The sequence below is a fragment of the Diospyros lotus genome, chromosome 1, assembly GCF_014633365.1.
Source record: "Diospyros lotus cultivar Yz01 chromosome 1, ASM1463336v1, whole genome shotgun sequence".
In the NCBI taxonomy this organism is placed as follows: Eukaryota; Viridiplantae; Streptophyta; class Magnoliopsida; order Ericales; family Ebenaceae; genus Diospyros; species Diospyros lotus.
This window is the reverse complement of record NC_068338.1, coordinates 41,637,629-41,699,363: the sequence shown is the minus strand read 5'-3', so window position 1 is coordinate 41,699,363 and position 61,735 is coordinate 41,637,629. Positions and strand designations below refer to the sequence as shown.

The following is a 61,735-nucleotide window of genomic DNA, read 5'->3' as shown; positions in this document are numbered from 1 at the left end:
ATTTAAGTTTTGAGAATTTAGAGTGGTGTTGTCCTTGTATTTTAGTTTTTAATTTTAAATTTAAAATTTATTTTTAATTTTATGTTTTAAATATTTATTTTGAGATCATTAAAAATACGTCGTTTTTGTCATTCTAAAAATTTGTTTCTCAAAATTAAAAATTGAAAAGCGCGTTCATTTTAAAATTTTGAAAAAAATTATTTATGATATTTTATTCAACGAACTTAATTATTCATTAAATTAAAACAGTTTAATGCTAGTATATTATTAATAATATATATATATATATTTGAAGTTAGTGAATTTATAATATTTTTTCTTGTTACAAAGGAAAATACAAACAAGAAATAAATTAACTTTGACAAAAATAAGAGCTATATAAATCAAAATTAAAGATAGATCGTGAATGATTGATGAGAGACTACTTTTATCATTATAAACGAGAAATTTGGACCCCTCCCTACCCAACATTATCAAACCAATTATGGTCATATTTTATATCTATCATTACAGATGAGGTGAAGGGGGAGAAAGTAGATTTAGATGTTTTTATTATTAATCAGCAATTCTCTTTACAACTTACTTTTTGATGAATCCAAATATACACTTAATTATTAAATTACGTTGATTATATAAATTTTACAATTTCTAAACATAATATTTAATTATATAATATTTATACATACAATATTATAGCTTATGGTATAAGAGCCTATATTTAGAAAACTTTTGTATTTTCTGTTTGAAGTTATGTTTTTTGTATTTTGTGTAAATTAATTATGCATGAAAATAAAGGAAAAATGAGAATAGTAAGCATAGTATCAATGGTGTGTCAAGGGGATTATTGAACTGGTATAGTGGGTGTCCAAAAAAAAGGATCTATCCTATCGCGTACGTTGCCAACGATGGTGCAATGTCAATGGCGATGGGTATATGTGTTCCTCCACGACCATCATTTCTTTTTTTTTTTGCACGGTGATGACTGTCGTGCATCGATTGCAATCACAATTTTTCCTATTGCTTTATGTGGGTGTCGGTCATGGGTTGGTTTTTTTCCAATGGCTGAGGATAGGTATGGATCTTTTCTTTATCATGTGCGTCACCAATAAAGGGATCTAGGTTTGCCATGGCCTATTTCTAGTCACAGATCTTATCCATTCCACACAAATCGATAACGTATTCGCCATAGTCAAGAAGACCGATCGATCGACAACCAAGAAGGAAGATCTGGAAATGAGAAGAAAGAGAAACTGAAGCCTGGAAGAGAGAATGAATAGAGAGTGTAAAGGAGTCCGATTTGTTCGAGAGAAGGAATGAAAATGGAGTCTATAAGAGAGAAGGAAGATAGGAGGCACTGTTTGAGTGTTTTATGCAGTTTCAAATTTTCAGCCTATTTTGATTGAAAACAACTAAAATGGTTTTTTTACTATTTTGAATTTATTTTATACTTTTTTTTATTTCTTAAAATATGTTTTTGAAAATAATAAAAAAATTATGTTCTTATTATTTTAAAAAATTAAAAACGAATTGAAAACGATAAAGAGAAGAAGTCTTAAAATTTTTAATATTCTCTCCTTATATGCTACTGACCAAGTGGATTTAAATCATCTCTCTATTTTTGTCACAAAAAGCACTTGAGTTCGATAGAAAGTTTCAACCAAAATGTGGGCAATGGATTTTAATTGCTTTTCTTCATTTCACTCGCCAGCAAAAGCATTTGGTTTATTATTAAAATATAGATACGAGGGTTCCAATTAAAATCCAAATATGATCAGTAGATTTGAACTAACTCTCTCTCTCTCTCTCTCTGAATTAGGTCCTAACAAAAAAACTAGAGGGAATGTTGGGTTTCAATCAAAACCCATTAACAACTTTTTGGTAATTTTTTTTTACTTTTTACCAATTTTATAGTTTCATTGGTGGCGATCCTCGGAATAGTTCCTAAGGTGGCAGCAGGACGTGACCACCACTTGTCTTTTTTATTTATTTTTCTTAATTATAGAGATATTCTAGGTTATTAATAAAGTTAACTGTTGCTATTTAACAATAGGACATTATGTGATGCACTCTAATTAACCTTTTAAGTAAGGTTAGAGTCATTTAAAAAAATATAAAGGTGATCCATAGAATTTAAACAAATATTAAGAATTGTTTATGAAAGGTTTTAAAAATACTGGACTGACTAAGATTAGCTACATGAGACTCACTCCAACATACTACGTTATCTTTCAATTCAAAATATAAATTGAGAACAAATAACAATTTAAAATTAAAATATTAAAAATTTTATTTTTAATTAAAAATTTAATTAAATTCTAATTCAATTTTTATTAAAAATTTTGGAATAATAGCAAAAGTAAGACAGGTGAGTCTTTGAAGATTTAGAAACAACGTCACCGTTAAGCCGACACGATAAACAAGTTACTTTTGTGTTTTATTTTCTTTTTATAATGAATTTTAATAATATTAACGATAATAACCTTTTTTTCTTCCACAAAAATAAAGGTCAAGTTGATTATTGTCGATTAAATGTCAAAATAATAATATTATTTAAATATTTAAATTTAACACTTTGACTGATATTTTATATTAATGTGATATACATTTTCTTTAATGTAACATAAAATATAAGATATTAATGCAGAGTGCGTCACCACAATTGTTAAATTTTAAGTATTTAAATAATATTTTCTGAAGATATTACAAAAGACAATACATTTATCTTTAATTAATCAAGTTATTTTGGAACTTAAAACAATACGCTTCATTTAAAAACAAGATAAAAGATTAATTATTGTCTTAAAACAATGATTGACACTATTCATATAAAATTTATTATTTTCGTTAAAATTTAAATATACCTTTCAAATAATTACAATATATTTTTTCATTAAAAGAGTACACTGATTGCTTGTTGCTTAATATCCCCTTTCCATTTCATTTCCTTATTATAGTAAAACAAAAAAAATAATAATTCTTTTCTATCATTTATTCTTCTAAATGAGAAGAAACGATTATTAAATTTTATTTATAATTATTTTTTTATTTTATAAGTAATGTTAATTATTACGTCTAGGCCAATCGCGAAGGTACATTTATTATATATCTTATTTTTAGCTTCAAAATAATTTTATTATTTAATAAAATGTTACAAAATGTGATGTATTTTTCATTAACTAATTAATAAAAGTATTTTTGTGTTAAAAAAATAAGGTAAAATAATGCATGTATTATCTAAAAATAAAGTAAATTTATTTTACCTTAATTATTGTTCAACATTATGGGTATTTTATAAATAATATTAATCATTGTTTTAAAAATCATGGTTAAGATGTAATAAATATATATTATTTTATTTATTATATTTAATTCTTAATTATAATAAATATGTCATATTTTATAATATTTTATCAATTATTTATAATTTTTTGTAAATTTTTTTTATCTAAAATAAAATATATTTGTATATCTTAATTAAAAATAATGTTAAAAGTCATCACCAATGACGATTTTATTAGTTATATGGCATCTTCTCATTTGAGAAGGTTAAGAAGACTTTGTATCATTGTCTCTTTTGTCTAACATTTTATTCAATTAAAATGTGATACGTGATTGAAAATATTGTTATTAATCGTGATTAATTAATATTATTATTATTTAATTTTAATATTAAAAACAGACTCCGAGTAGAACAAAGCCTTTGAACGAATCCTATGATGGGGGTGGGATGAGCTTAATGAGTGGGCGCCGTGAAAGAGTTTTATTTACCCTGCAGTACTGCAGTGCTTCCCCAATCATAACTAACTAGTAACTCCAAACAACCATTTAACTCCCTCAATAATTAGGTTGAAATAGTAAGTCAACAACTACAAGCGCCTTCGGTTTCAACTTAAGTTGTGTTTGATTGGGAGTAAAATGTGGAGAGAAATTCTAATTTTATAGAATTTTAATTCTCATTTCATTATTTAAGAATTTTAATTTTTTGATTTTAAAGAAAAATCTTTATTTTTTAAATTAAAATAGAATTCGAATTATATAAAAAAAATTATTTGATGAAATTTCTTAAAATTTAAATAAAAAATAAATTTCATCTTATTTTTTTACTCCGCCGAACGCACTTTTATATTATTTCTTTCACACTAATTTTATTTTATTTTTAATTTTAGTTTCCACGTGTAGTTGCATTCCATTTATAAAAACTCTCTTTTCTTTGCCACGTTAAAAAATCTCACATCACTTATGTTGCACAGAAACAAAAACGAGAAACGTTTTCGATAGGGTCCAAAAACGTTTTCGACATTTTTTAAAAAAAATAAGTATAAATAGAGTTTAAAATGAGAATAGAAAACGTTTCAAAAATGTTTTCGAAACGAAAAAAGACTCTTATGAGGTGTTTTCGTTCAATATAGCACATCACATCATTCATGTATAATTATTTGTCTTTGTTAAGTGTATGAAATTTGGACGGTCATGAGTTCTCTTTCGTTGATTTTAAACTTCATATAATTATTTTACAAAATCAGACAATAATTTATAATTAAAATTAAAAAAAATTAAGACTGTTGAGTTGTAGAAAATATTTGTTATTTATTAAATTTATTTTTTTATGAAATAATTGAATCTCACACTACAAAATAAAAAAAAAATTTAATTTTCTATCTTCTTAACTTTATACTATGAATTATAAAGTATCATTTTTTATATTTTCTAAAATTTTAAAAAGAATACTATGATTTATTTGAAACATAAAATGTCAAGACATATCTAGTTGTAAAATTAGAAATAAAAACTAAAAAAATATTTCTTAAAACTAAATAAATCCTATATAATTTTTAAAAGAAATAGAATTTAAATTTAAAAGTAGAATGAACTTTTAATTATAATATATCCTAAAAATAATTTTCCAGGATTAACTATTATACATGACACTAAGGGCGTGTTTGATAGCCCGAATTTTTCAAGAAAAATGTAATTTTTCCACTCATTTTCCAACTTTTGTATTGTTTGATAGTATTTTTTTTTTAGAAACTCATTTTGCTACTAATGGTCACGTGATGTCATTTTCTTTCAAATCAAGAAAATCAAATTTCTTGAGGGAAGGAGATGAAATTTTCCTAGTAATTAGAAAATGGAGATGGACGGCCATTGGGACGAGCACGACAGGCTGGGGGTTTGGTTTGGGGGAGGGGATATTTATATTTGGTTTGGGAGAGGGGTTATTTAATAAATATAAATATATGTATAAAAAGTGAATATGTCAAAAATTATATATAAATTATTTTTTTAGAAAATAAAAAAATTAATTATTTAATAAATATAAATATATAAATATATGTATAAAAAGTGAATATGTCAAAAATTTAATAATTAATAAATATAAATATATAAAAAGTGAATATGTCAAAAATTATATATAAATTATTTTTTTAGGAAACAAAAAAAAATTAATTTTGTAGTTTCATTTTTTGAGAAAATAATTTAATTAATTTAAAATATGTTATTATTTTAATTTTTATATACAAGATTTAATATTTTTTAATACATTTTCACCATTGAATTCCATGAAAAATGTGTCATTTTTCATGAAAAATAATGCCTATCAAACAAGAGATGTCAGGAAAATTATTCAATTCTATGAAAAATATTACCAATTAAATACCAAAAGATGGAAAATAATATCATTTTCTAAGTAAAAAATTATACTAATCAAACAGTTTAAATTTCCAATTTTCAGGAATTTATTTTCCCTATAATTCAATTCCTTGGAATTTATTTTTTTTCCACTCAAATTTCATCCTTGCAATCAAACGCACCCTAAGAACGAATTTAAAAATGAATCTGAAAAAGAATTACTTTTCAGATTTATAGATCATTTCAGTCCCCTCTCTTCAAGTGACCAATTATGCAAAATTGGTATGGGGGAGGGCCACGGCACCCATAGTTACAAGCTCGTTATATTAATTAATTATACCCAAGCTAGCTGGGGGACAATGGAAACTTAAATTGATGTACAAGCAACTTACACATGATGGGAACCGAAGCCACCACCCAGCCCCAGCCTGTTATGTTACCACCCAACCCAATCTCTTGTTAATTTTGGACCACACCCAGCACGAGCAGAGCAGAGCAGGCTCCAGCAGGAGGCCTACAAATTAAAATGTGTTATTTTTATAAAATCCTATATTTGTAATAACTAATAAACCTGTCAGATAACTTCAGTCACAACAGTGACGCTCCTAACAATTTAAAAGATCACGATCGATACGAGTTATGAAAATATTTGATATTTTAATTAGAATAAAATTACATAAACAAATAATAATCTGGTACTTTTACAGAATTCGGAAATTTAAAAAATAAAATAATTTAATAAACTATGCCACGCATGCATGCTGCCCTGCCCTCCTCTATTGTTTTTCTTTTAAGTGTGTTGTAAGTGCCTGCCTCTTAGTTAATTACACTTATAATAATTAATCATTATTATCTCACCGAACTTAGAAAAACAAAAAAATCATTATTGCTTTAGACAAACAAAAAGAGAGAATAATCATTCATCTCGCTTGTCCTCTAACCTCACCCCCACAATTTGTTTTCTTTCTCTTATCTACAATCCCTTCACTATCCCGGGAAAGTTAAGGGTGTCAAATCAAACTTTATATTTAGTTTTCTTAGTTATTTATTTATTTATTAAAAGGACAATGTTAATTATGTTCGATAATTGTTAAGAGATTATTATAAGTATAGTTTGTTTTTGGATAGAATATATTTATTGTATTTTATTTTTAGTATTATAGAATAATAATCTGATTAGTTAATTAACTATTTTAACTTATAAGTATTTATCATTAATTAATTAAATTATTTGAATGTTAAAAATAAATATAATAAATATGTATTATATAGTAATAATGTATATTTATTATTCCTTAATTATTATCTTAAAAACTATAAAATTAGCATTGTCTTTATTATAACAGTCACGTACACTTAAATAAGTCTAATAATAATTGCAATTGCATGCACCTGTTTGAATTGATAAAATATTATTAAATTATTTAATTGTGGCGTTTGGCTTTAATATATTATATTAAAAAAAATATTAGAAGAAATGTTGGTAGCATTCATTATTCAGCCTACGTTAAATAAAAACACATCACAGGAGAATTGTTGCAACGTGGAAATTAGCTATTGGGTTAAGTAATCACACGTACGATGAAACAGGAAGAAGATTTTAAGAGGGAGGGAGGGAGGGCAGCCGCCAGCCAGCCAGCCAGCCAGCGTGTGAAAGACTGAAAGTAATCGAAATTCCTTGCAATAGAAGCTACAACAGCAGGAGCTAACAGCTGTAAGGGTGTGATTGGGAGTGTTAATGAAAGGTAGGGCCACTTGATTATCATTCCCCCCAACCGCCGGATCGCCGAACAGCAATGCCTCAACAACAAAAGCGTTTGGTGCGATGTTCATCACTCGGCTGACAACCCAACCACCACAGCTCCGATCATTACTTGTTTCCACAATTAACATTCATCAGATCAGCAAAATTATATGGGATTGAAGAAGAAGAAGAAGGGTGCAGCTATTATTTTATATTATTATTATTATTTTATTATTATTATATAATAATCTGAATATATATATTATATATATATACTTTTTATAATATATTAATTAATTTTTAAATAATAATTTACTTACCCATAAGATTGAGACTTCATTAATCAATTATTAATGTAACTCTCATTAAATTATTTAAATAAAAAATATATTAATAATTAATTAATAAAATATTAAGCTGAATGTAATATTATATTTTTTTTATGTTATATAAGATTTTTGTTTTTTGAATTATACAAAATGTTAAGAGTCCTTAGATATTATAAAAATTCCCTTCAAATTATTTTTATGTTTTCTTTCAATAAGGGGGTGCTTGTATGTTACGTTTAGTTGACAAATTTACGCAAAGCATGAAATAATAATAAATAAAAAAGAAGAAAAAAAAGGAGAGAAGGGATTAATTTATCTATGCATAAAGAAATGCACGTAAGAGTAGTAAGACGCCTATTTATACAGTCCTGCGCGCTCTAGTCCTCTCTCATCGCTCGCTCCCTCCCTCCCTCTCCCCGTGTCCGTTTGGCTTGCGGTCCGCAGGTTAAGAACGCGGAGAGTGTGCACGCTCTGGCACAGACATAATGGATCCCAAGGCCGTCTTTGGCGTCTTCTTTATCTTCATCGTCGTCTCCGGCGTCGGCGCTCAATCCCCGCCCACTTCTCCTCCTTCAAATCAGGCCCCACCAGCTACTCCCACTCCTCCGGCTACTTCTCCTCCTCCTTCCACTCCGGCTCCGCCAGTCTCATCTCCGCCGCCGGTTTCAGCCCCTCCACCTGCATCTCCGCCGCCGGTTTCAGCTCCTCCACCTGCATCTCCGCCTCCGGTTTCAGCTCCTCCCCCAGCCACCCCGCCGCCCGCCTCTCCTCCACCGGCAACCCCGCCCCCAGCCTCTCCTCCACCGGCATCTCCACCACCCGCTAGTCCTCCACCAGCCACTCCTCCTCCAACACCGAACACTCCTCCGCCATCTCCTCCACTATCTCCCCCACCACCCGTACCATCACCTCCGCCATCTCCTCCACTATCTCCCCCACCACCCGTACCATCACCTCCGCCGCCTGTCCCTCCACCAGCTCCACTTGCTTCTCCCCCTGGTCCGGTGCCGGCGCCGGCTCCAAGCAAGAAACCCACATCTCCGGCCCCTTCGCCACTCTTACCAACTCCTCCGGCGCCACCCACAGGGGCACCGGCCCCGACTTTGGGACCAGCATCGCCCGCTCCAGCGGCTACCGATCAGGTACGAACTCTTTTAGTTCACTTCAGTACTAGTCCATTGTGATTCTCTATCGTACGCCTGGCATGCATTGAGAGCTTGATCTGTGACAGATCGGAATAGTTATGGTTTAGTTCAGTGGTACCAGTTCATGTCGTTGGGTCTTTACCGTATGGTAGCGTTTCAACATATGATTTGCTAACATGAGCACGTTGCCTACGTGAGCTCAGCTTTTGGTTTTGGACGCGAGGCCGCATATGGTTGGGGGCCTTCAGAAATTCTTTCCCGGGCCTTTATATTAATTAATTTTCTAGAAACGATATCTATAACTTTATATCCTTTAATTTTTGTAAAAGGATAAAAATAATCCTTTTGTTAAGTATTTTTTGTTTATCAAAATTATAGCACTTTAAAACAAAAACTGATTGATTCTTTGTACCGTGGGAGACCCATTTTTTGACCCGGATCTGACAGCCCTGTACGGGACACACTAAAATGGGCATCGTACTTTAAAACGGGGCTCAAATATCTTTTTCCCTGCCCTGGAAATGGAAGGTCACCTCCTGGGGCTAAACCCAAAGATGGCCACTGGGCCTTCCTCCTATCTGGGTTGGTTTAGAAGGGTTTGGGCTGGCTGCTCTGTCTCCCTCCCAAATAGTCTAGGGAAATGGAAAACCTAAAGAAACGACATTTGGAGCCATGATCTCTTAAATCCAAAACTTGCAGCCTTTTGTTGTTCATAAGAAAGGAAAATGGTGCCTGAAACACTCTTTGCCAGTTGGTTTTCAACACCGCTTACAGTATGATGACTAGCAGTGTTTGTTATAATAATGCCAGCCCTTTCTTCCTCTTCCCAAATGTTAATGCTGGGGAAAAAAACAATGCATATGCAGCACCTATTTGCTATTGTGCATGATTTTTTCATCTTCTCCATAGGTCATGAGTTCGAATTGTTAAAACAATCTTTTAATGAAAAAAATTATGTGCAAATATGAATGCTTATAGAATAGACCCTCACAAAACAAAGAGTCTCATACATTGCCAATGACCCGTTTGTTTTTTCTCTTAAGAGCAAAGTTGGAATATTACTTCCTAGTTTTGCCGCATGTTGCTCTAATACTTACTACCTGCTGAAATTGCAGAGTGGGGTGGAGAAGTTGTGGACAATGGAGAAGATGGTTGGGAGCATGATGCTTGGATGGGCTGTTGTCTGCTTGCTATGAGGGAGGAGACCCCACTGCGCCATCTCTTTCATTTCCCTGTTACTGTTACTTTTTTATGTTATTATTATTAATTAGCCCATATGGATGATGTGGGAGCAGACAGCATGTATTTGCATTACACACATTGAGTTGCATTCTTGGTTTGGGAGATTTTTTTTGGAGAGAGCTTTTGTATTTCAGGGGAGTTCTTTTTGAACTATATTACTTACTGTGTAGTCCATTTCTTTCTATTATAATTCCCTTTCCTTTTGGCTTTCTCACTTTTTCATGGCTAATCACATCCATTGTCATCATTCCCATATAAAATTTTGGACATTAACAGATGTTTGGAACCCCAAAAATATGGATTTCAGTTTTATGAAATTAAATATAACTAACTCAAATTTTATTAAAATAGCTAAAATTTACAAATAAATTTCGTAAATTTAAATAAACAGAGTTTGTGGACAAAAATGCTCGTAACTTTTTATTTTAATTATAATTTTTTTTTGGGGGGGGGGTTTATAATTAAATTTTATATTTTAAATTAATAATATTATACATAAAATTTAATTGAATTATATGGTAAAAAAATTTATAAAGGAATTGTAAATTTTAAATTCATTAATTCCAAACATAGTGTGAAGGAAAAAATGCCTCACATGTCAAGTGATTGTACTATGATAAGTTGAGATTTACATGAATAGGTTATAAATTCGATTCTTTACCATGCATAGTGAGACAAAATCTCTACTTGCGATTGATCTCCTCTCTCGAAATTGAAAGTATGAGCGACGGGAAATTGCGCAAGAGCAATAATAATAATAATAAAAAAAAGCTATCAAAGTGGTTCCTTGTTATAAAAGGGTAATGATGTTTAATATTAAAATTAATTTGATTTAAATTTAGACTTGTTTTCTTCACTGACAAGCTAAGCAAAATATGATTTAATACAATTTATGTCAAGTTTTCTCTGATCAAATAACTCCACTTATTTTGCATTTCTAAGTTTTATTTTCATAGCAAAGGAGACAATGATTATTGAGTGTGTTTTGAGGTGAAGAATAAAATTACCCAAACAAGGACCATGAGCTCCAGCCCAACTTCTTTTGTTTTACTACAAACCGTAATGATGAGGTTGATGAACTAGAAGTCGGTCCATTTCCTCAAATATTTGGGCTCCAAACATATTTTTTTATTTCATGTATTGAAATGGATATTAGGTCATGACAAATCTCGGCCCAATATATAACAAGTACCATCGGGAGTAAGAATCGGAGAAGCCCAGATGACTAGGCCGGCCCAATGCTCTTAAAATTTTCTAATTCAAGGGCCGAAACTCCAGTCCAATTTTGATATGGATCGAGTGACCTATGGGCCCATGAGATCCATTCAGATTTGGTTTGTTGGACACAAACACCAATTTGTTTCATGCGGAATCATATTGAATTTATAGTTTTATATTAAAAAATTCATTTACTTTGCTGTAATTATCATGCCATATCATATCATATAAATAAAATATTTTTGTACTAAATATTTGTAAAAGGAGGACGGAGATTAAGAATTTGTACCATTTAAATTAGAGGTACTCTATTTCCATCACGACACAGATGCATCGAATTTTATATCAATCTCTGTTAAATTTCAAAACTTATAAAATTTGATAATTTAAAACTTGTGACGTACTAAAATATTAAGATTTATAAAATTTTGAAAATAATAACACCAATAAGCACAATAAATTGGCACAAAAACATATTAAATAAATAAATAGCATTGATGTAACACGAGGAGGGTGAGTGACCTTTGAAGACCCACCCAATAGTCTAATTAAGATTCTAACTCCAAATAATAGAGCAATAATTGAATCAATTAAGTTGGAAAAACCCATCATCAATCACCATTGAGTTGAGGCAACGCCATCCATTTCAATCAGTGCATTACTTAAGTGTATTTAATAAATTGTATTTTTTAATATTTAAATACTTATATTAATCAATAAAATATCTAATGCTAAATACGCCTTAAAGAATACTCATGAAAAAAAAGAAAAAAACCCAAACATTTGTGACAATCTAGTAGTATATATGGTTCGAATTAATAAGATTCAAATTACAAGGTTGACTAGAATTTGCCACCAAATTGAGAGAATTAAAATAATTGAAACAGGGAAGAATTGCATTTAATGCCACTGTTGATATGAATGCACCGTCAAATTTGAAGAGATAATAATAATTATTATTATTATTCTGTCTAAATGCGAATGCACAATTCCCATCGTGGGGCTAGTGGCTAGTGACTAGTAGCTAGGTCAATTTCAACCACCTCTTTGTAGTAAAATGCTTACGAGTATTGAAAGCAACCCTATGGAAAATGTTATTACTATGACTTGAGCTATCCCTTCAGTTATATAATATATATAAAATAATAAAAATATTTTTTATTTAAAATAGTGAGATGCATGACTAAATTACTCCTCACTCTAAATTACGCCTCACTCGAGATGATGAGGTGAAGTGGTGAGGTGCGAGAGATATTTTTATTATTTTACATGCATTAGGTAGCTTAAGGTAGACTTTTTAGAGAAAAATAAAGTAGATTTTTAAGAATAATGGTTAAGAAGAAGTAAATGTATATATTTTTAGATAAAGTGTATTTATCATATTTTATTTTAATATTTAAATAATTAAATAGTTTAAAGTATGAAACATTTGTCATCAATTAAAAATAAGATGTAATAAATTTATTTTATTTAAAATTAAAATATATATATATATATATATTATTACTTAACCATTAGGCTTAGAGTAATGGTTAACATTACCTAATTTTTAACAACGTAACCATTATTCTAAGGATAAATGTATTGCATTTTTAATTATTATTTATACTTTAAAAATAAGTGTAATAAAGATGCATTTGTTGATGCTTAAGGCTTAAATTTTATATGTTTTTTTTTTTTTAAATATATTTTTTCACTTAAACAAAATAGTTTTAAATATAAATAAGAATTGTGAAATTATTATGTGGTTCATATTAGACGAATAACATAACGTTTGCCCAACCCAATCAAAATTAGAGGGAGGGCGTCTCCCCCCTACACGGCTACACCCCTCTATGCTCGCGTAAGATAAATTTAATGTGAACAGGAAAACATTTTTGTAAAAATAAAATGAAAAGATATAGATCTAAAAAAAAATAAAGTGTTCAAATATTGATACCAAAAGTGAGCCACAAAAATTAATCTCTTTGAAATTGATATGAGGCACGGTATGTGCTTGGATGGAATTGATCCAAATCAGTGAAAATTATCATTGCAAATAGAGGTGGCAATAAGTTGAGTTGAGTCGAGCTAGGCCTAGCTCGAGCTCAGCTCGTTGACTTTAACTTGGTTCATAACTCGGCTCGAGCTTGATATGAGCTATTTTTTTAGTTCGAACTCGGCTTGATGATGACTACGAGTTGGCTCGGTTTGAAATTGATTATTAACTTTTATGTATATATATTTAAATAATATGTTTATAAAATTAATAAGTATATATTTATATTATTGAGTATTAAGTAATAAATATTTTTTATTTAATAAATTTATAAAATTAATATATATATAAGTATATCGAGTTGGCTTATAAGTCAAATGAGTCGAACTAATGGTAGCTCAATCTCGGCTCATTTACTAAATGAGCCAAATATTTGAACTCAAACTTGGCTAATTTGTATTACGAGCTAGCTTATTGAGTTAATTTTCGAGTCGAGTTTTGAGCCAACTCACGAGTAGCTAGGCTCATTGCCAGCCCTAATTGCAAAACATTTTTTCCAATGTAATTATGGCACATAAATACTAAATACAATTTTTACATAAAATGATATTTATAAAATTGTAGTTAGAATGTATGTAAATTATGGAATTTTTGTTATCATGGTCTTATTTTAAACATATTTTATGTCCAAGGAAATTTAATAGAGATATCACTTGACAGCATAAAATGTGCAGAGATGGGTGGGGGGCGTACAATAGTACAATCATTTTAAGCCATTTGGAAATGGACCTTGGTCTCTGTGTCGAGGGGGACGAGGTACAATTTTAGAATTATCGTTATTGTGTGTGTGTGTTTTTTTTTTTTTTTTTATCCGTGTCTTTGATTTTAATAAAAAAAATAAATTATATGTGAAAATTGAGTTAAAATGTACGATGTAATAATATAAATTTTAATTTATTATAATTTAATCATTTGACATCTGTCTTAGACACTCTTAAATGAGCAAATCATTCACATATATATATATATATATGTGTGTGTCTGTGTAGCAGTAGCAGCACACCCACAAGGAAGGGCAACAAGAGTAGTTGCCGACAAACTTTTGTTATTTATTTATTCGTACATACATGTATATGTGTGTAAGAGCATTAATTAGTTAGTAGAGTTGGGTAAGATCTAAGTTTGGGTTGGGAATTGTTCGTCGTGTCTTGTAATTCATCAACAGTACTTCCTAAATCTGTGGCACACTAGTGATAAATTATTAATAGAGTGGAGGGCGCCGGGCCGGGCCGGGCCGGGGGTGAAGAGTCAATATAGAATAATAGATGACATTTTAGTGATAATTATATGATGATTATTATTATTAGTGGGTGGGTCATGTTATTTTCAGTCAAAATCTTGTATAAATTTTTTATTTTGTTCATCATTATCATAAAATAATAAAAAAAAAATTAAGAATCTTGGTGTTTTGTCAAAGGTTGAATCGTGAAAGGTTGCTAGGATTTGTTGTCATCCATTGCTTTGCCTTTGCTAGGCTTAACCTAGCTACTACATAGCCGCCTAGCGAGCACATGACATGACGAGGCATGTGGCTTAAACCAAATCAACTAAATAATTACATCTGACATTGATCGATTATATGAGTGCACTAATTATAAACTTGTGTTGGATTCTACTTCCTTCCATTTCGATCGGCCACTGTATAGCAGTAGGTCGAGTATATATATATATATATATATATATATGAATTTTGTACCCAAAAAAGAGATAAAACATGTGAATTTTACCTCAAAGCATTGTAATAATAAGGAACTAATTAAGATAGAAATAGATCTTAATGACTTTTCTTACCCACCCAAAACTAAGAAAATATATTTGATTGTTTCTTTATTTCTTATGCACTTGATCGTTTGAATCTAGGTTTGGTTTGAGTTAATGAACTAACAGTACTGTTAGTTAAAATGAAGAAGAAAAAAAACACAACAAAATTTAGTTCATGATATTGCTGCGTGATTGGAGTAATTTCTGTTGCTATCAACTATTATCTCTTCATTTTCTTCTTTATTTGGTTGGTAGGTTCATTACATTAGACTAAACTATTAGTTAGGTCTAAATTTTAGTTTGTGTGAATCTAAATTTACCAATTGATCACTTAATTGGATTAGGGTTTCGACATTAATAGAACAAGCTAGTAGTGGGTTTGTCTATTTTGAAAATACAAAAGATGAAAAGAAGTTCGAAAAGGAGAATTATGCATGCGTCGGTCGGTCGGATTATAAAGGCCATAGATTGATTATATATTAACAAAAAGGAAGAAGAATTAATATAGAAGAAATTAAGAGGGATAGATTAAAAGAAAAAGAAAACCAATTGGTAAATGACATTAATTTAGTCATTTATCTGAATTAATTAGAAATAATATTTTCTAATTCTCAAAATTAATATAAATAAAGGCTTATTTATTTCCCTCAACCAAAATTATATATCTTGTATTTCTAGTTATGAACCATGCTGGCTGGATGGAAGCTTAATTTAAACATATGTAGACATTGAATTAGTGCTTAAATAAAACAATTATGACCGACCGTCCAAAGAGGCGCGCGGTACCAACCCTTGGACGTAAAGATCCTTTCTATTTGTAAGGTAAAATAGGAGATCTGAAACTTTTAATATATACGAAAGACAAGATTCCAACAAATCATCAAAAAATGTTTAAAATCAATGAACCACAACTACCAAAAAGTACACCATAATTAGCTTTGTCTCTTTTAAGTTGCAAAAATGACAGTCTTGGATGCAATCTACATTTAGATTTTGTGGTCCTTCCCACTACCGCAAACCATCTCTCATTTCATTTGATGATGAACCAAATGACCCCCCCCCCCCCCCCCCCCCAAGTTTGTTGAGTTTGGAGCCAACCAAATTGCATTGCACCCGGCCCCTTTATTAATCTCACCATTATTCACCCAAAATCCAAACCTTGATATAATCATTTAAAATTTAATATCGCGTCGTTAAGAGTTGTTTTTATCTGTGAACTTTTAAGATAAAATGGGTTAGTTTAATTCTAATTCAGATTTTGACCATAATTAAGAAATTGTGTAGAGTAGGTAGGGTCAGATGTTTAAGGGGTTTTTGAATTGGTGGCAAGTACCAGCCAATGAGGAGGCTGGTGCGGTGCCTGGAGGCATTGATTACACAAGGGCCAACATGAAACAAACTGAAGGAGCAGGGCATCCATTTGGAGTGAGTGAGTGAGTGAGTGAGAGATAGATTTCATATTCAATGTGTGACGTGGCCCTTCTTGATGGCGATGCTCACTCAAATGCTCCTTACAGCATGCATATCTGTTCTACTTTCAAAATTGATATTTCTTCCTGTTATACTTTAGCATGTGAGATTTTTTTTGTTTTATGATAATTGAAGATGAAAAAACGTCATTGTATATGATTTATTTTTTATTTTTTATTTTATAAAAACTAAGCACTCTCCTGTGCTATTTATTTGCATATTTTACAGCAATTGGACCAACAAATTACATGCACACCTATACCCACTCTCCTCTGTTATTGTCTCATAACCTTCCTTATGATACAGTTCTACATTTACTATTCTTTTACCAAAATCATGTATCTTGAAATGGATGCTTATTTTCTAAATACAGGCGTTGGTTCTGGCTGTTTATTTATAATTAATTATGGGATGAGTTTCTTTCTGTACGTGTATTTTTATATCTGCATTAAAGTACTTTAATTTATTTTCCTTCTAAAAGCTAGCTCTAGTAGTTTCATAGGCAGAGTTTAGTATCTTAACCAAACCACGCATTTGGGAGCTCATTTCCAAGTAAAAGCATTTTCAAAGCACCACTTTAGAAATCGTGTGAGAAGACAAATTCCCTAAACCATTGGAATTGGTTTTAAAAACCATCCCACTTGTCGTTGACTTCATGTCCATTCAGTCAAAACTCACCCCATTATGATAATGCCAATCTTGTCCCCAGTTCTGTTTGTCATACGTATATGCCATATTCTTAAAATCCAAAATTTATGGGGTTTTCTGACTTGTAAAAAAAAAAAAAAAAAAAGGTTCTCGCTCCGCAGTTGGGGGCCTATGGAAATAATTGCTTGTAAAAAATGTACCTCAAATCAATGATGAAGTCCTAGGCAAATAAATACACAGCTTGAATGCACCTCCCCCTCAAAAGCTAATAATGCAAGCGCTCATAAAAAAGGGGAATTTGACTATTCAGAGACATCATCATAGTGGGCGGAAGCTTCCCCCCCCCACAACCGCTATTATGAATTTGCAGGTAAAAGAAATTAAAAACACCTAGTTGGGGTTAAAGAAGAGAAGAGGAGCACCATACCTCTAAAAGAAGGTGACATGCAAAGGGAGAAAGAAGAAAGCACCTGAAGAGTGAAGAGATGCCCTAAAGAAAAAGAAACTGGGCAAATCACATGGGGGTTGTTGTGTGAGGGGGAGCTTTTTTTTTAACCGCTCATGCCTTCCATGTAATGATATTTCTCCCACGAGCCATAGGGGAGTGCAATTTTTTTGCCCTCTTTAATGAGGTAAACGTATTCTTTATCGTTTTTTTTATAAAAAATAAAATAAAGAAATGCACACTTATACCTCAATATTTTGAATGACAGCCGCTTATCTCTCTCTTTTTTTGCATCGCCCATGCGACTGTCTTCCGTCTTCGTCGTCTCGTCTCTTGTATATAGACCGTTGATGTATCCTTCCTCGTTGCGGAAAGATAGCGAGGTGACGACAACGAAACCGGGTGGCTTTTTTTTGGAGCGATCCCCCCCCCCCCCCCCCCCCCCCTCCACCAAATAATTTTTTTAACCTTACACTCTTGATTGAAGGTTACGTTTACCCCGTTAAAGGGGTGAACAAAATCGCACTCTAGGGCAACAACTCAAATCCAGCCCCAGTGCTACATCTTTTTATGTTATAATAATAGTTGGGGTTTGGTCAAATGGTCAGAGAAGTGTATTTAAAAATGAAATATGCCGGTCTAAAAAGTTGCAAGAGCTGAGCAAAAGGGCTGCAAAGGCATCCACTGCTACTCAACTTTCCAACAAATGGCCCCCTAGATGCTGTCAAACACAATGGAAAAGACCACGAACAAAAGCCACATGATTTGGGATATATGACAATAAAATTTTAAAGATACCCAGATAAGTTTTAACAGATCATATAAGAATCCTAAATCACATCTTATCATCAAAGGTCTCAGCATTCAAGGAATCAAGCTGTAAAGTTCATAAAGATCAAAATAGAGATGAGGGAAAGATGCTTATCTATACATTCATATGCATTCAATATCTGATATACTCAAAGTTACAGTATACATATCATTTCTACTCAGCCACACTGGGCTGACAAGTTACAACCAGAAACCCATATGTAATAGCAGTATTTGCTTGCGCAGGCTGGTTGAACCAGAAAGAAAAAAAAAAAAAAAAACATTTCTCATCATCTTATCTCTTACATTTCCCTCTTTCTTGTACAGCTAAGACTCTTTTTTCCATCACCAATCCCCAGAAAAATTAAAAAAAAAAAAGAAAAACTTCAACAGCAGCAAGGAAAACACACACCAGAGAAACACACTCAAAACAGATTGGAAATAGAGAACCAAAATATTAGAATCAATCCATGTAGCAGCTTTTACCCTTATCACTGCTACAGCTGTATACATCAAGGCAAGAGAATCATTTGAAGGTTAAGGTTCTGCTACAGCAAGCTTCACCACCCTTCTCAATACATGGAAGGTAAAATAAAAACAAACCTCCATTGCTCCATCCGTTACCGGGAAAAACCGAGCTCCAACTCCATAGCTGGATTCTGCATTAAGAGTATAAAAATTCATCTAGGCTCCGGTGGAACCCGTGAATGATTATGCTCTATTTACAGATTGATAGAGGGACACCCTAATATATAGAATTCCTCAATGACTCATCTGCTACTTGTAACTTCTGATGTGTCAGTGAATTAAAACCTACCTATTGTATGAACAATTGCCCTAATCTTTTCCTACCCTTTGTTAGACTTCCATCTTCCAAACCGTGTTGTCAATGTTATGGTCGTGTGCTTTCTCCAGCGCTGCAACCTTAGCCCGATGGGCTGCCATGGAAATTGTGCTCTTTCCCCTTTCATCGTGGGGCAGTTCGCAGGCTTCACTGATGGAACCAGATCTCAAATCAGCTGGAGGGATGAAACAGTCTAGTGACAAGCCTGGAACATTGAAGGCCACCTCTTCAATTGTCCAAGCTTCTTCCATCCTTGTTTTGGTATGGCTCATTGCCATCTCGCCAAACCTAAAAAGGGTCACCACAGATCTGCCAGAGTGAGCAATCATGATTCCCTCAACAGGCCTGTAATCGTCAAGGAAAGAGTTAATGGTGGTTTCCCAGTAAACTGCATCGCCACCATTGGACTGGATACGGGTCAGATGAGAATCCTCCATATAAACAAGAAGGCCCGTCTTCTGACTGAAGTATCCAAACAAAACATGCCTTATGATCTCTGCAGGACCCTCACTTCTTGCCCTTAAGGTCTGAGGATCAGCACAAAGCTTAAGGATAAAACAATCTTCGCCATTGACCTTTTTCTCCCCAATACATCTTGCATCAGCAAACATGCTAGCAGTGGTTCTGGGGTCAAGGCCCTGCAAAGAACATAGCAGTCCTGTAAAATGAGTAACTTACTAGTAAGAAGTAATGGCTTAGGCAGTCAAATAAACAGGAATACAGTTTCACCTGAAGAGCTCGGCGTAAAGGTCTAACAGGCCCTTTGGCAGTATGGGCACCTAGCCATGGGGTGTGCCTCCAGACAAGTTTACCGTTGCATCCGGCATGAACCTTGCTTCCTCCCACAGCAAGCTCAACATACCACATGTCTGGATTCATCTGCCATAGCACAAATCCGCCCGACTCAGCATCTCGCTCTGCATTCCGATTTTTCATTACCCTTGTAGCAGTTTCAAACTCAGAAGCTAGCATCTTCACCTTCCCCATTGCATATGCATTCCTAATTGAGCTTTGCAACTTCTGGCCTCCTGATGCAGCAGTATATTGCTGCAATATGTACTGAGCAGACGAAGTTTCCTGCGATAGTACCATGCATGCCAGAGTCAGTTTAGTACCTTGGTAAAGTGACAAATAAGCTAGATCCTGACAAGAAAGCAGAAGGATGAAGAGGCTCTGTAATTAGAGATGAAGAAAAGCTGAGCCAAGTTATAGAAACTTCAAGATTGCAAAATCCTTGAGTGTGTTGTGAAAGCAGTCACTACGTGCTAAGTTGCTCTTCTATGTAGCCCATGAAAACGGCACTCTTATTTATCGATACAATGGCCTTATTCACACACAAGTCAACCTTCCTAATAAGCAACAAGAGTTCAATTTTTGATTAATTTAACTAAATACAAGTATCAAAGCACAAATGCTGTTAAAATTTCAACACTTAACACTAAACTAAAACAACAGAAAAGGCATATATATTGTTTGGTCCCAAGCAACCAGAGGACTAAACCAGATTTTAAAAGAAATAATTTGCATTTTCATAAATGATGTTCAAGAAACCAACTAGAATTAGAAGAAGCAACGACGCTCGTTCCAATTGATTTAAAAAGACCTTAGTCAAATTCCGTAAGCAATCACTAAACCTAAACTGACGATGTGATTGAAACTTGGGGTAATAAGTGGATAAATAAAAGAACAAATCTTCTGTTTGATCTTCTATCTGTTTCCTTTGTCCTTCGAGATCAACCATCTCAGTCAAACTTTCTCTTCCTTTCTCTTTGCCCCAACACTACATTCCAAACAGAGGCTACAAAACCGAAGCAGTCCAAAACGTCACTAATAAAAATATTTGTGTGTGTGTGTGTGTGTGTGTGTGTGTGAGAGAGAGAGAGAGAGAGAGAGAGTTACGATTGGAGTGTCCTTGATGCTGAGGTGAGGCAAAGGGTCGCTGGTGCTAACGTGCACTGGGGCGAGCGGTGCGCCCATAACGCCAAGCAACAGTCTAAGATCAGACCGCTTGTAAGCACTCGACGCTGACGACGGAGCCCTCGAGAGCTGACCCTTCATCCAATGGCCGATCCCTGACCCGACCCGCTTCGAATCTCCGACCAGGTCGCCGTCCGGATCTGGCCCTTCCATCAACGGCGTCAGCGTCTCGGTCATGAACCTCAGGCTTCCGGATCTCGCCACCACCTGCTCCGGATTCCCTACCCCCTGCTGGCGATTCTTCCTCCGGCGGAGCAGCCCCGACATCGGCGACCCGGTCCGACCCGGACTCTTCGCCCGCGACCTCGCCGGCGACAGGCCCCGCACCACCTCGTCTTTCAAAGCGGAGAAGAAACCCTGCTTTTTCTCCATACTCAAAACCCTACCGGAAACTTACAGGAACCAAAAGCAAGAGCTCTGCTTAATTAGAGAGACGATTTACAGGCGCGGAGAGGAATGTGGCTGAAATCTCCTCATAGAGGCTGCAAGAAAAGCATGGGCTGTATTTGGCTGGGGGGAAAGGAAGAGAGTGCGAGCGGAGAAGTCGCTGTTTGGATGGAGAGAGAGTTTCGTTTCCAGGGGGAGGAAATGCGGATTGCTCGCTGGAAACTGGAAAGCAACAGTATGAAAATGGTGCGGGAATAACGAATTTGAAGGCGGGGAGAGAGAGAGAGAGAGAAAGAGAGGAGCAGCAAGAGAGAGAGAAAGCGTGTGATTCAGAGAGAGAAAGAGAGTGACAGTGAGAACACTGGGAAGTGGAAATGGAGAGAGAAGAATGTGATTTTTGAGGAGAGGGGGGAGCATGGGGCCACCTGTCAGTGATGGAGACTGACTTTGAATCACGCGCCCTTATGGAGCGTTGCATATACGCGCAGTAGAGCCAATTGGATGGACGGACGGACTCCAGGTGGCCAGGTAAAAGAGAAGAGAGCCGAAGTAAAAAAAACTCTTCTCCCACGTAATTGGAGCTTATTAATTAGAGTAGAGACAGGAGATTTATGTACTTAACAAATATATATATATTAATTAATTAAATGAATAAAAAGACGTAATTGATATGTATGTATTAATTAAATGTAAATAAACACCTATTTACTCTTATTGGGGGCAAATTACAAAGAATAATAGAATGTGCAAATAATAATAATAATAATATAATAATTGATGTGTATAGTCTGCAATTGCAAACTAATTTGAATAAGAGGGTTATAAACAACTTGAATTGCCATCATCATCAAACAATATGCAATGTGCAAGAAAATAAAAATTGTGCGTTTTGAGGACCCACTTTAAGATATTTTTGACCATTTAATTTCATGTTTATTATTATTATTATTATTATTAGAGTTTGAATTTGAGTTTAATTTACTAAACTTTTTCATTCTCATTATGTGGAGCTTGAAGTTCACGTTATTATTAACTCATGAGTCCATCTCTTCTGTCAACTCAATTATACCATGCAAACTTTACAATCAAATCCATTAATTTTATAAAATCATATAATCATCATCATTTTAAAAAAACAAAAAACCATGCATTAATTAAATGAACCACTCACTAAAAATATGTTTGGTGTAGGGTAGGGTAGGGGAGGGATTTCTCTCAAAAAGCAAGCATACATTTACATGCCTATTTCTGCACATATATAAAAGGGTAATGCATTTTTATTTTTTAAATGAATAAATAAAATAAATTTATTATGATTTAATCATTAAGTAGCATTATCGATGGATTAATAACTAAATTCATTCTATCTCTCTTATTTATCCGAAAATAAGAATATTAATGTCGTTGCTTTTATCATAAGTATTCAATAGTTTTCATGGTAATAAATTATTTATATCTTAAGAATAATGATAAAATTAATGAATTATAAATAATATTTTTTTTTTGAAGGAATAAAAAGTAAAAGAAATAAGGGAAGTCAAGTAGTGTGACACACATATATAAAATTAAAAATGCAGATATAGATAAGAGTACAAGAAGAATGATGCAAGTGGAATTGGTGCCTAAATTATATATGTATGTTGCATTGTTTAATATAGTTAGTTAAACTTTGCGTAGGTTGTTATTATCAAAATATATTGAAAGAGCTAAACTCGTGTGCATTTGCATAAAGCTGGTTGTCCTGTCTTTGGGCTCATGGGTCATGTCGCGCCCTGCCCCTTTTTATCTTTAGTATGAACTCTTCACTTCTTGAGTGAAATCTCTTATCTTAAGAGTTCTTCATATACTGTTTCACCTATGCGAAAGGGATTAATCACGATATACGGTGATTTTTAAAGTAGGAGGCATAGTACATAATGCTTATAAAAAGTCATCCTCACAAGAGGATGAAACTCCCACACTGTGACTGTCATAACTCGAACATGCATCATTGGGTACAATCTTCTACCTTGTGAACCATCTGTGCTATGCTCGTGGGGGCTGAACTCTCCACTTCTACTTCGTTTAACGGTGCATTTGCTTTTATTTGAACCCCACCTAATCAAACATTTCTTTATAAATATAAGCACAATTAATATTTGTTAGCAACACTAAATTGCATTTCCATATAAGGTATAACTTTGTTTTTTTTTTTTTTTAAAAAAAGAACAAATTGTTATCCAGTTATTAAGATTAATCTCATACCATGGCGTTGCCTATATAATCCATATCTACTTAGGTCACGTTTAATTTGTGAACAAGATGTCGCACTGATTGCTTATCCTTAAAATTTGTAGTCTTGGACTTCAGAGTGTTTGGTTAGTATAGAATTACATTAGAAAATATCTTTAATCTTATATTTGGTTTGGTTGATGCAATGATAGACACATGATAATATAAAAATAATAAAAATACTCTTGTTGTAATTTTTTAATTATTTAAATATTTATTTTTAAAATATTTATAATTGGGGGCAAAACAATCATTTCGTCCATTATCCTATTTTCTGGATAATGTATCGCAAATCTCGATCTTACATTTGGACGATTATTTATTATTGAATCCATCCCGTTTATTATTTCATGTGCATAAACACGAAACAAACCAAACATGTGATCATTTTTTACGGACTAATTAATCTTCTTTTATCTCATAAACCAAAACAGCCTTTAATCTATAGATAAAAAGCCATAACTAGTTTCCTTTAAACATTCACTCATATTGGATTTAATGTTAAAATGTAATTTAAAAAGAAAAAAAAATTAGGGCAATTATGTAAACAAGTCCAGTTATGATTACATGCACATACACAGTGTGTGTGTGTATGGGCCATAAAACATGTTGGGGACCAACCAAATGAAATGATATATATAGTGTTTTTGGTGTTTCCACAGTTCACATGCTCTCTATGCTCCGCCGTTTGTTCTTTTGTTGTTCTCTTCTCCGTCCATCTTTCATGGAATATTGCGTCTCTCTTTAATTTTCAAAAATTACATTTTTACTTTTTATTCGCCTTTAATTTATTATACTTTTTCACTTTTTTTCTTTTTAAAACAAAAAAGTGGAAGCTAGAGACAGAAACGTTCGTAAAAAGTCAAAAAAGTGATGAAAAAAGTATGATGGAAAGTTGGTTCCATCCAAACAAAACACGGCCTCCAACGATAAGGGTTAGTGGTTAGTGGTTAGTGGTTAGTGGTTACTGGTTCTGTTCTATAATAATAATAATAATAATAATAATAATAATGCTGGGGGGCATTCGGTGATTGACTCATTTGATTGAGCTTATAATTTCCACTTAAAACACTTTGAAATTTCAATAAGAAGTCAAAGCCAAAATTAAAAGTCTATAAAAAGACAACAAAATTAGATGGGACTTCAACCAACGAACACCCTGATTAGATTATTTTCTTTTCTTTTAATAAAAAAAAAATTAAGAAGCATTTTATGTAATTTTTTTATGATTAAATAATTGCTTATCATATCATATGATAGCCTCCAATCCATCGTATCAGTCATATATAATAATAATAATAATGATTTTTCCAATTCTCTTTAATGGCTAATAAGCATATTCTCACTTTTACCTTTGAAAAATTGAGTAGACGTACATCTTGTGGGACTTATAATTTCTATTTTCTGTATGTATATATATATGAGTAATGATTTATGAGTAAAAATTTATAGAAAATTATGTGATTCATCAATGGTTTATAATTATAAACATGTTATTATGTATCAATTGTAAAGCTTCTTCCCAAAAAAAAAAAAAAAGATACTGTGATATTAATATATATTTTATCAATTAGTTTTGTGTGTAAAAAGTGTTTCACATGTAATTAGCGTACGTAATTAGTAATTATCTCAGCATTGAAATGTTGATATTAAGAATCAAAATCAAGAATCAAATCTTTGGTTTGGTCAGCCGGATCTAAAACAAAAAAAAATTCAACAGAAGCTCCAATCCCTCCATATATAACGCGTTTGCTTTCTGTTATTGGTCGGTCGGCGAATTCAAAGAAATTTTGGTCCAAAAGACACCCACCCATGACATGAGCGAGCACGTCCGTCCGTCCACAAATTTCTGACAAATTCTAATGTATTCAGAAACGGAAAAGGAAAAGGTGAAGCTGAGCCATGGATGAACAGAGAGAGAGAGAGAGAGAGAGAGAGAGAGAGAGCATTATCATTCGGGGCCAGGCCAGGCCAGGCCACGAGACAGCAAAACAGGCGTAAAGATGGATTGAACATCTTAACCATGATTGGTCCAACTGAGGGACAACTTTCTAATTTCTCGTAAGATTATGCAACGACTACGACGAGACGACTATGATATGCTTTCATTTCATCCTTTGCTTCCTTCCTTAAGAATCAAGCATCCTCAAAAATAACAGAGAGATGACAGGGGGGGAGTTAATTAAAAAAAAAGGAAAAATACTTGGAAAAGATACGAATTGATATGTTGGGCCGGGTTGAATTGGATTGGATTGGATTGGGATATCAAATGCAAGATTAAACAATGCTGCTTTAAGGTTTTGTTTGCATTATGTCTTTTGCTTTATACGGAGGATGAAAGGGAAATATCTATGCATGTAAATTGCAATGGAGGAGAGGGGCATATCTAAAGCATATGGCCTTCCTCCGTGGGGATGGATGGATGGATGGATGGATGGGTCCCCAACACATTCACTTATCTTCTCATTTACGCGGCATCCCACGTGACCTGCATCCCCTTTCTTTTTTCTTATTAAAATACTAATTTTAATGCTCAACATTTTTATTTTATGTAATTATAGATATATATATATAGAGAGAGAGAGAGAGAGAGATGGTGAGCTGAGCTCTTGTCACTTCTCTCTTTTTGGGGAACTAAAGTAAATGAGGAACATGGTGCTTTTGTCAAGTTGGGGCTTTGTCTAGCCTCCATGACAATGGACCAAAGATTTTTCATCAATATTTTTAGCCCGAAAATATATATTCGCATAAAACTTTTGAACAAATTTACAAACTGGAAAACAATTTTTTTCTTAAAATGGACTACAAATCCAATTGGTTTGGTGATTAGGATGGCTCAGGCTCAACAAGTAGATCTTCTTGTGGTCCGTTTTCTCTTCAACTTTATAATATGTGACATATGGGCCTCTCTAGGCCCATCATCAAGTTGTCATTGTGGCCAAGAACTATGAGGTCCAATAATTTTTGGGCCATTGCTATAAAAATTTAATATTTAATTAAAAATTTTTAATTAAAAAATATTGAATGTTGTGAAATAAAATGCAACATATATTTTTACAAGTATTTCTGTGACAATATTATTATGATCATGATATTCTTTAATTAAATATTTGAATAAAATAGCAACTTTAAGGAGTTCTTGTCCCTGTTTCGATGAATACAAGTCATCCGTGGTCTTGGGCTCCAGTAAGCCCGTTGGCCCAGAAAGAGAAACTTTTGTAGTGGGCCACCCATTATACTCCTTGAGTAGAGCCACAATTCTTTTGAGTTTTTAGGCCTGCTTCGGATGATTTTTTTTTTAAATGTAAAAAATAAATTAATGTTATTTCAATGACAAAAACTTGCAAAAAATGAAAATAAAAAACTCGAATAACAACATCATTCCTTGATTATTACATATTAAAAATAAAAATTATTGTGACATAAGTGAAAATTTATTAAAACAAAAAAAAAACTCAAAAGCACAAAATAACTTTTTGACCTAAAAGGTGAAAATATCCCCGAGAGCCCCATGTAATACTCAAATTAGATAATTTTGACATATAAATTTTTTTTCAAGAAAATAAACGTTATTTATAAAAGATTCTCGTTGTTCAAAAGAATTAGGATTCTAACAAAATTAGGAAAAGTCAAGATAGATATCATCCATAAAAATTCTAATCCTAACGGGTTCCAAAATCTAAGAATTCTAATCCTAGCAAAGTTAGAAAAAATCAAAATAAATGTTATTTATAAGAATGTTAATCTTGGACTACTTCAAATTATTTTATATCTCTCTATAAATAAGTAGATACTTATTTCAAAAAATGTACGTCTCTAATATTGATTTCAATATAACTTTCATTATTTTTAATATTTAACTTAAATATCAGAGTGTTTATCCGGGGATCTCCCTGCACCATTTAACTATTTTCTTTTTTGCAGTCTCAAGCGACAACGTTTTCAATCAAATAAAAAACACGAGTAACATCATTCCTTGATTATTACATATTAAAAATAAATATACTTATAAATTAATTCATATATAATTGCAAAATATATCTGTTACAACTTATAACTTACATCATTCTAACAATATTTTTGCACAAAAAGATAATAAAAATATAATTAGCGAATTCAAATTATTAATTATTTGAGAAATTATATTTGCAATCACTCATTTTTTATAGCCATCTTTTTTAATATACTTGAAATATTCTTATTTGAAAATTCATTTTTACCCTCCTTATTGCAACTACTTTCTCTCTCAATAAGCTGGTCGTCAGCCATCATATGTGATTGCCCATTCATGATGGGGCGAAGACCAAAAAAATAAAAAAAAATGAATGAAAATGCACAATCAAACACACACACACATATATATATATATATACACAGGCAAATATACACATATATATATACACGTAGACACACACACACATATACATATATGTACACGCACACATACATATATATATACATAAACACACGCACACAATTGGCGGTGGCCATACCCGCCAGCAGCGACTGCCTACATCTCATTTCACCCGAAAAAATACCTCGAACCTTGGGGTTTAAGGGCGCTTCCAAAGGCCCCAAACCCCAGGGTTTGGGACATTTCAAGGCGCCCCAAACCTTGGGGTTCGGGGGGCCATGAATAGGGTACCGCTTGTGACGTCTTGTCCCCACTATCGGGTGTCACCGTAACCTAAGGTTACATCAAAAGGTCCTACTCTAGAGGCCAACTATGCCCTAATAAAATGATATAGGCACCTTGGGTGCGGTCAAGGCTTCACTGCCTCCGACCATCGAAAACTTGAGGTCTAAGACTCATAAGTAGCGAAAGAACACTCGAGTCTCGAATTTGAGTTATGCCTCATAAGTAGATTAATAAGTTGCAATTTAGGTATATTATAACTCACTCACACAAAGTGTTCATTATTACAAAAGAAACAAGTTCAACCGACAAGAACAAACGACATTCGATATAACCATTAAACAAAACAATTATAAGTTACTAGACCCACATTCTCATCATGGATTGTCACTCTCATCATCCAGCTGCTCATCGACATAACCGTTTTTCCCTTACCAGACCCCAAGCTATCTGTGTGGTTAGTGAGAATGAATGAGCGAGTCCTGGGACTTAATAAATATAATATGCAATGTAGTAAATTATTAAGCATGACATCATAGATAAATATGAAATCTAACATGCATGCAAGTCCGTCCACCGTACCTATCTCAAGCTCTAGATAGCCCCTAGTGATTTCTCCAAGACCCTATCTTGAGACTCCCACAGTTAAAAATTCACTGTCCCATGACTAGACACTCCCTCAACATCTTATGCAAGACATAACAAAAGTAATTTATACACAGAGCATATTAAACCCTTATCTCGAAATACGTGTCACCTAGTGATTTGTTAGACTTACCATCAACGCACCCAAAATCCCTTAACAAAATATTTATAACGTATGATCAAGTAACTAATTTAACAAGCCATAGACTAAACTCACTTTGTTGTCGAATCTATTAAATTAACTAATTCATTAATTAACTAATTCTCTAAATTAACTAATTTAAACATCATCTACTAAATTAGGTGACTTACTAATTAACTATTTTAAGCAAATTATTTACCTTAACCCGATGAATCCCTTATACCCCATTTCTGCCTTTACTTCTCTGATTGCCTTCACTTTGTCTCTGCCATTGCTTATATTTATACCCAACTTCAATGTGCCTTCACTTAATTTATTCATTTCAGAGGGCATCATTTGGTAGCCCATTTGCTGCTACATTATTATTATATTCTTTTCAATTTCAATGACTTTTGCATTAAAAATTGAGAAAGGATATGGCTGTGGGTAGAGATGGCAAAATGGGCTTGGCCCGACGGGCTGGCCCGTTGGGGCCAGGCCCGGCCCGGCACCAGGCTAAGGCCAGCATTTTGCTGGCCCATTTAAGGCCGGGCCGATTTGGCCCGACCCACTTGGCCCGCTAATCGACCACACAACCCTCCCCCTAAACACCCCTCGCCCTCACCCTCTGTCGCCCTCGCTCGTCGGTTGCCGCCCTCGCTCACCCTCTGTCTCGCCCTCGCCCTCACCTCGCATTCTGTCTCGCCCTGGCCCTGGCCCTCGCCCTCACCCTCTGTCTCGCCCTCGCCCTCGCCCTCTGTCGCCCGCGCCTCTCGCTCTCAGTCTCTGGGCAGGCTGGGCTGGCCCGCGGGCCCATGTAGGGCCGGGCTAGGGCCAGCAATCTGCCGGCCCGTTTTTAAGCGGGCCGATTTGGCCCGGCCCGCGGGCCACTTGGTGGTGAGACGACCCAGCCCGTTTGCCATCTCTAACTGTGGGGGACAAGGCAAAAGGGCAGCCCAGCGACTGCCATGTGGCACGGCTAGGAGGGTCGCGCGACCGACTGGTCGCACTCATGGCGTGCGCGTGGCAAGGCGCCTACGCTCATGGGTGCCTCGAAACGACGCCTGTTTGTTGGGAATAAAAATCACAGCTTTTTCGTTGCTCCTGCCAAGGTCTGTTGCTCCTGCCAAGGTTTGATCCCCCACCTCCAACCTGCACATGCGAACACTCGACCGCTTGCTCTAGCCAGCTCCATTACTTTATATTGCGCCTATTTTATACTTAAGATGATTTTTGCTCTAGTTTCCATTATTCCATTTATGTCCAAATTTTTAAAAAAAACATTCTCCAATTTATTTTTCTCATAAATCAATATATACTTAATATTCCTTAAATTCCTCAAATACCCAATAAATTATCTAAATCCCAAAATTAATTGTTTCTCAAGTCCATCAATTATTAATAACCCATAAATTCACAAGAAAAATTCAAACTGAAATTTACAAAATGCGGGACATTACACCGTCGGCGAGTATGGCCGCCATGCCCATCTGTGTGTATGTATATACGTGTGTGTATCTACTGTGATGATCGCAGCTGTGATGTCGTCTCTAATTTTGCAAAGACAACTCACGCCCACGCCCATACCCATACCCATTTAGCTAGTCGGCAAACACCAGCCGGTGATTCTAGTTGTGGTTTGAGGATGTGTTCAGGGATGACTTTGCGTGGATAGCTGTGGCTATGTGTGATGGTGATACGCGAGAGTATTTTTAGAAAACTTTGGTTGTAAAGAATTATTAATGTAACTGCAAAGGATAAAAGGGAAAAGATGAATTTTTAGTGGTTGCGAATAGCAAAATAGGTGGTTGTAAATAGAGTTTCCCTAATTATTTTTTAAGAAATCATGGATGACAAATGCTATTATTGATTATTGAGATGCTCGTCCTAACACAATCTTTGTCGCTTGTGCCTTTGATTTTGACATATGAGATAAATAGTAGATGTGAGACTTTATCTTACTATGCAGCTTAAAAATCGAACTCACAATCCACTAATACAAACCCAACATATTACTTGTCCAACCGCCTGACGTCCTATAACCCGAGGGCATTATTATTAATTCTTTGTGTCAACATACGGTGGCTAATTGCATAACCACATAATATATAAAATATATGATTTAGAGCATAACTTCTAGGAACCAGGAGGGATCTTGAGAGGCCATCCAAGCTATTGCCTTTTCTTCTTTAATGTTTATATACCCATACCATATTCAATTACTTCTCAAGTAATATAATTATTTTTAGGCCTAGTATGAAAATTTTAAATATTTTTTATGTTTTTACAATTTTATCTAAAAATTTTAATTTTAATAATAAGATTCCGATTTGATCAATTAGTTACAATTTTATCCATAACTCTGATCCAATTTGTAGGCTTCCAAAACTTGCTAACGTGGCATGTCATCTGACATTTTAAAACATTTTGAGTGGGCCCCACATGCACGTGTAAAAAAATAATATTAAATATATATATATATATATAACATATATATATATGCACAGAGAGAAGGAAGCATGCAGAGAATAGGGACGACGTTGAATGAGGATGGTGATGGCGACGATTATGACGGCAATGGTAACGATTGATCTAGAAGTTGAATGTGATGATCGATCTAGGTTTGCTCTTGCTCATCGTGATTGTAGTACCCCAAAAGCCTAAAGAATAATAATATATATTGAGGATAAGTAATGAAAAAAATAACACCAACTGGATTGACCACCGATCTGGGCTTCCTCTTGCTCAAAGCCACCTCATAGAAAATGATCGACGACCCTCTGCTCTTACCAATTGATGATGTCATTTTTTGGCTACCTCGCCCTTGGTCGCTTATGCCAACCTCATCAATGTCAACGATTGGTCATGAAGCTTCCAAATTTGGCCTTCTTCCAGATCAACCTCCATTGCCACCTCCAGTTTCTAGATCAGTCGTTGTCTCCAACCCAGTATCGTCGACTGTCATCATCTCCGTCCTCTGCCTACCTTTATTTGTAAATATATCTATAAGACACACACATACACACATGTATATATAACATATATTTAAATATTTTAGTTTTTTATTTTTTTTACATGTGTATGTAGGACCCATTCAAAATGTTTTAAAATGTCAAGTGGCATGTCATTTCAGCGGGTTTTGAACACCAAAAAATTGGATCCAGATTGTGGATAAAATTACAACCAATTGATCAAATCAAAACCTTATTGTCAAAATTAAAATTTTTAGATAAAAACACAAAAAGGTTTAAATTTTTCGTGCTAATATCATTTTTTTTTTATATATCTGCATGTGGGACCTATTCAAAATATTTTAAAATGTCATGTAACATGCCACATCACTAAGTCTTGGACGTCGGCGAATCGGATCTGAGTCGTGAATAAAATTGCAAGCAATTAATTAAATTAAAATCTTATTGCTAAAATTAAAACTTTTAATTAAAATTACAAAAATGCTAAAAATTCAACCCGTAAAATATCCTAATACCTTGTTTCTGTAAGAACTCAATGCTCTTGACACATGCCACGTGATGGGCCATCGCATCCCATAGCCACAGCTGTCATTTGTCCTCTCTGCATCGTCCATCTGCTCTCCCAAGCCCAAACCCAAACCTAACCAGCTTAGTGATGGAGTCAATGAACGAGCATCGTTAATTTTACTGTTGATTTAATGGCAAAGAGCTAAAGTAGTAGTAGTTTTATTAGGCAGTGAGGTTCAAAATTTTTTGCACATTTTTTAAGTGGACGTGATTTGTTAGTTACTACACTACACATACACCATAAATTTCTTTAGCAGTTGCGAGTTTAAAAAATAAATAAATAAATGATTGAATACGATGCAAAATCCGGGCAGTGGACAGCTGTGCTCCTGCACCTGCTAGTCCCCACCCCCACATTCACCGTTCCGTGATGAAGCTTGCAGAGACACAATTTCATGTGTATTCATGTGCCGGAGTCAGAGCCAGGCCCAGCCTTCTATAAATGCCCGTATATATAGGAGCCTTATGCCTCTCACTGCACAGCCAGCCTACCCTAGTTGAAGATGAAGAAGCTCTTCTTTCCAGCTCTGCTGCTGCTTGCTCTTCTGCTCTTCTCCTCCTTCTTCGAACCCACCATGGCCAAGTCATGTAACTTAATTAATTAAACGCCTCAGTTTCTCTTTTTGATGGCTCTTGACTTGGAATATTTTCAGTTATTTCCTATAAATGTGTGTTTTGTTCGGATTCATGTGGGGTGGTTAATTTTAATTTGCAGTGTTTTGTGCATCCAAGTGCAAGGCAAGGTGCAGGAAGGCTGGGCAGAAAGAGAGGTGCTTGAAGTACTGCGGGATATGCTGCGCGCAGTGCAAGTGCGTGCCGTCTGGCACTTACGGCAACAAGCACCAGTGCCCTTGCTACCGCGACATGCGAAATTCCAAGGGCAAGCCCAAGTGCCCCTAATTTAATTTCTTCTTTCTTTATTAATTTATTACCAATTAATTAATGTATGTTCTCGTGGGTAATTAGTGTGTGTGTGTGGAGAGAGAGAGAGAGAGAGAGATTTCAAGTGTTTTTTGAATAAGAAACAGATTTGGCTGTGGAGAGAGAGAGAGAGAGAGAGATTTCAAGTGTTTTTAAATAAGAATAGATTCGTGTATGGCTTGCTTTGTGCTGCCATATACGCTGTGGATCATATCCTATGTTCATTGGATTTCCATATTAATTGTTAAGATATATTATGCATGTATAAAATGTCTTTTAATTTCTTTTTTGCGGAGTATTAGTTGACTAATGACAGTTGACCGACCGAGTCAACTAGTCAATTTCTATAAATTTTAATTTTAATTAGAAATACTTTTCTAGCCGATCTATTAATTAGTTCTAGCTACCACCATCACTCTCTTAATTTCCTCCTAATTATTAATAATAATTCTCTTTAAACTGTTTAACGCACTCATTGTTCGTCCCCCTCTGCTTCACCTTCCACTCGTCGATAGATCCCCACTAGATTGAGATTGGTTGGCAATAGATATCAGAATGATGTTACTATATTCCTAAATAATTACTAAATATATTTTTACATTTGACCCTATATTTGAGATTTTAAATTTTAAATTCAATATTTGAGTACTATTTTTTTAAAAAAAATAAACTTAATCCAAATCATCATGAATTTAAATTTAAAAAAGAAAAGGAGAATTTCAAATAATTCCACCAGAAATGTCATTTGAATTAAAATATTTTATTCTCATTTATTACTAACAAATACTTATCTATGCATTTATTAAAATATTTACATATATATAATATATAAGCACAGGTATCCACATAAATACGCATAATATCTATACACGCGTACAGTATATATGTTTACATATTTAAAAACATTAGAGTATATTTGTGTGTTATTCATACGTATATATACATGTATGTACATATACTTATTATTATATACATGTATACATATATATATATATATTATTGCATAATAATAGTTATCAAAACACTTAGGTTGCGTTCTCTTTGCTGTTTTCAAGTCATTTTTAATTTTCAATTTTCTAAAATAATGAAAACGTGTTCTCTTTGCTGTTTTTAAAAATGCATTTTTGAAAACAAAAAAAAAATTGTAAAGAAAACTCAAAACAACAAAAAGTTGTTTTGAGTGTTTTCATTCAAAACAAACTCTAAACTCAAAATACATCTATTTATTTATTTATTCATATTTTATTATTGTAATGAAAAAAAATATTACAAAATTCATTAACTTTAAAATGTATATATTTTTTTAATAATATATTAACATTAAATATTTATAATTTACTTAATAATCAAATTTATTGAATAAAATATCATTAAAAAAATATTTTCAAAATTTCAAAGAGAACGCGTTTTCTAATTTTCTATTTTGAAAAATAGTTTTTCAAAATGATAAAGAGAATGCGTTTTCAATTTTCTAAAAATAGATTATCAAAACAGAAAACTGAAAATGAATTCAAAACTCAAAACTGAAATTTGAAAAGCAAAGAGAACGCAGCCTTAAATTTTAAATAATTTCATTTCAGATCATAAAATTTAAAATGCAAACATTTTAAATTCAAAATTTCAGATAACAGATATTCAAAATACCTTCATCTAAACTTTTAATTTATCCAAATATATCTTATAAAACTTTTAATTTGAAATAATCAAAATTTAAATTATTCGATTTTCAATTTTAAAATTTAAAATTGAATTGTACAGATAAATGTAAGATTTTATAGGTTTGTGATGAGATGTAAATCCTTACCCACTAATCACTTTTATCTATATATTATATTTAATTATCTACTCTTTTTTATATTAAAATAACTAATTTTCATATTACAAAAAAAATAATATTAAAACATAAAAGATATAAAGTTAATTGCTAAGTAAAGTAGACACGATTTTTTATATTGCAAGTTATATATCTTTTTTTGTTAGAATATGTTTATTTGAAAATAATTTTATCGGGTAATTTATAAATTGATTAATTATTTGATATTGTTGTAAACCATTTTACATATTAATATATATAGAAAGCAATTTACATTTTTTCAGTAAGGCAGCATTTGTTAACCAAGATATAGACCGAAAAATGTGAGATGTGAAAAGTATTCCGAACAAAAATATTTTTCCTTATGTTTGTTAAATTTTTTAGAAGGAAGTCACATAACTTATTATTTTGAATTTTTAATATAAATTTATTCATTTTCTCTCCGATAACTTTTCTTGAATTTATAGATAAATTATTTTAATAAAATCTTATTTTACTCATTTTAACAAACATTACCTAAATAAATAAAACAACATACACTATACGATACAAACTTAATAATTGTTGTTTTTAATGTCATTTTATAATTTTGTTACCAATAACATGACTAGTTAAAATTCTCTCTATGTAAAATTATGATTTTTTAATTAATTTTTGTTATTTTTATAATTAATATTAACTTTTATAAGTGAACCATATTATTTTTAATTGGAAATAGAGTTGACATTGTTAATAGAATAAAATATCATTAAATAATGTTAAAAAATCGACCGGCATGACATTTGTTGTGAAAGTATGATGTCTTATTTAGTGATTTAAAAAATATAACAATCAAATTAATTTTGAGTTTAAAAGTATAATAATTTATTTATTATTTCTTAAACTATATATAGGGGTAATTAATACTAAAGTGGATTATTTGACTTTTGCCCTAATGAATATGTAACATATGAAACGAATAATAAAATTTAAATATTCCAATATTATAAATGAAAAGACATTTTAAATTTGAAAAAGGAAAAGAATTGATAAAATCTCAAATATAATACAATATGTAATAATTCTGTTGGTACAATTCATTCATGAAAATCAAAATAAGATAGAATCTTGTTGGTACGTACCAGAAGGATGATGAGTACTACTAGCTGTGTGTGTTTAAAAGGGAAAGCAAGCAATTAAGCTGAGTACAGTTATCGAAAGGAAAACATATTATATATTTAATATAGCAGAATGATACACATAGCTAGCTAGCTAGAGATAGATAGATATATGAGAATATTAATCTTTTAAAAAGGGTATACATAAATTACTCAGTAAATTTAATAACTGGACTTAATGAAAATATTTAATACAATTGCTTAATTATATATGTAACGCACGTTTCCAAAACTTACCATGGACTTGCATTCCATCCGCGCGCCTAGTTATAATTTTCTAATTTACTTACCAAAAACAATAATAATTTCTAATTTAATTCCACGTACGCGAACTCTCTCTCTCTCTCTCTCTCTCTCTCTCGCCTCTTCCCGCCATTAACCCTTCCCCTCTCCGTCTCTCTGAGAAATTAAGAACCCTTTTGGTTTTCTTGGTTTTCTCTTCATTCAATTCAATTGATCGTTTCTCTTCATTCAATTCAATTGATCGTTACAACTGCAATGGAGAGACCAGAAGACGATACTTTCTTGCTTGAGCTTCTTGCAACTTCTCCGTTCCCGCAAAACCAACTTCCTTCTCCGGCGAGATATTCTTCGTCGGAGAACAACCTTATTAACACGTTACCATGTTTGCCAGCCGCCCCTTTTCCGAATAACACTCTCCATGCAAACCCTAATACTCCTTTTGGCTATGATCTTCTCAGTATGTCTGTTCTCGAAGGTGAGTTCCGTCGCTTCAATTTAATAACTCCATCTCTTCACTCTCCTTCTTCTTCTTCTTCTTCTCCTTCCTCCATAGGATCCGGACGTCGCAGTCCTGTTCGTCAAAACAACTCGCTGATTGGATACTCGCTTGGCACGGGCTCTCTCTCCATATCTGATGATCATCACTATGAGATCAATGCTTTTTCGCGTAGTTTGAGAGTTCAATCTGCAGCAATGGCACAGAATTGGGGAAATTTATGGCAACCATCTTTCACTACTGGGACTGATAATTATCTGCACAGCAATGGAGGGCGGCGAGGACCTGTTTCCTCAATGAGTTTTAACACGGGAACAACCCAATCTTTCATGTACCAAAACCGGTCTCAATCCGCCTACGGCATCATTGGCGGTTATCAAGCTCCAGTGCATTCAAACAGGAACCGGTTAGGGCCGGAAAACAGCTTTCAAGCGATGAGGAGATCAAGATTGGAGATCAAATTGGAAGATTGCTGGGGAAAGATGATGTATTTTCTGGCGAACGATCGGCGGGGAAGCAAGTACTTGGAGGAGAGGCTTGGGGAAGGGAAGGAAGAGGAAATAGATATGATTTTCACGGAGCTCAAAGGCCATGTTCGAGAGTTAATGGTGGAGCCGTTTGGAAAACAGGTCGTCCGGAAGCTGTTTCAGGTTTCCACGCCGGAGCATATCACGCAGATGCTTCTCGTCGTGTTCAGCCACAAGGGTTACCTCTTTGAAATCTGCAAAGATTCACATGGGTATGCACCTATATACATATATATATTTATATATACACCTATATAGTTGATATATATATATATATAGCAATTGGTTATGGAGGACGTTACTTCTATAATTAGGCGAGATGCTTAAGATAGATGGAAGAGTGTGTTCAATATTTTATACCATCAAGAGATATTAATTCCTTTAAAATTGGAAAGCAAGTAGTTTTATAGAATCTTAAAAGAATTAATGTTAGATAGTTAATTAAAAGTATGTAATTGAAATGAAAAGGTTGTATTGTGTGTAAATCATATAAAAAATAGAAAAGAAATTAAATATTACGTATAATAAAGTTAAAGTGGCTCTTTAATCAAAAAAAAAAAAAAATTATAAGACAGAGTTACGACTAAACTGATTTGAAAATGCAATATGCATGGAGACAAAATATAAAAGTACTTGTAAGGTAAGTGAATGAAATAGAAAAAAAGAAATTGTAACAGAAGGGATTAGGAAACCCAAAAATAAAAAAAAAACAGTGATAAATGGTAGAGATAATCAGATAAAATTCATGCTACTAATCCTAAGGCAGAGCATAGGATAATGTTATGGCTACGTTTTTGCAGATCAAATGCAATGCAGGTACTACTGCAGCGGCTGACCACCCAGGAGCAAATGTTAATAGTAATGCGGGGTCTGCTGGAGATTACAGAGCAATTGTGCATGACCCTCCACGGTCATCACGTCATTGAACAATGCTTGAAATCCTTCCCTGATGAACACAAGCAGGTGATATACCCTACTTGAGTCCTCACACATTATATGCTTGCATCTCTTCCGCTATATATATATATATATATACACACACAGAACATATGAATATATAACTTGCAATATTGAGATTTTGGAATTGTAAATGAAGCTCCTGGATCGATTAGGGTTTTTTTTTTTTTTTTAGGGGGGTGGGGTGTGTAAAAAGAGAAAAAAAACTTGAAGGGTATGAAACCAACATAGTGTAAGTCTTTGATTGCTCCTTGAGAAAAACATCGGTTGCCTTGGATAGTGTATATTTGCATGTTTACTTTCAGTTTGAGAGTCTTATCATTTCAAAGTAAAGCCTCTTCCTGAGACTGACTTGATAGTATCACATGCTCACATCCGATTAAATTTGTAGTTTGTATGGTTAGGCCAAAGAAGGCGTACGGAAGTTGCCCAATAGACTTAAACATGACCTCCTTAAGCAAACCGGTTCAACTTTACCAACTAAGCTACCTCCTTGGTGAATGGTGATGATGCTCCTAGATTAGTTAAAATAGCAATTTAATTTTGCAAACTTAATATTTCAGAGATGTTCAAAAGTATTTTTGAAATTTAAAAAGTTTGATAAGATTTCAACATCAGATTTATGTCCTGGTTTCTAACAATAGGCGTTAATTAATTTGTTGTGCAGCAACTTCTAAACGTGATCGCCCATAACTGTGTTGAGATTGCGATGGATAAGAATGGGTGTTGCCTACTGCAAAAGTGTTTGCCAGCAGAGGGAGAGGTTATGGACTATCTCATGGCTGAATTAACTGCTAATGCACTTACTCTTTCAGCAAATCCTTATGGGTTGGTCATTCTAAACTGTGTCCTTTTACCTATTATTTCCTGCCTTCAATTAGCTATATATTTATCCTCTTTCTTTTTTCCCTTCTCTGTTTTGCAGAAACTATGTTGTCCAACACATACTGCAACTAAAGGAACCAGATATTAATGCAAATCTATTGGCAAGGCTTTGGGGGAGTTTTGTGGCTCTCTCCACGGACAAATATGGCAGCAATGTGGTGGAGAAATGCTTGAAGGAGCTTGAGGAAGATCAGGTGACACAAATTATTGAAGAGATCATTGATTACCCAAATGCCTTGGCAGTTTTTCAGGATCCCCACGGCAACTATGTGGCTCAATCTGCTTATGCTGTGTCCAAGGTTTGATCTTAAGCCTACTTCCTTATCTATGTGTTTTTTCCATCCATCTTCCTTACCAATACCAGCCCACTTCCTTATCTCTGTGTTTTTTCCTTCCATCTTCCTTACCAATACCAACCCATAACTTGAGTTGTTTGACAGAGCTTTTAGTTTTCACTTTCAATTTAGATTGATAGAAAATTTACCCAGATCAACCTAATTACAAATCAAAAGAGAAGAGCGGAGATCTAGGATTAGGTCTTGAGGCATTGAACCTTTATTTAAAGCTTGTATAAACTTTATTATTATTATGATGATCAATTTGTTTCGTTGATCATCTCGGAAAATGTAGGGAGCTCTTCGCCGGAAAATTGAGAGCCTGGTTCAGAGCAATTACCCGTTCTTGCACAGCCACCCCCACGGCAAGCAGGTGCTGGGGAAAGTCAGACGGGGCCGGCATGAAAGGCAGGGAAATAAGGGCTCCAAAAATATATTGTGAAGTTTGTCTATTCTAGTTGAAGTTGCTTGTAGTGCAACATGTAAGAGAATAATGAACGGGTGTTTCTTATGAGGCAGTCTCCAAACTGTCATTTGTTAGTTGTTATAGATTAGGGGTAATCTTTCTTTTGAGTTTAACTGAGTTAATTATTTGGAAGCCAGTGTCGCTACTTTGTGCTTCCAGTTTTTGTTTGCGTGTAAACTTGGTCGTTCGTGTGTTACGTAGATGACATGTTATTAGCTTCTTTTTACTTCAGCTTTGAATCTTTTGCTGTAGCTTCCCTTTTTTGGCATGACCATTTGACAAGCAAGAGACTCAAGTATATACGCCTCAGAAATACAACATGGATCATAAAAGGTAACTTTTGGGCCGAAGTTGGCATACGGTAATTGCCGAACTCTTAACGCCCAGTGAAATTTCTCTTGTTCATGTGCTGTAAATATGATTTAAGACAAAGATGCAGCCGAAAGTAGAAAGGGGAATTACAACAGGATGGAATATATTTGCATTACTCAGAATCTGAAGAGTGTGAAGTTGAGCTTTGCCTTACGCTCCTAGTTTTGGCACTGGACCTCGATGGGTTATGAGATGATTCACCCTCAAAGCAGATAACTTGCGCTTTGGCCAACCTCTCCTCCAGTTCCTCCGTGCTGAACTCGTCCGTTCCACCGAGCTCATCAAATCCAACCTGCATTGCATCATTGAGTAGAATATTAACTTCAAAAAGTGTCAAATTGGATATGCGTGCATAGACGTTGGAAAATAACCCAGATTCTTCTATTCATAGTTTGCACATCCTTTTTCTTTCATAAGTAATTGACAGTTTAGAGAGCATCTCATCCAACCTACCACGTAATCGTCCACTTTGGCATTGTTTATGAGGGCTAGGGTTGGGAGTACAACAATCTTGAGCTTCTCAGCCAAGAATGGACTTTTCTCGGCATCTAATTTCACAAAACGTGTCTCTATGTGCTGCTTTGCGAGTATGCTCAGGTGCTTGTCCATCACCTGCAATGAGACTAGTCATTGGTGAGAAACCTGTAAACGTGACATAAGTACAAGAGCCTTGCAGAAATATGGTTGCACGAATTAGATTAAGGTTTGAGAATGTTGTTCTTAATGGATATACTAGACAAGTATAGCGACACGCTACACTGCCAGCGTGTAGTGTCAAGTGAGTTGGGTCGCTGCATTGGCGTTCGGATATAGTGACAAATGAGCAAAAGTCCTCGCATTTGCTTGAACGGATACAGGTAAAAAAGGTAGTTCAAAATCAAAGCCAAAATCAAAACTATAGATTAAGGATTGAATCATGGAACATAGGAACATTAACAGACAAAGCTATAGATGGTAGATGTGATAATTAGGAGAAAGATTAATATTATGTGTCTTCAAGAGACAAGATGGGTAGGGAAAAAAAATAAAAACTTTATCAGAATCTAGATATAAAATATGGTACACATAAAATGATCAAGCGAAAAATGGGGTGAGGAATATTATGGATAAAAGCTTAATAGATAAGGTAGTGGATGTAAAGAGAATAAGGGATAGGATTATTATGGTGAAAGTTGGTCTAGGAATAATGACTATGAATATCTTTAGTACAATACCACAAGCAAGGTTAAGTGATGAGATAAAAACAAAATTCTAGGAGGACCTAGAGGGATTCATACAAATGATACCAAGAAAAGAGAAAGTGATTATAGGAGGTGACTTAAATGGTCACGTGAGTAGAGATGGAGACGGCTATAGAGAGGTACATGGAGGGTATGGATTCGGAGAAATTAATAATGAGAGTAAGTCTATTCTAGATCTTGTTATGGCATATAGACTTACCATCACCAATACTAGATTTAAAAAATGGGATGAACACTTAATCACATATAAAAAAGTCACATCAAGCACCCAAATAGATTACTTCCTCATGAGACAAGAGGATTGGTTATGTTTTAGGAATTGTAAGGTGATACTGGGGGAGTGTTTGACTACTCAACATAGACTTTTGGTACTTGACGTCCATGTAAGAAATTAGAAGAGAAAAAATCATATAAAACAAAATCCAAGAATTAGGTGGTGGGATTTAAAAAGGGAGAAACAATTAATCTTCAAAGAAAAATTAGGAGGGTAGAAGGGAATAGAATGGAGAATGATAGACAAACCAAATGTGGGAAAAATGGCTATTGTAATGAGAAGCACGACAAATATAGTCCTTGGAGAGACAAATGGTAGAGCCCCAAATCTTAAGGAGTCATGGTGGTGGAATGAAGAGATACAATTGAAAATTAGAAATAAGAAAACTTGCTATAAGGTTGTATATTACTGCAGCAATGAAAAAACTTAAAGAATTATAAAAAAGCGAAAAAGACAGCAAAAATAGTTGTTAGTAAAGTAAGGTCAAAAGCATATGAGAATTTATATAAACGACTTAATACAAAATATGGAGAAAGAGATATATATAAATTAGCTAAAGCAAGAGAAAGAAAAACAAGGGATCTAAACCAAGTGAAATGCATAAAAGATGAAAATCAAAATGTATTAGTGAATGAGTAAGCGATTAAGGAGAGATGAAAGGAGTATTTCACAAAATTATTTAATAATGGTGGGGACACGAGAGTTAGGTTGGGACATCTTAGTAACTACGAAGGGAACATGAGCTATACATTTTATCGACGCATAAGTTCAAAAGAAATAAGACAAGCATTAAAAAAGATAAAAAATCATAAGGCGATGGAACCAAATAATATACCAATAGAAGTACGGAAATGCATGGGAGAAGAGGGCATCTCCTAGCTAACGAAATTATCTAACGCAGTCCCTAAATCAAAAAAATATGCCAGATGAGTGGAGAAATAGTATTTTGGTTCATATATACAAGAACAAAAGAGATATTCAAAACTATGAAAATTACAGAGGAATTAAGTTAATGAGCCATACCATGAAACTTTGGGAAAAAGTATTTGAGTAGAAACTCAGAAAAGAAACAGATGTCTCGGAAAACCAGTTTGGTTTCATGCCTAATAGGTCAACAATAGAAACTATATACCTATTAAGGCGCCTAATGGAAAGATATCGGGATCATCAGAAGGACCTGCATATGGTGTTTATAGATCTATAAAAGACTTATGATAAGGTTCTTAGAGAAGTATTATAGAGGGTTTTAGAGAAGAAAAGAGTCTGAATAGCTTATATACAAGCCCTTAAGGACATGTATCACGGTGCAGAGACAAAGATTAGAACATGCGGAGGGGGTACTGAATCGTTTAAAATTACAATGGGACTGCATCAAGGTTCTACACTAAGTCCATACTTATTTGCTTTAATAATGGATGAACTCACTAAACACATTCAGACAGAGGTGCCATGGTGTATGCTATTTGCAGATGACGTAGTGTTAGTGAATGAAACAAAAGAGGGAGTGAACACTAAACTTGAGTTGTGGAGAAACAATTTAGAATCTAAGGGATTTAAATTAAGTAGAAGGAAAACAAAATATATGGAATCTAAATTTAGTAAGAATGCAAGAGCGGAAGATGTTATAATAAAATTGGAAGACCAAATCATACAAAGAAATGACCATTTTCAATATCTGGGCTCAGTGATTCAAAACGATGGAGAAATTCACGAGAATGTCATGCATAGAATTAAGGCAGGTTGGCTAAAATAGAGAAAAACATCAGGGGTGTTATGTGATGGTAAAATCCCTTTAAAACTAAAAGAAAAATTTTATAAAACAACTATAAGACCAGTTTTGTAATATGACTCAAAATGTTGGGCAGTCAAATACCAGCATGAGCAAAAAACGAGCGTAGTGGAGATGAGGATGCTAAGATTGATGTGCGGCCTTACAAGAAAAGATAAAATTAGAAATGAGGTTATTCGTAATAAGGTAGGAGTAGTGCCAATCAAGGAGAAAATGAGAGAGATTAGACTAAGATGGTTTGGTCATGTGAGAAGACCAATAGACGCTCCTGTGAGGAGAGTTGATGAAATGGAACAATTAGTCAAAAAAAAGAGGTAGAGACAAACCCAATAAGACTTTGAGAGAGACATTAAAGTTTGTTATGAAGTGTATGGACCTAAATGAAAATATGACAAAAGACGGAAATACATGGAAGTCTAAAATTCATGTAGCCAACCCCACATAGTGGGATAAAGACTGGATATGTTATTGTTTATTAGTAAAATTAGATTACAATCTAGCAACTTGTCCGCATCAACTGCACTCACACATAAAGCACCATTTGCCCACTTAGAATGTGTTCTATTCTGTGGGTACTAGTTCTCGATGGTCCAGATTTTTCCTTCTCTTGCTAGAAGAGGAACCCCAAAAGGCAAAAACAAAGTCACTAGACCAGACTCCACAATCCCATATTATCCATTCAGCTTTATCCCTATGAGTCTGTCAGATACCCCCCCTCTCATCCTAGTTTTGCTTCCTTTCTCTTACTAGTAACACTAGATCTAGATCTAACAAAATAAAAATATAAAAAAAAGATCTCCTTGCACTAGAGCCTTTTCAAATAAATGTCTCCTTGTTCGATCCAACTATGTCTTGGCAAATCTCCCTCCCTCATTGTATCCTCATGTCTAGTTATTTTCTAGTTTCTAGAAAATTATCAAAAAAAATACTTCAAATTGATGTTTGTTAAGGAAAGATAGGAATAGGATTGAACTGCGTCAATTTCAAAAACCAAACTTATATTGGTACGAAATAATGACCTGGACCGTGAATCAAATCAATTAATTTTTTATTTTGCTTATACTTAAAATCTCAAACCCTGAACCATAGCCATAGTTATTTTTTACATATTACACTAGATTTTGTTTTTAAAATTTCAAAATGGAATTGCGGTTGCCCTATGTGGCAATCTGGTGCACGGATGCACCTGTATTCTGATTCCTGTGACCTGGATTGTGATTCCTAGGTGCCACAATCTTGTTATCTCAGAGGCAGAGTATGAGCACTGAAATACTACTGATACTTAGCCATGTTCCTCATGGGGCTAGAATCCTAAAAGATATAGAGAACAATAATCTATTTTTCCTGAAATTTAGTTTTTGCCAAAGGTAAATAAAGCCTAGGCTGTTGTCAAGGGAAAATTCTCCTTGTGAGGGGAATTAGGGTTGGGTTTGAGATAGACAGAGAGAATGAATAGAGAGGGATAGGTTGTAATTTGATCACAAAATTCACCGATGCCTTTCATGAGAGGGAAGCCCCTTTATATAAGCCCATCCTCTGCTAATCATCGGCATTACATGTTAACAATCGACGATTACTTCCCAACCCTCTTAACAATCTGTCCAACCACCTAATTGCTAACAGCCTATTGTTATTTGTTATAGCTGTAGCTAACAACCTAACTAATCCCACTCTTACAACCATCCCTACTAACCATCTAACTACCGTAGGGTCCTGACAGCTGCATATAAGATGAGTCCAAACCTCGTGAACAAGCTAGAACTATCTAGCAAATATGTTTTACCTTATAAAACCCACTCCTGGTATAATTATAACAAGAACATCTTCTCCAAATCAAGTTGGCCTATTGGCAATTGAATTAAAAATTTAGCGACTGTGACAAGATAAACCTTTGTCTTAACACACCAAGTCGACCAACCCAACATATGATTTATCTTAGTCTAACATATTCAATGCCTATATTGACTTGTCTCCAAAATATAAGCCTATCACATGCTTCCATCCCTCCACCCCACCTGAAAAACAAACACAGACAAACATCCATCAAATGCATGGGCCTATTAGCATTCCGATGACCCAAGTCCAAAAACCTCCAGAGTCCAAACATGTCACAAAAAAAAATATGGTATGTGAATGTGTGCCACACAAGGTATGGTCTATGAATGTGCCCCAATGACAGAGATGGATACTTAGTTATTTCTGAGTTTCATAGCTTTGATCATTCTAAGGCTGTATTTATTTAGGAGCTTTTGAGGACTATGAATGCTTGGTTTGTGTTTCCTACTTATTTTGGATTTCAAGTTTGGTAAGGACTGAGTATGTAAACACCTCAGACGTCTATGTCAAGCCCTCAGTTTATGGGTTGGACAATTGAGGGAATTCCGATTGAATTCCAAGAAAGAAATGAATGGAGGAAAACAGATAGAATGAGAGAGGGAGAAAGAGAGAACGAGAGGAAATGAAAGAGAGAACGAGAGAGAGAGAAAAATGAGAGAAAGACTTTTGCATTATTCTCCAATGATACTTCATCCTACTACTGTAGGTCTTTTATAGAGCCTCTAGCAACCATAACAGCATTCTAACAATGTAACATCTAACTAACATAACAGCCAAAACAGTAAGTTAATTCCCTAACCACTTAACCCCCATCTAGTTAGAAACTAACAGCACATACAAGTAGTTATTAACGATCATTTACTGATTCACCCCTAGGGTCGTGACAGTCTATAAGTTATTTAGATTTTGTATATTGATTATTGAATTGATAGGATATTATTACTCTCTCTCTCTCTCTCTCTACTGCTGGTGCGGGTGCTGCTGCTTCATCTTTGTCTTCTCTCTTTCTGCATTATGTGCTATTCCACCCTATCTTAGGCATAAAACTTTAACCATATTTGGGCCAACGCATGCATGGCATACCCAAACTAAGATGAATGACAAACTAGAATTCGTTTATTTGATCCTACCTGGTGGGATGGTAAACAAGAGGATGCATTGAATGATGAATCAATCTTTTGAACATCCAACCTCATCTTTTGCGATGCATCATTCAGCTATTAGGAATATGATGAAACAAAGAGCCAGGCAAGAATGCACCAAAATCCTGATGCTGCATCTGGGGCCTCTCTCCTATTCCTTTCCTCTCCTAATTCTTCTCAAACCCATAATTCATAATTTTAAAAGAGATATGGCAACTGGTTTGGGAGGGTGCTGAGAGAGAAGATCCTATCTGAGGTGTTTTTGTTCTTTTTTCTCTCAAAGATACGGAACACATGCCAGTAAAGCCTGGGCATACTTCACGAGGAGATGGACAGCATTCACATATCAGATTTTAGCATACTGTTCAGCAAGACTGAGAATAGAATCTTCAGCTGGAATATCTACGTCGAACAAAATTAACCTACCCTTGCAAGCAAAGTTCTAAATCCACAGTAAATCAAACAAGCAAAAAACCCATGCATGCAAAATAATCACTGAATAATTTCTCTAAAACCTCTCTTCTAACAACATAAAGATCAAAAAGTGAGAAGAAATAAATAAATAAATAAAATAACAAATCCTTCCCTCAATCTCTTCTATGACTTGGCCATGGATCTACTTATCCAAAACCCTGACTAGAAAAGAAGTGACAGGGAGAACGATACCTTGCAAGGCCAATTCTCGCGATAGAAATGGCAAACAATGCGATCACTAGCTTTGACGATAGTGAAGAAATCCTTCTCGACAGGGATCTCAGAGTACTCGCCGTGGCCGAGGGCCATCCAACGGCTCCGCTTCTCCGCCATCTTCTTCATTTGTTGGAGCCTCCGCTCTCTCAGGGCTTCTAGATCGTCGATATCCAGCCGATCTAGGGCAGCTATCTCCTCATCGATCTTGTCTTCTACGGCTTTGGCCACCGTCAAGACTCCCTTCTCTACAATCTGCAAATACAACGCTAAAATTGAAGTCCCAAATTGCTATGGGAAACAGATTAGAGAGAAACAGAAGATAACAGATTACCTCTTGGACCTTTGGATTCTCCATGGATGAGTTGTCGGAGCTCTCCCTCCCTCCCAGCAGTTCAAAACCTTCAAAATGAATAGAGAAAAGGGTCAAATGTTTCAGAGAATACATTCCTGTGACGTCGTTTGGTCATCCATCTCAAAAAATAAAAAGGAATCAGAGATGAACTAAAAGCAAGATATTTTGGATCTACCCCACGGCACAGTGTTAGTTTTCTTACCCAACCTATGTCTCGGCCAATCACAAGATCAAGCGTAAAATGCGAGAGATAAAACAGAACTTTAAAGAAATCAAGAACACAAGATATACGTGTTCGGATCCAAAAAGATCCTACTCACGACAGAGGCTCCGCCTCTAGTCAATCCAATAATATCTCAAAATTACAATCAGATTACAAGATCACAACAAGAATAAATCGTATTACAAATACAGAACTGAAAAACAGAAAACAAGAACAAACGCAAGATCTGTTCGACAGATCTCAAGATCAAGTCGTATCTTTTCAGTTTCTACCAATCTCAACACGCCTCAGGCGATTAAAACAACAGTGATCACACAATACCTTTACCTTTTCGAGTGATCTTACCACAAAAATAAAATCGATCGATCAAGAGAAGGATTCACAAGAGAGTGTCTCACTTCAAGCGCCGAACTAGGGTTTCAAAAATAAGAGAGTGAACAATCTGTCGATTAGGGTAGCATAAGAGCCCTTATATAGCAACAATAGCGGGAACAGGAATGGGCCGAGCCGGCTGAGGCAACATGCATGGATCACACGATTATGGGCTTGGCCCATAACATATCTCGGCCCACATGAAACTTGGCCCACATAATATAACAACATATTATATACACATTTAAATTCAATTAAATGAAAGTTAAATGTAACCCAATTTCATATAAAAGAAATGCAATCATATTGTACATCAAAATATAAATGATAAAACATTTAATGCATTTTGAATCACATTAATCAACAAATTCCACCTTGATTCAAGAATGGATTAAATAGTGAATTTTTTACTAAAGACAAGTATTCCACAACTACGTTGGAAGAACATTGAGTAAATCTAAAGCTTGCTCAAATTTACCTACAGGAATAGATTTAGTTAACATATTAGCTGGATTATTTTTTGTAGAAATCTTTTCCACCTTAATCTGACCTTTAGATATAATATCCCTAACGAAGTGAAGACGCACATCTATGTGCTTTGTTCTCTCATGAAGCACACTATTCTTAGAGAGATAAATGGCATTTTGTGAATCACAAAATACCCTAGGGATTTGGTCACCTAGACCCAATTCTCTAACTACTCCTTACAACCAGATTGTCTCTTTCATGACTTCTGTTAAGGCAACATATTTTGCCTCAATGGTTGATAAAGCCACTATATGCTAGAGATTTGATTTCCAGCTCACCACATTTCCACCTATGATGAAAACATATCTAGACAAGGACTTTCTCTTGTCTAAATCAGCTGCAAAATCAGAGTCACAATAGCCCTGAATGCAACTAGAATTTTCAATGTTAGAACTGAACACTAAACCCTTATCCAACAACCCCTTTAGGTACCTACGAATCCATTTAACAGCTGACCAATGTTCTTTAGATGGATTGCTCATGAATCTATTTACTAGACTGATTCCATAGGCTATATCAGGTCTAGTTCCAATCATAACATACATTAGGCTTCCCACTGCATTAGAGTAGGAAACCTTCTTCATATATTCAACTTTTTCCTTAGGTAAACCATCTTTTACAACATGAAGCTTAAAATGTGGGGGAATAGGGGTAGAGATTGCTTTGCAGTCTTGCATATCAAATAGATTTACTACCTTCTTTAGGTAACCAAATTGGGACAGAGTTAAGAGTACCTCTTTTTCTATCTTTGTTAATGTCTATTCCCAAAATACGCTTGGCTGCACCTAGGGTTTTCATTTCAAACTCTAATTTAAGGTCTTGAGTCAATTCATTTATTTCTCGCTTTTCCTTACATGCTATAAGCATGTCATCTACATACATAAGGAGATATATGAACAACTTCCCTTTAAGCTATTTAAAATAAACACAATGGTCAAAATTACACTGTTTTGTGTAATTTTCTTTGAGCATAAACTCATCAAACCTACTATACCATTGTCTAGGAGACTACTTAAGGCCATACAGAGACCTTTGCAACAAGCAAACTTTATTCTCCTTTCCCTTTTCTACAAAACCTACAGGTTGCTCCATATATATCCTCTCTTCTAGGTTTCCATGTAGAAAGGCAGTCTTGACATCTAATTGTTCAAGCTCTAAGTCATGTAAAGCTACTAGGGCCAAGACTAGTCTTATTGAGGTATGCTTTACAACAAGAGAGAACACTTCATGGTAGTTTATGCCTTCTCTTTGGGAATACCCTCTAGCTACTACCCTTGTCTTAAATCTGGCTGGTTCTACACTTGGTATACTTGGCTTCATATATCCACTTGCAGCCTATAACCTTTTGATCTTTAGGTTTGTCTACAAGTATCCAAGTATTGTTATTTTCAAGAGATTCCATCTCTTCCTTCATTGCCTTTAACCAGTTAGTTTAATACTTGCTAGAGCAAGTTTCTTGATAACTAGTAAGTTCATTATGCTCAATTGAATCTCCAATGTTAAGAGCATAGGCAATAACATCTGCATGGGCATACCTTGCAGGTGGTTTTATCTCTCTCCTTACCCTATCCCTAGATATGATATAATCATCCAAATCAGGAATCACTTCGGCTGAACCCTCATTCTCTTCAATCTCTATTTCAAATTCAGCATTTTCAGGAGACCTAGAGTGTTGAGATCCTTCTAAGTTAGACTCGATAGTCTTATCATTAAGGCTATCCCTTTCTACATCAAACTGAAAATTTTCAGTTTGATCTGCCTTAACATTTTTCACCTTATTTGGTATATAGTATTCTGATTCCTTAAATACTACATCCCGGCTGATGGCTGTCTTCTTTTCATCAATCAACCATAGGTTATATCCTTTTACCCCTTGAGGGTATCCTAAGAATACAACCTTTTTGGCTCTAGGGTCTAGCTTCCCTTCTTTTTTATGGACATATACAATACATCCAAACGGTCTAAGATGGTCTAATGAAGGTAATTTCCCACTCCAAAGCTAATTTGGAGTCCTAAAGTTTATAGCAAAAGAAGGGGATTTATTTATCTGGTAACAAGCAGTTGACACTGCTTCAGCCCAGAATTTTTTAGGTAAGTTAGAGTCCCTTAATAAACATCTTACCTTATTTAGAATTGTCCTATTCACCCTCTCAGTAATACCTTTTTGCTGAGGTGTCTCATTGCAAGTTCTATGCCTTGCAATGCCTACTTGTTTGCAAAAATTTGTGAATTTATGATTGCAGAATTCCAGCCCATTATCTGTTCTAAGGGTCTTTATTTTCTTGCTTGTTTGGTGTTCTACATAGGTCTTTCATTCTTTAAATTTTGCAAATGCTTCATTTTTATGCCTAAAGAAATAAGCCCATACCTTCCTAGAATAGTCATCTATTAGAGAAAGGAAATACTGGGCACCTGATAAGAAACTAGGAACTTGGGGAGATCCCCAAAGATCATAATGAATATACTCTAAGACACCCTTGGACTTATGTGTTGCAGGTGCAAACTGCAACCTACGAAACTTGCCCATGACATATGTCTCACAGAAATTTACGTTATTAATCCTTTTAGGATCTAGGATGCCTTTTTTACTTAATTCTTGTAAACCTTTCATTCTTATGTGACCTAGCCTCCTATACCATAATGCAATGTCATCATTTTCTATAGATGTAACTGCAACACTTCTAGAGATAGTCTCTGCTTGCAAAACATATAGCCCTTGTTTAAGGATACCTTTAAGAACTACCATGGATCCTTTCATAACCCTGAGGATACCATTTTCAGACTTATAAGACCATTCATTTGAATCTATCATGCCTAGGGAAATTAGATTTCCTCTTAGGTTAGGCACAAATCTCACATTATCTAGAGTCCTATAAGTTTCATCTCACATCTTAAATCTAACTGACCCTATTCCAGTTATGTTGCAGGATTGGTTATTACCCATAAGGACTTTACCACCCTCAATATGCTTAAAATTAAGCAACCAGTCTTTCCTAGGTGTCATGTGAAAAGTGCAACCTAAATCTAGAATCCACTCATCTCCTAAAGCATGTTCAGAGAGTATTAAACCCTCTGCACTATCATACCCATCTGACATATTTGTTGCTTCTTGATTATTATTATTCTCATTTTCTAAGTCTTTCTTTCTTTTAAAATAGTTCTTTTTTAAGCGCCCCTCTTTCTTACAATACTAGCACGCTCTTGTTTTTGAGGATCCTCTACTTGTTCCTCTAGTTTTAGAATTAAACCTTATTTTACTTCTTCCCCTAGAATTACCTTTACCTTTAGGCTTTGGTTTATGTTCCCAATTTCCTTTTACACTTAAGCCTTCTACATTATTTAATTTCTTATCTTTCTTGTCCTTCTCAAGATCTCTTGATCTTAGGGCTGACACTACATCCCCTAATGACAAAGAGGTTTTGTCATATTGCATGGTTGTCCTTAGATCTCTATATGTTAGAATGTTGTCTCAAGTAAATCCAAAATATTTGCAGTTAGAATGTATTGGATTTAGTAGGTATATATAAGCGATTGTCCAGCTTGTAAATTAGATGTAAGTTGGAGGGATAAAACCGAAAATATATATACTGGTTATAAGCCATAGAGATTAACACCTTATTTTTCTATAAATAGGACAGGGTCTAGGCTTATGTGATGTTGCTCATTCTCACTATAAAGTAGAGAGAGAAAATGTTGTGTGCAAGAAAGTCTTTGTAATCTTGGAAAGGCTTGTAATCGTGAGAGTGAGAGTTGTACTGCTATCATTTTGAGTTAAAGAAGGTTGCTATCGGGAGGCTTTAGAGGTTGGATGTAGGGTTGTCTTAAGAGGCAATCTGAACCAGGATAACTACTTGTGTTCTTGTGGTTTGATTTATTTTCTATCATTTTTATTCTGTTTTCATTATCATTCTCTTTTGTTTATGTTATCGTTGGAATCTTAGAGCATGCAAAAGGGTGAGGCAGTGAAATCCGATCAAGAAATCTAGTTCTAAGTGCTCCTAAGTTAACAACTTGGTATCAAAGCCAGTCTTTAGGATCAAGAAAGCCCGAGATTTTCATTATTCAAAGTTTCTGTCATAGAAATAGTATCAAGAATGTCGGCCACTAGATATGACATTGAAAAGTTTGATGGCCAAAATGATTTTGGCCTCTGGAAAATGAAAATGAGAGCTTTACTAGGGAACTTAGGATTAGAAGAAGCCTTAGATGGTGAATCAAAAATGCCTAAGTCATACTTGAATGAACAGAAAAAGGAGATTGTTAAGAAAGCCTATAATACCTTGATATTGAGTCTAGGAAGGTGTTGCGAGAAGTATCAAAGATGAAAAACGCAGCTGAGATTTGGCTTAAGTTAGAAAGCCTTTATATGACCAAGACCCTATCAAGTCGATTGTATTTAAAGGCTAAGTTCTTTACTTTAAAATGAATGAAGGGCAGAAGCTTCAATATCGTATTGACAATTTTTAATAAGTTGTGCCTAGATCTAGAAAATATAGAAGTCAAATATGATAATGAGGACAAGGCATTAGTCCTATTGCACTCTCTTCCAAAATCATATGAGACTTTTGTAGATATATTAAAGCATGGCAGGGACACCCTAACCCTAGATGATGTAATAGGGGCATTAAGTTCAAAGGAATTGCAACATAGGGTAGATGGGAAGAGCACAGTTGGGGATGTTTTAACAATCAGATCTAGATCCGATAAAAAGGACTCTAAGCAAAAGGGAAGATCTAGGTCAAAATCCAAGAATGGTAGGAAAATTATAAAATGTTATAACTGCCATGAGAAAGGGCATATTAAGAGAAATTGTCCTAAGAAAAAGAAGGATTTCCTAGATAAACCTAAGACTGAAAATTCCTCATCTATTTGTGAATATGACTATGATAGTGCCGATGCACTAGTAATATCTGGAAATACAGATAAATATGTATGGGTATTAGATTCTGGGTGCTCTTTCCACATGTCACCCCATAAGCAATGTGTCTTGAATTTTAAAGGAATAAGAGGAGGTAAGGTGTTGTTAGGAAATAATCATGAATGTAGGATTAAAGGTATAGGAGATATAAAGATCAAACTGCATGATGGGTCTATCAAAACATTAAATTCTGTAAGATATGTTCCTGAACTGAGAAGAAACCTAATTTCCCTTGGAGAGCTAGATAGAAATGGCTGCTCCTATAGAGGAGATGGTGGAGTCCTAAGGGTATCTAGAGGCTCTCTAATAAGTATGAGAGCAATCCTAAATAATGGCATTTATGTGCTGCAAGCCTCCACAGTATGTGGAGAAGCTTCTGCCACTGAATTAAAAGCCTGTGATAAGACAAGGCTTTGGCATTATAGAATAGCTCACATTAGTGAGCAAGGCCTTAAGGAACTATCTAAGCAAGGGATATTAGGGAAACTTATAGATTTAGATAAATGTGAGTCATGCATATTTGGGAAATCAACCAAGGTAAAATTCTCCAAAACTGCCATACATTCATCTAAAGCACCTTTAAACTATATTCATTCTGATTTGTGGGGTCCTGCCCAAACATTGACTCATGGTGGAGCTAGATATTTTCCATCAATAATAGATGATTTTTCTAGGATGGTTTGGGTGTATATTCTCAAGTCAAAAGACCACACTTTTGAAGCCTTTAAAGGCTGGAAAACCATGATAGAAAACCAAAAAGGTAGCAAAATTAAAATCATTAGAACTGATAATGGTTTAGAATTTTGTAATAAAGAATTCTCTCATCTATGTAAAGAAAATGGGATCCTAAGACATTTGACAGCCCCTGGAAATCCAAAGCAAAATGGGCTTGCTGAAAGGATGAATAGAACCTTGCTAGAAAGGGTTAGATGCATGATTTTTCATGCTAAATTACCCAAATCTTTTTGGGGAGAAGCTGTAAACACAGCAGCTTATATAATAAACCTATCCCCCTCAGCTGCTATAGGTTTTAAGACCCCATATGAAATGTGGACTGGACATAAACCTAGTTTAGATCACTTAAGAGTGTTTGGATGTTTGGCATATGTCCATGTTAAGCAAGGGAAACTTGAACCGAGGGCTAAAAGATGTATATTTATAGGGTATCCTTCTGGTGTAAAAGGGTACAAATTGTAAAGTCTAGAATCAGGAATTCCTAATACAATAGAATCTAGGAATGTAACATTTGATGAAAACTCCACTATAAAAGACATAAACTTAGATATATCTAAGGGAAATGAAGGGAAATCTAAAGCTGTGGAAGTTGAACAGCAGTTAGAATCTTCAGAAAATGTAATTGATAACCCGATGAATCTAAATCCAAAAGAAGAGGTGTCAGTGGACTCTCCAGACAGTACTCTAGGACAGGATTCAGATTATAGTAGAGAAAGTGAAGAGCCATCCAGTATAAAAAGTGAGCTAGACCATGAGAAGTATAATGTTGCAAGAGATAGGCAAAGAAGAACCGTAAGGCCTCCAGTTAGGTATGGATATTTGGATCTGGTTTCCTATGCACTTTCAAGTGCAATGGAAGAAGTTGGTGATGAGCCTCTCACTTTTGTAGAGGCTATGCACTCAAAAGACTCCAAGAAATGGCAAGCTGCCATGAAATCTGAGATGGAGTCCCTTATGAAAAATGAGACTTGGACTTTAGTAGATAAACCCTTAGGGAAAAGGGTGGTGGGTTGTAAGTGGTTATACAAGATTAAGGAAGGTGCTGGGAAAGAAGATAAGCCTAGGTAAAAGGCTAGGTTAGTGGCTAGGGGCTTTACTCAAGTACCCAGTATAGATTTTAATGAAGTATTCTCACCAATTGTAATACATACTTCAATTAGGATTCTATTAGCCATAACAGCACACTTAGACTTAATGCTTGATCAAATGGATGTCACAACAGCCTTTCTACATGGAGAGTTGGAATAAAATATTCTTATGGAGCAGCCAAAGGGATTTGAGGTTAGAGGGAATAGAGAGCAAGTGTGCTTGCTTAGAAAGTCTCTCTATGGATTAAAGCAATCTCATAGGCAATGGTATAAGAAATTTGACTCTTTTATGATTGTCCAAGGGTTTAAAAGGAGTGCATATGATAGCTGTGTATATTTCAAGCATATGCCTAATGAGGTATCAATATATCTTCTCCTATATGTAGATGATATGCTAATTGCAAGCCAATCAGCCATAGAAATCCAAAATTTAAAGCTGAGATTAAGGTTAGCCTTTGAAATGAAAGAATTAGGAAAAGCTAGGAAGATACTAGGCATAGAAATTAAGAGAAATAGACAGCAAACACAGCTTAGTCTATCCCAAAAGACATACTGTCACGAACCTAGGGTTCGTGATAGGTTAAAAGGGGAAATGGGGAAGAAAATCAGATTGAAGGAGGGGGGAAATCAATAGAAGGAGGGAGAGATATTAAGAGAAAGAGAGGGAGAAATAGAAGAATAGAAGAAAGAGGAAGAAGAACGAGAGAGAAAGAGTGGAATATTAGAGAGAAAAATAGTATTCAATTCATTAATTCTGGATAAGGAAACAAACCATTACAGCAACCTTTTATAGGCCTATTTGCCTTCTAACAGCCTAGTACATGCTCCCATGTGCTTCTAACCACTTGCTAAAATATCTAAAATATCTTCTAACAACTATTATTAACCTATTACTATATTGCCCTCTATAGATTATTGGGTCATGACACATACCTTAGTAAGCAGGTTAGGAAGTTTAATATGCTGGATGCAAAAGAGGTTTCGATCCCTTTTGCACAGCACTTTAAACTCTCGCATGAGCAGTCTCCAAACAACAAAACAAGCATGAAAGAAATGAGTAAGATTCCTTACTCAAATGTAGTGGGCAGTTTAACGTATAGCATGGTCTGTACAAGGACTGATTTGGCACACTCTATGAGTGTATCTAGTAGATTTATGGCCAAACCAGGGAGACCTCATTGGGATGCTATAAAATAGACACTGAGATATGTAAAAAATTAGAGTTGAAAGGTAAAAAAAAATTCTATGAATTTTTCTAAAACAAAACAATCTTTCAATTTCCTAATTTTCTATGAATTTGAAAATATTATACAAATATTCTGCTAAAACAGACCCTCATTTTTTTAATTTATATTAATTGTTACAAAACTTGATTTAATGTAAAATAATCTATTAATAATTATACTATAATATTGTAACATTAAAATAATTATAACCCTAAAAGTATTTCTTAGACTATATTAGATTGAGAGGATGGAGGATAAAAGAGGATATGGGAAGCGAAGAGGAAACAATACATCATTTGAAAGAAACTTAAAAAGAAGAACGAAAGGGTATCCAGGGGTCTCCCCCCCTTAAGTCTCATACAATACAAGTGAACGTTTTGTATTTTTTAATTAATTTTATTTGTTTATTTTCATTTGTACTTTAAAGAAAATTATGTTAAATTTACAGAAAAAATAACTCATTCTCACTTGCCTTTATTTTTATTCTTCTTTGTAAGTCATTTATTTCCCTTTTCTTCAAAACTCCCAAATATGGGAAATACTTAGATATAGTCGAGCCCATTTATAAACTAAATGTAAATGACTAGAATTGTGTCATATTATTGAACAATTTTGAACTTAATCAACCAAAAAAAGAAGTATAAAAATAAAATAAAATAAGAATTGGCCAAATTCACAATGATTTGTTGGTGTGTCACAATTATAGCCATCCAATGAATGAGACCCATACACCTAGTATGTAATCAAACATATCCCCCAAAAATAGCTTTAGATAATACACGCAAACGATCAACAAATATTGTTTCCCAAAATAATTCCTACAAAAACTTTTCTTTTTTTTTTAAATAAGAACGAGCTAAAAGAATTACATGCCTCAAAAGGGGCCAAAAGTAGGCTCTAGTTGCCCTGGCCCATTTCAAGCTCCAATTGGCCCGGCCCACCAAATCTACTATTCTTAGACCAAATGCGTCCCTCGGCGACACCATTCCCTTCTTGGCGTTGGTGGTGGGAAAACGCATTGGGAACACAAAAGTCGGGTGTTGTTTTCGACCGAAATAGTAAGAAACTTCTCTCAATAGGTCTCCCGGCGAGTTGCTCATCAGAAAACCCTAACCACCATTCTTCACGATCCGAGAGGCGGAACCCGCGTTACTAAATCGATTTGGCATTGTTTTATGCGTCTGATTAGGCCCTTTTTTTTTTCAATTCGCTTGGTTGCTCGTGTAACTTGATAGGTTATATCATGATGTGTAGTTGGGCGTCTTAGATTCTTGTACTCTCGCCCAACGATTCTGCTATATTCGGGACCGGCTCTCAAGGACTAGGAAAGCAATCTTACTTTATGTCTGTAATCTTTTATGAATGGACTCAGAGTTGATTTTGTCCGCAAATTCTGTTAATTTTCTTCTAAATTCCTAAATTTGTGAAAAGAATTAAGATTAGCTTCAATTTAAGTGATGAGAGCTGAAAGGCGTGTTTTCTAACTGACTGCATTCCAGTATTGGATATATGCTAATTTTATGGCAGAAGAATTGCAAATAGAAACACTTAATAACCTAATGCAGTATTGTTAGATGCACACGAGGTATACATTTTACATCGTAAAAGATGTAAGTGTTGATATTCCTTTAAATGGATGTCGGAATAACCTCTCTTGTGTTAATTTCGTCCCTGCAGTCCATTTCTTAGTTAATTTTCTTGAATTTCATTTTCACCTGTCGTGACCGCTAGTCTATCCCTATTCATCTATTTTTAATTTTTTTATTTTTCTGTGAAAAACAAGAAAAAAGATTTATGTCCGCAGTAATAATGTAGAAATTGTTAGGGAGAAAAGATAAATGTCATAAATCATAACCACAAAACTTAATCATCTCAATTAAAAATACTTGAAGTTACAAAGACATTGGGTGCACTTATTTTTTACTATTTCACGTAACTAACATGCCTTTATGTATACATTAAATGCCATGTCAAAATCAATTTGATCAAAGAATTGAACTCTTTAGATTCCCAAAAGCTCTTATATTATTCTTCCTCCAAATATATCGCCTCATACAAAAAGGTTTGACCAAACTGATTTCTGATAGGGTTGTAATCGAACTGAGCTGAGTCAAGCTTGGCATAGCTTAGGCTCGGCTCGATCTATTTTACTGGAGCTCAAGCTCGACTCGAGCTCGAAATCTTGTTCGAGCTCAAGTTCATTTTATTCCTCATGAGCTCGAGCTCGACTTGGTTAAAATTCGTTTAGATCCGTTCGCGACCCAAGCTCGAGCTCGGCTCGCTTAAAATTCATTTAGATCTGTTTGGGAGCCAAGCTCGAGCTCGGCTCAGTTAAAATTCGTTTAGATCTGTTCGCAAGCCAAGCTCGAGCTTGGCTCGCTTAAAATTCATTTAGATCTATTCGCGAGCCAAGCTCGAGCTCGGCTTGTTCGTTTAGGTCCGTTCGCGAGCCAAGCTCGAGCTTGAGCTCGACTCAACAAAAGCTCGTTTATGAGCTCAAGTTTAAACTAATAATAAAATAAAACTAAAATTTAAATAACTTTTCTTATATTTGGACTAAAATAAGCATTAAAATAACTTTATTCAATGCTGGAATAGAAATTAGATTAAGAGACAAATTATACATAAGTAGAAGTCTGTGTGAACAGTATAGTCACATAACTTGCAGTCCTAACACAATTTTCTATAAAACTAACATATGTATATTTAAAATATTAATTCCAAAAAATCTTTTAACATTACATTGAAAGAAAAAACAATGTTCAGAGATTTGAAAAACACTGTTGGGGTTGCATTTGGAGTTTTGAGAAATACATTTTTATATAAATATAAAAATTAGAATCAAAATAAATATATATATATATACACAAAATATACGAATCAACAAAAGAAAAGAGTGGGAAAAAAAAAAACTTACCAGTCTGTGTGAACAGTATTCAGATTCGGTGAAGCGTGTATTCAGATTCGGTGCAAAAAACTCCTAGGCGAAGACCGGAGGCTGATCTGGAGGCGGCGGCGACGACGACGACCGAAGATGGAGGCGGAGGGGCGGACGACGACCGGAGGCCGATCTGGAGGCGGCGATGACGACCGGCGGAAGATCTCGAGGTGGTGACGACCACCGAAGACGGAGGCGGAGGCGGTGGGGCGGGGGGGCCGACGACGACCGAAGGCGGAGGGGCTGACGACGGCCGAAGGCGGAGACCGAAGCAGATCTAGATGCGGCGCTGCGACCGGCGGCAGATCTCGAGGCTGCGACGACGGCCGAAGGCGAAGGCGGAGGCGGAGGGGCCGACGGCGGGAGTTGAGAGCGGGGGGGGGGGGGAAGAGAGGGGGGGGGGGGGAGTTTAGGGTTTTCAACTTTTCGCAAAGAGGGAAATCGGAAATGAGAATTTTGGGGGCGGGGTTTGAAATTTGGCATTTTAATTTTTTTAAATATTTAGTTATTAAATAAATAAAAATAATTTATAATTATTTAATTAATAAAAATAATTTAATTTAATATTATGATAAATGATAAAATTATTTAAATTATTGTATTAAATTAATATTTATTTAGAATTTTAATTATATAATATATTTAATAATTATAATAAATTAGTTTGATATATTACATTCTTTTTCATAAGCTAGTTAAACTTAATAATTCTGTTTTGATTATAATTAGAAAAATATATTTAATAAAAAAACTATAAATATAATCTTAAACACAAAAAAATCAAATAAAAAATAAAGAAAAAAAAAAGATGAGACAGGATGATAAACAAGATTAACAAATATTGATATAGATTTAAAAATTAACGAATATAAGAAACGTTACAAATAACGAAAAAAAAATCTGGAGTTTTGCAACTTTATCTCTATTTTTATATGAACTTTTTATCAATTTAATGGTACCGTGTATTTGTTAAAGCAATTAATATGTATGTATTTGATAAGAATTTTTATAGTTAATTCAATTAATTTTTTTATATTTATATATATCTAAATCTAATTAAATGTAAATATAATATACGATATCTATATAATAAGACACAACTATTTTTAAAAATGTCTTGATAGATGTCAACTAGAAGGCTGAGATAACTTTAAGTGAAAAATCAATGGCTGAGAATATATGCATGCGTAAACCAAACACCCCCATCCCCCCGTGGATTTCTGTCTCTTTCATAGTCTCAACCCTCACTCTTTCTCTTCTCTTTCTCACTCTCACTTTCACTATTTCTCTCTTTCTCCCCTGCGTCTCCC

The 61,735-nt window shown here is 34.5% G+C and overlaps 5 protein-coding genes across 6 annotated transcripts; 3 read left to right on the top strand and 2 right to left on the bottom strand.

Annotated features, from left to right (window-relative positions):
- The first annotated feature begins 8,079 nt into the window (after nucleotides 1-8,079).
- LOC127787464 (classical arabinogalactan protein 9) lies at nucleotides 8,080-10,305 on the top strand. 2 transcript variants are annotated; one of them, XM_052315590.1, is made up of 4 exons: nucleotides 8,081-8,415; nucleotides 8,479-8,613; nucleotides 8,659-8,846; nucleotides 9,965-10,305. In XM_052315590.1, exons 1-4 carry the CDS (start codon nucleotides 8,190-8,192, stop codon nucleotides 10,043-10,045), a joined length of 630 nt encoding a protein of 209 aa, XP_052171550.1. In that variant the 5' UTR covers nucleotides 8,081-8,189; the 3' UTR covers nucleotides 10,046-10,305. The 2 variants fall into 2 exon arrangements, with proteins under 2 accessions (XP_052171510.1, XP_052171550.1); XM_052315550.1 differs by having other exon boundaries at nucleotides 8,080-8,415; nucleotides 8,479-8,846.
- Nucleotides 10,306-18,627: 8,322 nt separating this feature from the next.
- Nucleotides 18,628-22,056, bottom strand: LOC127792020 (uncharacterized). The gene is made up of 3 exons (XM_052322304.1): nucleotides 21,225-22,056; nucleotides 20,055-20,402; nucleotides 18,628-19,963 (listed from the first exon to the last, which is right to left on the bottom strand). The coding sequence occupies exons 1-3, from the start codon at nucleotides 21,672-21,674 to the stop codon at nucleotides 19,340-19,342; spliced, it is 1,422 nt and encodes a 473-aa protein (XP_052178264.1). The 5' UTR covers nucleotides 21,675-22,056; the 3' UTR covers nucleotides 18,628-19,339.
- Nucleotides 22,057-33,329: 11,273 nt separating this feature from the next.
- Nucleotides 33,330-34,110, top strand: LOC127812924 (peamaclein). Its single transcript, XM_052353516.1, has 2 exons — nucleotides 33,330-33,489; nucleotides 33,617-34,110. Exons 1-2 carry the CDS (start codon nucleotides 33,405-33,407, stop codon nucleotides 33,799-33,801), a joined length of 270 nt encoding a protein of 89 aa, XP_052209476.1. The 5' UTR covers nucleotides 33,330-33,404; the 3' UTR covers nucleotides 33,802-34,110.
- Nucleotides 34,111-37,290: 3,180 nt separating this feature from the next.
- LOC127793758 (pumilio homolog 15-like) lies at nucleotides 37,291-40,677 on the top strand. The gene is made up of 5 exons (XM_052324467.1): nucleotides 37,291-38,270; nucleotides 38,859-39,021; nucleotides 39,683-39,843; nucleotides 39,941-40,199; nucleotides 40,531-40,677. Exons 1-5 carry the CDS (start codon nucleotides 37,291-37,293, stop codon nucleotides 40,675-40,677), a joined length of 1,710 nt encoding a protein of 569 aa, XP_052180427.1.
- A 324-nt stretch (nucleotides 40,678-41,001) lies between these two features.
- LOC127803503 (thioredoxin domain-containing protein 9 homolog) lies at nucleotides 41,002-60,822 on the bottom strand. Its single transcript, XM_052339764.1, has 5 exons — nucleotides 60,405-60,822; nucleotides 48,377-48,444; nucleotides 48,022-48,297; nucleotides 41,527-41,685; nucleotides 41,002-41,365 (listed from the first exon to the last, which is right to left on the bottom strand). The coding sequence occupies exons 2-5, from the start codon at nucleotides 48,398-48,400 to the stop codon at nucleotides 41,186-41,188; spliced, it is 639 nt and encodes a 212-aa protein (XP_052195724.1). The 5' UTR covers nucleotides 48,401-48,444; nucleotides 60,405-60,822; the 3' UTR covers nucleotides 41,002-41,185.
- Nucleotides 60,823-61,735: the final 913 nt, after the last annotated feature.

Excerpts from the sequence above, each read along its gene's own strand:
- LOC127812924 (XM_052353516.1), top strand. The coding sequence starts at position 33,405 with ATGAAGAAGCTCTTCTTTCCAGCTCTGCTGCTGCTTGCTCTTCTGCTC. Across the intron at positions 33,490-33,616 it reads ACCCACCATGGCCAAGTCAT|TGTTTTGTGCATCCAAGTGC; the intron begins GTAACTTAATTA and ends TTTAATTTGCAG.
- LOC127803503 (XM_052339764.1), bottom strand. The coding sequence starts at position 48,400 with ATGGAGAATCCAAAGGTCCAAGAG. Across the intron at positions 41,686-48,021 it reads GCGAGAATTGGCCTTGCAAG|GTGATGGACAAGCACCTGAG; the intron begins GTATCGTTCTCC and ends GTCTCATTGCAG. Across the intron at positions 41,366-41,526 it reads CCAAAGTGGACGATTACGTG|GTTGGATTTGATGAGCTCGG; the intron begins GTAGGTTGGATG and ends GATGCAATGCAG.
- LOC127793758 (XM_052324467.1), top strand. The coding sequence starts at position 37,291 with ATGGAGAGACCAGAAGACGATACTTTCTTGCTTGAGCTTCTTGCAACT. Across the intron at positions 39,844-39,940 it reads CTTTCAGCAAATCCTTATGG|AAACTATGTTGTCCAACACA; the intron begins GTTGGTCATTCT and ends TCTGTTTTGCAG. Across the intron at positions 40,200-40,530 it reads CTGCTTATGCTGTGTCCAAG|GGAGCTCTTCGCCGGAAAAT; the intron begins GTTTGATCTTAA and ends CGGAAAATGTAG.
- LOC127792020 (XM_052322304.1), bottom strand. The coding sequence starts at position 21,674 with ATGGAGAAAAAGCAGGGTTTCTTCTCCGCTTTGAAAGACGAGGTGGTG. Across the intron at positions 20,403-21,224 it reads GCATCAAGGACACTCCAATC|GAAACTTCGTCTGCTCAGTA; the intron begins GTAACTCTCTCT and ends GTACTATCGCAG. Across the intron at positions 19,964-20,054 it reads CTTTACGCCGAGCTCTTCAG|GGCCTTGACCCCAGAACCAC; the intron begins GTGAAACTGTAT and ends TGTTCTTTGCAG.
- LOC127787464 (XM_052315550.1), top strand. The coding sequence starts at position 8,190 with ATGGATCCCAAGGCCGTCTTTGGCGTCTTCTTTATCTTCATCGTCGTC. Across the intron at positions 8,416-8,478 it reads GCCGGTTTCAGCTCCTCCAC|CGGCAACCCCGCCCCCAGCC; the intron begins CTGCATCTCCGC and ends CCTCTCCTCCAC. Across the intron at positions 8,847-9,964 it reads CTCCAGCGGCTACCGATCAG|AGTGGGGTGGAGAAGTTGTG; the intron begins GTACGAACTCTT and ends CTGAAATTGCAG.